Below are 57,104 nucleotides of genomic sequence, written 5' to 3' on the forward strand. Positions count from 1 at the left end.
GGAATTGCTGAAATGTGTGATTAAGGTAATGCATGTAACATGCTAGGTGTTCTTGATTATGCATGAACATTAAAAACTCACCGTGCGTTGAGTCACGCTGAGAGCTGCTGGCTAAACTCCTTATAGTTTGGTCGCTCGGTCGTCTGTTTTGCTGCTGCTTTTTGCGTGGTCATAATGCAGCAGAGATCACCGAGTGAGCCCGAGAACGGAGTGAGGCCCAAGACGTTTCGATGTGGCAAAAGACACATTTGGCCGATATAGCACAGAATATAGTGTCCTGCTCCTACGTGACTGCCTTCTGCGTCATGGCGTCACGATAAAAGCACACGCACCTCCTTATAAACGAAACCGAAATTGATTTGTAGAAAAGCTATAGCAGCCACCACCATGCTTTGCTAGCCCGATTGACATCACCATTACGGCGTCCGTAGCAGGTTTATGCAAATGTGTAAATGAAATAGCGTGGTGTATGAAATGTTTTCTTTAAAAAAAAAACAAGACAAGAATGAATTCCTCTTTAATTGATGTCCAATTGTATGTTCTTTGAAGGCAATTCCACGTAATTAGCCACCTTCCGGTAAGAACCTTTGTTTGCAGTACAAGCGGTTTTATTCCTATGGTCAGGTCGTCATTTGTAACAACCCTCTCTGACTGACGATTTTCGTCTGTCAAGCTAACATTTCATTTTTCCCTACTTACGATCGTGAACTTCATGCACATATGCTTTCCACAGGACTTGTCGATACGACGTTTTCCGTGCGTGGTTTGCGCACAGCTAGACAATCGTTGCAAATCATGCATAACGTTTAAAAGCGCACTCCTCGCAATGTGATAGCTTGTGAAGAAAACTACAGCTTGTTTATTTTGTGTGTGTGTCCAGGTTTCCATTCAGTCATGGCTTTATCAGAAAAGGAACTTGCTCTTTTACTCAGGTAATAAGTTACTCTTCACTCACGTCTGTTTTTCTTTTTTCGCCAACGTGGGAAAAAAAATTGCTGTGATTACTGCAATCTGAGCTGTTCTTATCCACGCACGCTTTTTGTTTATTTCAGCTTGTTGCAGGATGAACAGTTAGAGAAGCAAACTTTCGAGTCCCTAGGCCAAGCACTTCAGCATAATTTTGCCAAGCAAGACCACTTCCGTGTCAGCTGTGCCCTGGTTTGTTGAATGCAGAATACTTCTGTTTGCCATTTTCACTGACCAGCTTCTAAGCCCATAACAAAATACGAAACACAATAGAGAAGAAGGCTGTTTAACAGTTTTTCTGGTTGAAGTTTTTTTTTTATTTCTGTGGAAGGAAACTGTGGAGTGATGCAAATAAAATCAACGAAGCTTGCTGCCAGAAATCAGCATTGGATGTGTACACCTCATGGCACTTATTTGCCCAGCGCTCCAAAAATTTGAGTGTCTACTTTGGCAGGAGTCACCCAAACTGGCAGAACATTACCCTGTGCCTCAGTTGAAATATGCTGTACAATCCATGGATGCACTTGTTTGAACACACAAGATACTAAGTTTTGTTAGCTTTCTTTTTTATTCAGCATGTGTCTTAGAGATTTGTCTGTAGCATAGAAGGGCCATCCTTTCATGGACGAGTTTTGGTGCATTTAGCAAACACTAAAGATGGCAGTTTTTTTCTGCCATGAAAATGTTCTTCAAGCTTTCAACAAGTGCTTTAAAGTAGAGTACAGGGACATCTTTGAACCTTATTATCGTTGCTTCATCATCAAAGCATTCATTTGGTCACCGGACTTGGAAGTAAAGCTTACCAAACTTCTGACATTCATCCCATCAGCTGAATTGGCATGGGTGCAGTTACCCAGTTGCTAGACATAATGTCATCGCCACAAAGCCACGAAAATGCTTAGCAGTCACTTGGGTAATGATGCTAGCAACTGGTCACTGCCCTAGTAACTTCGGCTGGTAGTGGTTGTTGCTGTGGTAGATTTTCTTCTGGAGGCAATGATGGGAACAAATGACTATTCAGCAATAGCTCCAGTCAGGGCTCAAAGAAAAAAAAAGTTGGAAATCAAAGCACATTTTTATTACTTATAAGATAGGGACTAATGATGTTTCATTTCTGAATACCCAAATGACTGGAAAACTGGTTACCCTTTAAGATGGAAATATATGTGTGTGCATCTTTTTAAATGTGTGGAAGCCACACCATGTGCAACCAGCACTGCTGTTGCATCACCTGCATTTGCACTCTGGAGAGCATCTCTTTCCCACATTCTTAGGTTCATGACTTGCATAGGAATTACCTCACAGTGCAATAACAGGTCACATAGCCTATACCATCACTTGTACTATTGGCGTTAAATGAAACGCAAACAGCGGAGTGCATGCCCGAAGCATAATTGAAGTCAGCATGTGCACTATCACTGAGCCATTACCAGATACATGCTCACATATACAGTTTGCCCATGGGGTGCGAGAATGCTCACCCTAATGTGATAGTCTTGCTTTTTCTTTTTAAGCAAGGAAATGAAAATCACTAGTGCTTCTCATTTTCAAGACTGCCATTGAAAAAACCCATTACTGAACATCCTACCTAACTTCTGTCTGTCATGTCCAGCCCACCTCCTCATGTAATGCCCCTGCCCACGGGCCCTTGAAGTATTAAATAAATAAAATACTGTTGAAAGCACGAAGTGACGTCATGTCATTTAGGCACTCCCAAGTTCCATCATAATTTCACTACTACTTTTGAAAACGTCATTATTGAGCACCAAATTATTTTTATATGTTGGTATGATCTTTGTCTTACAGCTGTAAGGGTTGGATGATGCCACAAGAACCAGTGCTGAGCTGGCAATGCTAATACAATTCTAAACACCTTTAGCAGATAGTTGTTGCCATTATGAAATTCTTGTAGAAGCTCCTATGCTAGTAGATTAACAATGTGCTATGCATAATTTCTTCTAAATATTTTTTAGGCATGTCGAGGCACTAATAAATCAGTGATCTTACATTGATAGGGTAACAATTGTAATTATCATGATATTAAAGGTACGCCAACGAGGATTATTAAGCTGGGCTCATAAATTGCACTCCTGGAATGCCAAAAAAGTTAGTCTTGAGGCATGATCACACAAACGAAAGATGGGTGGTGACGCTTGCTTGAAGTTTCCACATCAGCTTCTTGGAACTCCATGGATTTCAGCAGCTTCTGCTCAGGATTAGTTATCATGTTTCATTAAACAGGGATTACATTACCTGCGAGAACAACAAAAATGTCACCCTCGCAATTTTTCAAGATTTGAAGGGCAACTGAAATGCGCAAAAGGGTATCATGAAATCACTAACATCACACTGGCATCACCGGTGCTGCAGTTTGGGCACAAAATTAAGGAAGTTCAGCCTTTATTTCCTCTGCTAATAATCAACATTTTTCTGTGAAATGAATGAAAGTTAAGTTCTGGAGCAGCACTGTACCTGTCTAAATTGACTTAATGTTGTTCTTTAGTGTCCTTTTGAGATAGCAATTTGTACTGCTCTGTATCTAACGGCTGTCTTGAAAATTCAAGTGCTTTTAAAGCACCCTTTCTCAAAGGATTTGCATACTGTGTTTACGATTGAATACAGCTTTATATATATATGAACATCTTCCATCCCTTTCTTCCTTTCTTTCTTTTTTTTGCTTTGTTGACCACTTCAAACAAAATTTTTTTTTAATTCATCGTTCAGTTGCTTAAACCTGGCAGCATTAAAGGAACACAGCAACAATTTTTGAACAAAATGTATGCTGTCTGTAGACATTGGTGCCATGAACATCCAAGTTGCATATTATACTGCAGCAGGAACCCACAATCTCACTTAACATATTGCTCACTTCCTTCTGTGGCTTTCGAGGCCCCCAATGTTTTGTCGTAGCCTATGACATTGCCCATAGACGCCAGCCATTAGGATATTGCTCATAACCATGCACACCCCTCCAGTGTTCTAGCAAACATTCGTTGTTAATGTGTGCCACCTGTCCTGTCGCTGCTTCTTATCTTTGGGCACCTCTGTCGGATGCCATCCTTGACTGGTTGCTATAAGTGTACTGCTGAAAGAAACAGTAGTGCAGAGCATTGCTATTGTCACTGCCCCAGTAGGGTGGAAACATTCATTTATGAGGGAATGGGGAAAATAGACATATGTCCGTTATTATTAGCTCCTGTTCAAAAATTTTTTTGGGAATATATAAGTTGAAAGGCATCACACTCGCACCAGTGTGTTCTCGGGTTTAAAGAAAATATTTTACAGGGCACCTTTAAGAATACCTTGAAGCAGCAGAAATACATGTTACAAAAGAAATATTGCAGCTGCAGCCACTTGTATGTGAGTAGTATGTACCATCAGTATAAATTGAAGCGTGAACAAGAACTAACTGATCAAAATCTGTACTTCGCATAATTAGATGAACGTGCAACGTGTAATTGCTCGGTAGCCGGTTTCTAAGCGTGAAGTTGTACCACCTGTGCGTTTTGCAGTCTGCATCAAGTAGCTGTTACAAAAGCAGGTGAGCCTGGAAACAGAACATGTTAAGTACTTTTGGAATTGTGTTTCAATTTATACTGATAGTACATATAGAGGCTATGCTTAGCCAATAGGAAGAGCTTTCAGCACCATGCTTGCTACAATGTTTTTCACTTTGAAAAGCAGAACTACAACTCAACGTCACTAGAATATGAGTGGAAGATACCTATGCTTTATTTGATTTTATGTGCTTGAGTCCTCGCTGCAGCAACTACATCTCGTCGAAATTTTTTTCTCACTTCCGTTGACAGAGTATGGTGCTACCAACAATGAACGTTGTGACGAGTAGGTAGGGTGAGCCATAAACCTTTGAAACATTTAGATGCAGGCGTAATTGTCAAACACACATTAATCATCCAAACCACTTATGCGTAAAATAAAAAGTTCTGCTCCTCCCAGGTATGGAAAATGCTAAACAGAACATATACCAAGTGTCGTAGCTCAGTGACTATAGTGTTTTACTGCCGAGCACAGGGTCACAGGCTCCTTGCCATGGCAGCTGCATTTTGTTGAGAGCAAAATACAAGAACACGTGTGTGTTTAGATTTAAATGCACATTAAAGAAACCTAGGTGGTAAAAATTGTATCCCTCCACTACAGCATCCCTCATAACCCATTGTCCTTTGCCAATTTGGGGATGTTAAGCCTCACAACTTAATTTTTTATCAAAGCCTAGAGGCATAAGACTGTTGCACAGCTGAGTGCTTATCTATCTGTCTAGCAGAAGTACTTTCAAATGGAAACAGGATTAATTGAATTCTTAATTTTGCTTGACGAGTTTTGTCCATGTGAATTTATTTCAGGCCTTGCTCATTCAACAGTCGGATCTTATCAGTGGGCCATGCCAACGAATAGTTGCACTCTACTTTTTGTACGAAATGTATCGGACTGAGTCGATCCACATGAATCCTTTCATTTCAATATTTGTTCATCTTCTTGTAAGTATGAACCATTAATACTTCTGAAGCTGTATTTTGTAAATTCAATTTCATTTTTTTCACTCTTCATCATTGGCTCGGACATGACTCGCACTGTGCTATTGGTGCACTCTGTCATAAGGAAAGAACAATAGAAAATGAAATTGAATGCTACAAAATACATGTCTTAATCTCCTTTTTACAGTGTGCTGTGCTAAGTGTGGCATTTTGCTTGCACCGCTTCACTTCCACAAGAAAGGTGTTCTGTAGCCAGATCTCATGATGGAGGATAAATGTATAACACATGTATTTTGGGTGTTAGCTAGCAATTTCCCTTTCCTGTTTATGAATGCATATGAATGTGATGCAGGGCGTCAGTTCCTTTCCTTTTTTTCAGGCTTGTTCACTGAACAGTGTGTTGTTCTGTTTCAGCTTGACTGAATAAAATAACGGCTTAGAGAAGCCATGTTCATATGTTAAATGGAAGTATGGTTATGGCAGCAGTGAAATGGGTTTGTTTTCATGAATTTTATAAATAATGAATAAGATGATCAAGGATACTTAAATCTGCTTGAAACTGCAGTATGGCTTCAGGGTACACTTTTGGATGTGTGAGTCACAATGTGTGAGGGCATCTGGACACATCCACTTCGTCAACAGAAAGCAAACAACAAATTTCATTGCAAAAGACCCTCACTCGTACTAGATTTTGTAGAAGGGCCCCCATGGTGATTTGCTTTAGTCTATACTTCAAGCTAGCTCTTTTGTTACTTCTTGTTACTGCACCAAATGAGTATTCATCGTGTTGCATACCTGTCACAATGACTCGGTGGCTTAGGCACTTCGCTGCTGAGAACAGGACAGTGCACATTATGATGCAGGTGAGATGCAAAACACTTGTGCATTGCACTTTGGACAATCTGTGTAATCTCTATGTGACCTGTGAAAGAAGCAGGATTTTAAGTCACAATCATTCGGAGAAAACAAGATTATCAAAACGCAGCCTTTTGACGCAAGTTGACCTTGCATCACTTTTCTTTGGCATGCACATTTAATCCAGAGTGAAAAATTGATAATTTCATTGTGATAGCACCTTGGGGATGAAGGACTCATGTGCACCTTTTACTGGCCACAAATAATGTTGCAAGTAGTCAGTATTAGGGAAATGTGAGTGGATAGTTTTTGTGCACTTTGTAGCAGTATAAAGTGCTAGCATTCTTGCTGGATTTGCTGTGGTAACCAAGCACTGGCAGTTTGATTGTTTGGAGCCAGCTCCAACTGTTCTATCGGCAGTCTTGAGTCATCAGTTTGGTGGGCACGGAAGACATGCTTACAAAATAGCACCAGTCAGCACAGAGTTACATTGCAATGTGGGGCACGGTGGAAGAATAGACTAAATGTCTGAACGAGGCTGCCATGCCGACGATTTTTTTGGTCATGGTTTACATCTCTCTCAGCAGATGGCGTGTGTCGGCGGGTCAATCACAGCAGCTGGCGCTGTGCCTGGGGCTCCTCAAACATGTGCGCGCATAAAAGAATCGCTAGTAAATTGTCCCGTATATGCCTGTGTACTAGTCTAAGCGTCTGGGGAGGCTTTTGGAAGTGAGCTTAGGGATGTCCTCTTAAATATCTAGCGTAGTAGTACTATCCTGACCTAAATGTGCTTTGCAACTTGTGAAAGTTCACTGTAGAGACGGTGTGTTTACTAGTGCTCAACTTTGGTACAAATGCAGAACCACATGGCTATTGCAAAGCGCAAAATTTTTCTAGTTGTGGACATAAGGCAAGAAGCTGCGGCTTGCCGAGTGCAGCGTTCATGGATAGCATGCACATTGCTGCTAACTGCACAACTTACTTTTAATATTCATTATTTTAATCTAGAGTATTTTTCAAGTTACTCTATTCTATCCTTTTATTTACGCCTAGTAATGTCCACCTAGTCTATTGAGTGCTAATGTGGCATGCTGGGGCGAAAATTCAAGAAACACAAATACATGACTGTACAGACATTTCCCAACTGGATATACAGGGTGTCCCAACTATCATGCACCAAGATTTAAAGATACGCTAATGCCACATAGCTGGACAGAACCAAGGTAATGTTTGGATATATATATTTTTTGCATTCTGCCTAATTACATAATTAGTCTTGCTTAATTAACTTCTCAAATATTATAATTAGGTGCAAAGTGTCAATGATGAAATTGTAGAACAACATGAAAAAGTCCCGATACAGCTTCCATTTGCTCAATACGTGCTGCATAAAGGTGTTTTTCCGAGCATGAAAGAAGCCTGCAAATACACGCAATATTGCCATGCGACTGGCTGCTCGAGCACTTTGCGTGTATTTGCGGTCTTCTTTCATGCTAAGAAAAACACTTGCAAGGCACTTTACGCGTATATTCGTGGGCTGCTTGCATGCCCGGAAAGACTTATGCAGCATGTATTAAGCAACAGAAAGCTGTATTGGGAGTTTTTCATGTCGCTCTACAATTTTCTCTCACACTTTTTATCTAATTATAATATTTGCGAAGTTTATTCATTCTGACTAATTATGTATTTAGGCAGAATAAGAAAAATAATCTGAGTATCTCCAAGAGACAGCAAACAATATTAACTGGGTTCTGTCCAGCTATGTGGCATTTGCATATTTTTAAATCTTGGTGCATGATAGTTGGGACATCCTGTATATTGATGTGTAAATGATGCATTTGACAGCTAGAATAATACTGTAACAATTGTTTCTGACCAAAACTGCGCATAAAGGAGCTGCACTTACAAGTTAGACACTTCTAATGTTCTCGTACATTCAAACCAAAACGTGCGCACGGCATTGATTGCCTGCTCAGCTCTGTTCATCTCATCACTGCCTGCATGCTTACGCACAATCGAGGCTACTGTGCAGCAATTTTCACCTGAGATGCAACACAAGCACATCTAGACAACTGCATGTGGAAAACTTGCTGAAAGACACCTACTAAGACATTTTACAACGATGGGTGACCGCACTGCAGATCAAGATCAAAGAGGGAGCTCGGTAGGTGATTTCTAGTCGCATATTAAATTTTTCTTCGCAAATAGCACAGGGAGCAGTAATGCAGAATCGGCAAGAGCTAGTAGTGCCACAGAATAAGTAACATCACGCATTATAAGGCTGTTTTGCAGTGAAATACGCAAACATGGGGCCTCATATAGCTAGCAGACGACAGAAAATGATGACCCCCAACACTGCAGCATTCCTGCCAGCAGAGGGAGGAAGCCCGAACAGAGTTGCAGTCAGCTCGATCTGCAGACAGACGTCGCCATGTCTGTTCTTCCACCGTGATGTGGGGCACTGGAAATGCATTCCGATAGGTTAATGGTAGTTTTACACGTTTTATTGCAGACTATGTACCGCTCATAAGGAACTAAGTACTGTAAAAGCCTGCATATAATACAAGGATTATATTTAAAGCTGCAAAAGAGGGGAAAAAGTTTTCTCTGCGTATACATGTCACGGGTGGTGCTGTTGTTAGTGCCCTTTAATGGCACAGTACCGGTCTCGGCACAATGTGCACATGCGCCCATGGTTTTGGTAGTTCCAGTTTTACTCTTCCATCGCAGTGCCTGATGACAATGGTGATGGGCGTTATGGGCTGCCGAGGTGCCGCTGCGGAAACGCCGGTCAACAGTACCGTCTATGCCACGCTTATCGGTTTCATGTTGTACAAAACACAGTATATCACCTCATCTGACCTGCACTGCGGCGGGAATGTTGGAAAATTTTGTGTATGGGTGGCTTTGTAGCATGCCTTCCGTCGCCAGGGAAGCAAAGCACTGTGTCATATTGCATGCACTGTGCATAAGAAGTCGCAGACGCTGTTTTGCTGTGCTGCCACTTTTAATGTACCACTCAAGTCACATGATGTGAAGCTGCAACGGCAGACTGTTGCAATATGTGTATATTTGCTTAAGCACGCGTGCCGACTCAGCACCGGCACCCCTGAAGTAATTAACTAATAAAACTAATGTAATAATTAATAAGCTGCTTGCATTAGCACCGTGTCTGTGCTTGATCGGTTCAAGTATGTGTTGACGCTGAGACTGCCGGCATCCTGCAGCTTATGCCACAAAAGTGCGTTTCCAGACATGGCCATCAGTAAATACCGCGATTGAGTGTCTGTGGCCTTAGCGTTGATGTGCAGTAATTTTTCTTGCAGAGAAAGAATGATGCTGCAGCAATAGTTTTGTTTGTTGTCATTGATTTGTTTACAGTAACAGATGATGTGACACAGCTGTTTAAACCCCACTTTTTATGTACAGATCCCTAACCTAATGCTGTAACTAATTTTCTGTACCACGTTAGTCGATCAATTGTTTTTCGCTTGTCCTCTCAGCAATGTGTTCCGAAACAGTTTCAACCACTGTATGAACTTTCGCTGAGTTACGTGGGCCGCTTCACCATCAGAAGTTCCTTGAAGTCTCGTAAATTTTTATGCATGGCAATTTTCTCATTAAAAAAATAATACGCTGTTTTAGAGATGACTGCATTTTTGTATGGTTTAGCTAGAACGAGGCACACTCTTGACTAGATGATCCACTGTCAGTGACACAGGTTCCTTTTCCAGCAGCTGACCACAAAATGAAATAAGAAATGAAGTCTGAACACACACAAAGCAAGCGAGATCAGCTGCATACAGCCCAGTGACGGTGTAACTTAATGTGGAGAGCTGTAACGTGTACTACCCAGCTGATTTCGTCGCTCGCTACCAAGTCGTGGCACAATGTGTTGAAAACTCCAGGTGTCAGGCCCACGAACCTCGTGACATTTCACTGCCAACAATAATCGCGATGATGACACTCGGGGACCACGCGCTGGTTGGCGTAGTCTGGTGCAGTTGCCGGATCTGCCCACTTTGGTGCAGTTTTTTGAACGGAAAGCACCCACTTTTCATGACCTGTGTTACATGCAGCAGCACACAATGCCCTATGTACGTGTCCAACACTTTTTGAGTGCAAGTATTGTGCACAGAACGAGCGAGACCTGTGTTAATCTACGGGGCGGTGTCTTTTCCATACTACCCAGCCAACTTCATCAGTTGCCACCAGGTTGCACCACAGTACATCCAAAACTACAGCCCTTCAGCCCCATAGGTGCCTGCCAATTTGCAACACTTTTCTGAACCGAAACCATGGCTAAATGTTTGGAATAATGTGGAAAGCTTTGGTATTGGACTATAGCAGGCAATGGAGATTATGCATGTCAAATTTTTGAGAAGAGAAACCCACATATTAATATGTAGATTTTTACTATGTTTCATGCTATAGTGGCTGGAGAACATACATTTAATGGCTGCACAATATGTTCCTTATGAGATTAACAGCATCTGATTGTTGCCAGAATCCTGCTGAAGAAACCAGTGGAAAGAAGCCAGAATTTGCACATGTCATTCCGAAGCTGACACTACATGAAAAATACTTCCTTACGCAACTGTTGACTGTTCCCGCGAAAGATGTAAGTTATTGTTGCATCCCTACCAGTCTCAAGCTTTGAGCTTCTTAATTTTCTTCTTTGATATTATCTACTTGCATTTCTCAATTTACAATGTGTCAACTTAGTAGCAATGTGTAGTTAGTGGAACAACTTTTGAGCAGTGTGAATTCTGCATTGAAATGTCATGCCCTGACAACTCGCATTTGATGTTTTCAATTTCTTGTTGCTTCTACTTATGGTAGCAAGTAACAGGGAAGCCAGAAAGCCAGATTGAAATCAAAGCAGTTTGTGATAGTGAGGAAAAGTGCACAGAGAATGATAGAGGAGGTAATGACCAATCTGAAGTAGGCCCTCATTTGCTCGTTCTGCACAATGAAAAGGCACATGCATTGTGCTTTTGTGGGCTGCCTGGTGAGAACTGATCACCAGTAGTTAAAGAAGGGGTGTCGCTTGAGCCAACATTTCGACAAGGGTAAAGTGTCTTTCTCAGGTAAAGGGGACAAGTCCTCTCACTGAAACATTGGCTCAGCCAACATTCCTAGTTCAAGCACTGTTCAACTCTCCATCTCCCTTTTAACCTCTTTCTGATGATGACTGCGATAGCTTGGCACAGCGTTAATGTCCAGCACTTATTTATGAAAGTATCATAGTTACTTGGTTCCATGCTGTGGGATGGCGTAATTAAGTGTGCTCCAGGTGAACTTGCTGCATACAGCAGACATGCCAAAGTGCTTTAATGCTGAGTTGAGCTACTAGTCTGGATGGACTCTTCCTGGCCAAGAGCATCAAGCTCACCGTCTGTCACACCAAAGAGAACCCTGATTGAGTCCTCTTTATGAGCAACAGTTATAAACGGACAAGTTCATTTTAATAGGGTGCTTTAGGTTTTGCACATTCTAAGTTAGGGGGATGCAAACCACTGGGCATACAAAATAATTCAAAAGGAGCACAAAAGTATGCACGCAGGACAGGGGGTTTTGGGTACATAAAGACACTTGGGTGTGCTATTTCTAAAGCTCTCTAATATCAGTGTACCTCCCTTCAGCCCGCAGTCATGTCCTGGCCGGTTCTTTGTCAGATCTGCGTCATGCTACTGTAAATAAATTCAGTCGGAGTTCATGCAAACAGTCCCTGAAGTTTTTTAACATGTAGATAGCAGCCACCCCTGGGGATGAGCAAATGTCTTCCTCCTGCATCAGCAGCGGTGAGGCACTTGAAGGAGGGCCAGGAGAAGCTCTTGAAGCACTTACAAGCCTGGAGTAACTGCAAAATAAAAAAGTAAAATTATATACTAACGTTGCATGCAGGGTAACACTCTGCCTTCTCTACATAATGTGTCATTTTGCTGTTGCCACTGTCTTGTAAGCAGCCTGCCACATGGTGCATTTCACAACTTTGTAGCACATGACATGATGTCTTTAATTAAGCTTTGTTTTACAATTCCTTCTAATCGATAGCTTTTTAAAATGATTTGCAGAGTTACAGAGCTTGTGTTGTATTGTTTTGTGTCGTTTACTTATCCAAAACGCCCTGCTACAAAAGCCGAAATGTCTGCGTCAAAAGGAAATATTTTCTGCTACTAGAGCTGCTCCAAGAGATCTGTTGGCTATTCCACCACTGATGGCGACTTTCTGCTCGAATTTGGGTGTTTGCCTTGCAGGTGTTTTATTGTTGCTTATGGTAACTTTATACCCTCACAAATAGTGTTTAACATACAAGCTCTTGCTCTTAACACCTCTGATGATTAAACATTCTTTTTGGAAGTGTAGCATCTCAGACATGATTTATTTATTTATTTTCAAAATACTTCAGGCAGCAGTGCCTGCAGTAAAAAAAAAGACTTCTGAAACATTTTTGTCCTCGCAAAGTACGGGCGGATAACATTTGAGTGATTAATTCTAGATTACCTGTGTTGTGCATGGGAAAAATAAGTTTTGCGCGGTAAACCAATTCTATTCTGATAGATCAAATAAAGCATTTTTAGTCTCGCGATCTTTCGCTGGACACGGAGGGGCTCCACATTCAGTCGCTGCAGCATATGGGTAACAGATGAAGGATATCAATAGTCAGATACAATAAATCTAGCAGCGAGGCGCTGAATTCATTCTACTTAGGCAGTATCTTTAACATAGTGTGGGTCCCACACTACAGAAGCGTACTCAAGGACTGGTCGAACTATAGTGTGGTATGCCTAGAGTTTAACACTTGACGCGAGTCTTTTAATTTTCTGCGCAGAAAGGAAAGTTTTTTTAAATGCTGTTGTGCAAACATTCTTCAAATGCTTATTGTGATAGTTAGTCCTAGATATTTGACAGACGTTACTGACTGAATATTTTTATTAGCGGTGTAATACGTATGAGACTGTGGCTTTTTCTTTGTTGTTATTGTCATAGCAACTGTTTTATCAAAATTGATTTCCATGCCGTTTTGTTCGCGCCAGTCTGCAAGTTTAAGAGGTTCTTGTTCAGTAGTGTTTGACAAGAGGAGCTATTAACAACACTTTACATCACGCAGTCATCAGACTTTATGTAACAGAGTGGTCGATGTTAGATGCAATACCATACATAAATTAAAAATAACAAAGGGCCTAGTATGGAACCTTGTGATACCCCGGACAAGACCGGTACGTCAGCAGACCTGACACCTGCACACTCTGCAAACTGTGTGCGATTTTTCAGATAAGCCTGCAACCACAGTATCAATCTCTCGGGAAGCTTGGCATCCCTTGATCTGTCAATGCGTAAAGTGTGTGGCACACGACCGAAAGCTTTTGACATGTCAAGAAAAACTGCATCTATTTGTTCACCATTATCTAAAGCTGAAGCAAAATCATGTATAACCGAAATTAATTGCGTAGTTGTTGAACCAGTCTTCCGGAAACCATGCTGATACTCAATGAAGAATCCTTTTGATTCGAGGTGCTGAGATATATGGTGCGCTATTACATGTTCAAGCAATTTACAGCATGTGCTTATTGGAGAAATTAGTCTGTAGTTACAAGCTGTTTGCCTGTTTCCTGATTTAAGTATGGCAGCCACTCTTGCTGTGAGCCAATCTGTGGGTAAGGAGCTTTGACTGAGTGAAGCGTTAAACAGAACATACAGTTAATATGATACAACTTCTGAGTATCGTACAAGGAAGGCATTCGGTAGGCCGTCAGCGCCACTTGACTTTCTGGTTTTAACATTTGAAAGAAGAGAAAATGTTCCTTCACGAGCAAGAGCTAGGTCAGGCATTAGGTTTGCACCATGTGGTAGATCAAAGTTTTGTATTAGCAAATATTGAACATTTAGCCCTGTAAACGCTTGGTGAAAAGTAGGGTTTAATTCATTAACAATTGAAGTAAGGTTTGTACATATGCTACCATTAATCTTTAGCTGATTCACACATGGTTCGGAACCTGACAAGTAGCGCCAGGATTTCTCAGGAGATTCCTTCAAGAAAGCTGTGAGAGTTTGCCCATAAAATTTACTACGCATGAGCTTCAATTTAGTAACCAGCTGTTCTTTAAGGGCAGTTAATGCTGACATAGTTTTATCCTTCCTTTTTTGTTTAATACGATGCTCAAGATGGATTATGTCCCAACTAATCCATGGGTTCTGACGCTTTGTAGTCTTTCTATGCAAAGGAACAAACCTCTCAGTGCATGACAACACTAATTTCTTGAAGTCGTAATACATGGTAAAATAACAGTGACAAGAAATCACGTTGCAGCTCATTTCAGTACTTAGAGCACTGGTGCCTAGGTACTTGTGTGTAGTGCTCATGACAACTTCTTGCAGAAAAATTATTCTCCTGCATACTTACAGAGCTGCAGCGCACATACTGAATGCTTGCAGCTATCATAAGCTATATGCCCACTTAAAACTTGTTAATGCTCTATTACATGCAATTCGAATTGATACTCTGCTTGGTGTAGTTATTTAAAGGAGTATCTAAACTACTTGGACCACATGCAGTCGACAGGTGAGCACATATGCAATGTGTATCCCCTGAAGTAGCAATAAAATGTTGCTCCACATTCTCGTGAATGGGCAGCTTTGTGCATTAGTTCGCATGAAGGGTCTTAAAACCAGTGGTGTCTGTTTCAAAGAATATTTCACAGTGCAGTACAGACATTGCCAGGTGGTAAGCTGGAGAAGTTGGCTCTGCTGCCATAAGGAAATCACAGGCATAAAATTTAAAGCATCCAGTCTGCTTAGGGCAATTTAAAGGAGTACTATCAGAACATTTTCGACATTTCCTTTTTTGTGTGTATGTCTTATTGAAGATTCAAACCTAGAGCTCTAAACGCTAGAAAGAATGCTGGTAAACATAAGGGCGGCCTAAATAATTTACTGTAATGCTTGTTTCTGCAAACCAGTTTCAGTTTTTCAGTTACCCAGGTGGTGGATGGGTTATGACATCATAATACTCTGACTCATTCCGTTCCTGTGATCGCTGTGGTTGCAACACAAGTACAACCAGATGAAGCGCATGCAGCACTCTTGTTAATTTTTTCATGAGCAACATCATTGTATACTTACTCTTCTCACTGCACATCATCAGCAAATTTTACTTTTATATCATGACATCACCATAATGTCAATAACACTAGGTCCACATATCGAGACCAACCTTAGTATGAAGGTAAAGTACTATATTAAAAGCATTTCCTGACTTTCATACTTGTTGAATGTCATCATTTTACATGCAATAAACATGTGGTAGAGTTCCTACAACTTTGAATATTATGGTAATTTGTGCACTGCATATTTTAAATGAATGGATTGCTATTTATTGTATGGGTGGATATAAGCTAATCTTTTTAAATGGCATAAAGTGCAACACACTTCATTATTGTAATTAAAGAAAAATTGCTAATGGGAGATGCTTGGGTTGCCATTTCAGTGCTTTTTCACAAAACCACCAGGTACTATATCATAAATGTGCTAAAATTTGAATGACCAATTCTGTGTATATGTGCAACCTCATTTTGCTTTGCCTTTATTAAGATTTGTTAATGTTGGTGTTTGTAATTAATCTGAAAAATTTGTAACTGTTCTAGCTTTTCAAGAAAACACCTTGGCAGGTTCTAAACTTGGATGAAAACAACCTTCAGGTTTGGTTTGCTATTATTCTGTTGAATTAACATTGGCACTGTTTTTTAGAACTCATTTTACATTCTTTAACAGATGGGAGACACTGGAGGCATCCAAGTGTCTTTTGCTGAGCGTCAATCTGAAATGCCACAGTCGAGCCGATCTGGAATACCACTGATCATTGATGACCCTGACCTGAGACGGCCAATGTAAGCCATAGATACCTCTTTTCGTATGCGTATCTTGAGGTGCAGTATGAGATGTCTGACATTTTCAAGCTGGCCAGTTGTTTGGACATTTTTGCAGTTTGTGCTACAGTAAAAAACTAGTTAGAAGTTGTGTGGGGCTTTTTCTGCCATAAATAAATTTGACACAATGCCTTTCTGCTGCCTAAAAATACAACTGTCCGTTGTTCTGATCATGCATATATATTTTTATATATATATATCTTACGTCACCTCATGAGAGTCACATTGAGATTAGGCTGAGTGGCTATGGCTCTGCTGCCATAGCGAAATTGCAATTGCAAAAGTTATACCGCCTGCTTAGGACCCTCTAAGAGTACCATCACGACATTTCCGACATTTTTTTTGTGTGTATGTGTGTTTGTGTACTGCTAAGCATGAGGTTGTGTATTTGATTCTTGGGCGCAGCAGTCGCATTTTGATGTAAGTGAAATCCAAAAATGTTATGTCCTTACATTTAGGCGTGCGTTGAAGTTTAGTTAAGAAGTTCGGTGCACCCTGAGTGATCATAATTTATCTGGAGCCCTCCACTACTCATCTCTCACAGCCCACTGTGCAGTTCCAGTACGTTAAAATCCCACATCTTATTCTTTTTATCCTACTGTGTGTTGTGGTTTCATAAAAGCTTTGGAAGTGTGTGCCTGTGATAGGAATTTAAGAAAAAGGGAAATTGATTGACCATGTTGCGTCCTGAGCATCTCTGCATTTTTTTTTTTTTTTACCCTTCTCTCTTTTCCAGAATTGGAAGTGATGCACCAAGTCCTGCTAAAGCAATGCAGCAGCTTCTAACTGGTGAAAAGCCCCCCGTAGAAGGGGTGTTCCAGCCAGAATTTCTTAGACTTGTTCCTCCGCTTCATGATTGTGATGGTGAGGTGAGTCTATTGTAGAATGGTATTCATGCTGAGGCCCACTAGAATCTACTAAGTAGACCTTAAGAACATCGAACTTTAGCTAACAGTGCACTCTGTATTGAGCTGTTTTGGGATTATAAGCTTGTATTGTCCTTCTGATGCAGTATGATTCACAATATGTAATATACTGCAGTTCTCGTCAGGCCATAAGTATTGGACTTATTTAAGCATTGCCTATGCCACCAAAGTGTATGGTGAATTTACAAGCATCATTTTTCTTTAAATATCTATGGTAGACACGAGGCACCTCTGAAATACAAGAGCATGCAGTATACCCCTTCAACTCCGTATCTCGAGTTAGCCAAGCTGGAAATGTTCACTGCTCACAAGATTAGGATAAACCGAACCACAGTTCAAATGTGACAGTAACAAGCAGCGAAAACATCCTTCGTGAAGCACAGCTCGCATGCACACTCCACTCCCAGGGTGCACAAAGAACATGCACACACGCAGCAGCAGAGTGAATGAGAGCGAGTAGAGTCCCTGTAGTGACGTGACTTGTGAGAAGATGTCACTGAAATGTGTCACCGCAAGTATGACTGTTTCCGGTTAAAAATGTGCATTCGAGCAAAAATGAGCTTCTGCTGAATAAATTTTACAGCAGTGGGGGACATCAGAAACTGTGCCATAACCTATAATAAGCTCTTCAATTAATTAAGATCATTCTAATTATATTTCATGTGCATGATGCATTTGCAGAATTTAAGATAGTCAGTGCTCAAAGCGCATACATGCAGCAGGTGTCTGGAAACAAGCCCCACTTTCATGTATTCAATCCCAAAATTTATGACGTACACATTGACATTCCACATATAATTGTACCACAAAGCCCTTCATAAGCAGTGCAGGACAAAAATGTGTGATGCCAGTGTATTTCATTGCTAACTTTGGGGAAAAAAATTTTGAAACTGGTGGTAGTCTCAAGATTCCTACTGGATGTACTTGCCTTGAACACTGACTAGCTCCAGTTTTGCAAGTTGGCAACTGTGCTAAGTGTAGCTAGTTAGTAAGTGAAATTTCGTTGATTGAAGAGCTTGGTAATAATCACGCTATTACTGATGTCTGTCACTGTTATAGATCTTAGCCAATAAAAATCGTAATTTTGTCTCAAGATCTCTCTCTCTCTCTTTTTCCAATGTACAATCAATGAAGAAAAAAAAATTCTGAGTTTTTCATTCCAGAACCACAATCTGATTGTGAGGAATGCCGTGGTGGGGGACTTCGGATTAATTTTTGCAACTTGGGGTTCTTCAATGTGCACGCAATGCACAAGTACACGAATGTTCTTGCATTTCACCCCTATCAAAATGGGGCCACTGCGGCTGTGATAGAATGCCCATCCTCAAGCTCAGCAGTGCTCAGCAGGGCTGCAGCTGCAGGTGATCATCAATGGTTACCCAAGATGTAGTGGTGTTGTAGCTTACATAAGTACTTCACAACATGCTCTCACATTTTTACCATAGAACACTACTGCACTAAGTAATGTCCATTTGTGATGATCATTTTGTGCATACTGATATTTGCAGTATTGTGCCATCATGGTGCATATTTGATCTGCAGTGCAAGGGGCTGAGGCAACACAAAGAAAATAGAACTGCAACAAGGAGTTTATAATAAAAGTTGGGTGTTTGTTCACACCCCCCACCCTCCTATGGCTGTGTGGCTCCTATGGCTATGTCTAGAGTCTTGTGTATTTAGTCTTAGGTAAGGTGGTGCAGTCATTCATCACTCATCATGTTCTGAACAACAAAAAGGTCACTCACCATAATTGTGTCACACTTGTGCCGTTCACTCGTTCTATCATCATGCTCACACTTTTTTTTCTTTTCAGTTGGTGTGGCTTACTCCAGTTGAACAGGAAGAGCACTCTTTGTTGTGGGAACCGACACTTTGCCAGAGTGATACGGCAGGCCCTGAAGCTAAGCGCCTCATGGCACGTGCCTTCAAGAGCACCCTTACACAGCAGCAGCAACAACAGCTCCTGGATGAACTGTCTGCAGACCCAAAGCTTGTTTACCACATAGGTCTTTCACCTGCAAAGGTGTGTTGTTGTGTTAGAGCTGTGTTAGGAATATAATTGTATTAGAACCAAAATGATGTACTAGCCAAGCTGTCAACAGCAGTGCTTGGGGATATATTGGCAATAACTAAAGTGACCAGATTTGCTGGGACACGAAGTGAGATGTTGAGGGGGAGTTACAGATACGTGAGGCTTGCGGACAGATAAACATCCAATAAGTTATTTGTCGAGATTATAATATGCACAGTATCATTCAGATAGCAGGATAATGCTTCTAAAAGAGGGATGCATCCAGCCTAATTGAGATGGCTTGTCACTTTACTGTAGTAAATGCTGTTCGGTATCCTGATAGTGACTGGCGTTAACCCAGTCTGTTGTGCATTATGGACTACATTTAGCGAAAGTTTCAGCCTCACATTTTTATGCTACAAGAGCCTAGACGTGAAGCCGGTAAATTGAACTGTGTACCGCAAATTCTTGTGTAAGGGCTGCACTTTCTTAAATTTAGGTTTGAATACGGTCCACATACAAGTAAAGACAGTGTATTTTTACTTGTACATGGGCCAACTCTTAATAACAGATGTGCTTGCCACCATTAGCAGTCAGATTTGGAAACCTTTATTTTAGCTGTTTACTGCTAATTCCTCATCACAGGAACATAACCACGGAACTGGAGCAGGTGGAGTATGGTTTGCTGGAAGTGCGCTGTTCAGAACTGAAGCTGTCCTCAGATTCTATGCCACATGCCAGGTTGCACAATCGCAAAACCAACGGGATTTTCACGTAAAGCGTTAACGGAATGTTAAAATTGATACTGCCCACCTACATGTGTGATTATGTGGAATGGTGAAAGTAGAAATGTGTTGCACAGCTGTATTGTGTGTACGAAGCAGAGAGTCTCATTGCGTGCTGCACATACACAGCTGCAGTTGTCTGCAGGAACTGGCATGGGCTCTTTTACTGCACAAACATGCAAATTCTAGGGAAAAGCACAATCAGATGAGCCACTGGGCAACAGGGTATGAATTTTGTGATGACAGCAACACTTAAAGCCAACAAGCTTCCTGCTAGCAGACTGTCAACTGTAAATAGTGACGAACATACTGATGAAGAGCCTGGTACATCACGTTGGGAAAACTCCAAACACATGGCCATGGCTGACCAAGTGTACTCTTTGGAAAGGGGAGGTCTGGCTTGTGCACGGACAATTTCCACAATATTTTTTTCTCAATACTTGGAACTAAATTTAAGGGTGCATCATTTACTCTGCTAAGACCCTTACGTAAGAATATATATGGTAAATATTATTAACTTCCTGTGGGCTTCTTTATGTAGTTACTTCATGACCAAATTCCTTTTTTGCTTAGATACTTACGTGCCATGCGATAAAAAGGAACAAAAATGGTTATTAAACCAAGATGTATTCTTCATTGAGTAGCTTAAAGTTCGATGCATGTGGCGAAATCATCTTCAGTGGCATTTACAAGAGAAAAGTGCACACAGCTATAAGCACAATGCACATGCCTGTTAATGTTTTTGCACAAGCCTTCTGAACATTAAAGTAAATTGCTGCCACCTCTTGCTGAAGGTGCTGATTATAAGCATCAGAGTTGGTAGTGCTTGGTTTCCTGTAACTACTGTTACACTATTCGATTTGTTATTCGCAAGTTTTGAATATGCACACACCTCTAGAAATAAGGTTGCTTTTCTTATTGAAATGTAAGATGATTAAGGTTGAGGATTCATATTTTTATTTTAATAAAAGAAAAGGGAAGTGGTAGTGAGACAAAAGAAAACTTCCCACTTGTGAAAGCTGAATTCACAACCTCTGCATGATGCATGTCGCAACGGCTGTCCCACCATTAACTTTCTTGTGCACAATCAAACCTCATTATAACAAAGTTGCGTCTGATATGAAAACACCTTCGGTATATAGCCATATATTTGTTACACACTTATATTTGCAATAAACATTTCAGATTTAACTGCAGTAACACAAGGTGAGCTAGTCTGCACATATTTTGGGAATAAATATTGCTAAACAAAGGACTCAAAACAGGGGGGGGGGGGGGAGGCAGGACAACAGCGCTGCATTTCATTAACTACAGATGTCACTTAGTGTGTCACCTGTAGTTAATGTAGTTAACTTAGGAGAAGACTACTGGCCAATAAAACCTTTGTGTACTACTACCAGGCATCAAGGCTGCCAAGGTTGAGACACTCTGCAATGAGCAATGGTTTTTCTACATTTTAATTAAAAAAAAAGTGATTTCTTCTATGCTTTCCTTGACTTCATCACCTGTTGGCATCATATGGTTATTACTAAATTATTCGTACTCAAGTATTAGCATGGGTGGTGCAAATGAAATGCCAGTTATTTTAGCAAGAAGGCATGTTATTCTGGCTCAGTTTATCATTCCATAATGTCTAATAAAGCCCTTGTTGCCATTTCACTGAAAAAAAAATTTCAACACCACAAGTACGAACACTCAGTGAAGTTCCCCTTTTGCACTGATTGCTTTGAAAAATGTTTCTTCCTACTAGAAATAAGAGAGTGGAATAGCCTGAAGTGCATTATCAGCAGCAGCTCATTAGATGGCTTTACTAGTTTTGTTGAAAATAATCTACTCACCTTACTGCTTTGATTTGTGTTCTCTGCTGTGACATTGGTCTTTGTATTCCTGCACTGTTTAGAAACTTGCCATTTACGTAGTAAACTTTATTAATATCCCTTGTAAACACTCATTTTATGTATCAGCGTAGACTTTGTTGGCTACCCGATTTTTCTTCTTTTTTTTTTCCCTGCTTTTATTATCAGTATGATGTTCCAATATCCAAAATGTATGCATACCTTTTCTGTATATGTACTTTCTATCAACACTGAGGTCTTGCAGCTAATGCAATATGTGCATTTGTGCTTATCATGGATGTTGTTTATCATGAATTTTTATAATGTTTATATAGAATTGGCTCGTTATGTTTTTCAATACTATTAGGTTCTAACTTGCTAACCATATGTTTCAGCCGTACCTTGAATCTGTAGTGATCCATTTAATTCTGTTTGTAGCATTACAAAAACCTTGCATTAACACCTGTGTAATTGTGTACTCATCTATTTATTTTCTCATTGTTGTTTGCAACTTCTAATGTTGTATTTGCCCTTCCTGTTATAATCCCATTAGTGATAGGCAGGATGTAAAATGAATTAATGTATAGTGACACACTTGCAAAAACATTATTTTTTATGAACATTGCGTTGCATCTATTACATGCATAAAGAACCGTGGGTAGTCATACATGCATTGCTGTGGGAGCAGGCAACATCTCTTTTTGGTGGCAATTCTCACAACCTGAAAACTGACAAGTACTGTGACCCTCCCCCCCCCCTTGTTTTTTCAGCTGCCAGAGTTGGTGGAGAACAACCCACTTGTAGCGATAGAGGTCCTGCTCAAGCTGATGCAGTCAAGCCAGATTACAGAGTAAGCATTGTGATTATACTTTCAAGTGGTATGCTTCGTACAAAATAAATCTTCCTCGACCTTCAAAATATATAATTAACCTTATATATGCTGTCATGAACATGTTTTTGTATGTTTTTTGTACAAATTGCAATTTTTATATAAATTTACATTCCAGATATTTTTCAGTCTTGGTGAATATGGAAATGTCGCTGCACTCCATGGAAGTCGTGAACAGGCTAACAACTGTAAGTATGGAACCAAGAATTGTTACCCAAGACCTCATTTACACATCACACAACCATTTCCTGATCCATCCTGTCACTTTCATGGCAGTGTCTTATGTTTTTGAGCCAGTTTCTTTCCAAAAACAGGTAGCCACTAATGTGTGTCACTGCTCTACATTTCCATCTCCATACCAGTGACTGAACCCCACCTTGTTAGAAACCAACAAATCTGGAAACTACTGTGCGCGACCAATCGACTCTTCCAAGCCCCTACGCGCCCATTTGCCAGCATAAACTGTTATTTCTCAACTTAAAGAAGGCGAACTTTTAAAATGGCATACTTGTGCAGTTATTTATATTCTTGTAATTGTATGTAACTACTTAGTAATTATAAATATATAATTATTTCTAATTTATGAATAATTGTATTGTTTTATTAGTAGTCGTCAGAGTCCAAATAATTATCACTTGCATTGCTCGCTGAAAAACTAGTATGCCAAATTGATGTAGCTTCAACCAAAGCAAGGTTGCTGTTAAGACTTGGTACGTGGAGCAGGCTTAATTGTGTGATTAAGAGACGCCTCTGATGGCAGTAAAAAAAAAATTGCAACAATCACGGCTCACAAACATATATTCAAACACAAAGTGCAAAAACAAGAACACAGTGCATGGGGCAAGTGTGAAGTATACCTATCTAAGTGTCCCTACAAAGCATTATAATCAAGTAACACAGTGTGCTCATAGCTTGGCTGGCGTCCTACGAATCTGGCGTGGTGTATTGCTTGAATAAGTTTTAAAGGAGAGATGGCAGGTAGTCTCATGCACCCTCTTGTGCCCCTGCTGAAAGACTAGAGCAAGCGACATGTCGTTTCAAAGTACCTCATACGTTGATGCTCAACAGGGTCCCTCTGACAGTTGCTTCCCAGACGTGGACGTCTGACCTAGCCAACACGGTTTCCCTCTTTGTTTCGTCTGCGTCTGCCAATGTAGACTCTTCGTCTTCCTCTCCACCGCACATGTCATGAGAAGCCAACAAAGACACCAAGGAAAACACAGGGGAAATTACTTGTACTTACTAATCTGAGAGCATCGCACGCAATGCGAAGACATGGGATCGTTCCCCACCTACGGCAAGTTGTTTTTTCATCCACTTTCACTGCCATTAATTTATCATTTCTTTAATTCAATTAGTAAATACAAGTAATTTCCCCTATGTTTTCCTTGGTGTCTTTGCTGGCTTCTCATGATATCATTAATAAATATCGGGCCCCTCGGTAACTCCCTTTCTTCTCGTTCTCCACTGCACATGTGACACCAGTCACCTCATGCTTCCACTCTCAAGCATGTACACTACCACGTGCAAGGTTTGCTCCTGTGGGTACAGTGGTAACACGTGGTCCAGTTTGTGGCACTGGCTCGGCGTGTGGGCTAGCTATCGCATCACAGTTGCATCCGGTCAACATCATAGCAACATATGTACCAGCCAGTTACGCCACGACCGTCACCTGTTTTAGCACTGCTTTGTTGTGTTGCTGGCATGTTTTTTCCCCATGACGATGGTTACGCTGGATGGACGATAAATGTGGGATTGAGGCCGAATACAGCCAGACTTACGTATTAACATTGTTGTATTTGCAGCTGGAAGGGAAGTGTTAAATAATATCGTGTCATCGCTTTGTTTAGCAGAGCAAGTAAATTTATATTGTCCTTGTAGCAGGTCCTGTTTCTTAACATGTGAATAAACATCTCAAAGATTTCAAGAGAAACTGAGAAAATAATGACATGATAGAAAAGTGCGGCCTGCAGCCTATTGTCATCAATTTGGGCTATTCCCAAAAGCGTGGTAGATGGCAACATCACTTATAGTTCAATGTCCCTTGCTTAACTACCATTTGTTGTTATTGCCTGCTGTGCCTTCCAGCGAGATTCGTAGTGCACGCAGTCGCATAGTAAACGAGAGAGGCATTGCATGCCAAGAGGCCTCTGAGATTGTGCACATGCTTCAAAGCAGGCTGCATATTAGCTACAGCCAGGTGTCACATTCAGAAGGGTTTTGGTGCGAGCTAGTTGGTACGGATCATTCATATTTAAAACAGCGCAAAAAACACGGACAAGGGAGGACACAGGACGAGCGCTGTCACACAGGACAGCGCTCGTCCTGTGTCCTCCCTTGTCCGTGTTTTCTTCGCTGTTTCAAATATGAAAGGTGTCACATCTCAACAGAAAGGGAGTTTTTGAGGGATAAGCACCACTCTTGGAGGCCGTGCCACATGTAGCTTCTCTGCTGAGTCTACTGTATTGTGGTGGCACATATGAATCTTCTTGGCAGGTGCAGCAGGCAACAGAAACATGTCACGTTTCCATTTTGCACCAGGACAGTACTATAAAACTGGTCACGTAATCTAGTAACATTAGGTACCACAGTGATTGTTTGCTTTATATGTCTGCATCAGCCTTTGGATGGAAGTTGCTGTAGCGCGTGTGCAATACCGTATTTATTCAAATATAAGGTGAGGTTTTTTCCCAAAATCCTTAGCCTCGAAGTCATCCCCCGCCTTATATAGAAGGAACAGTAAATGTAGAGTACGTGTTATATGAAAATTTTTTCGTTTAGGTGTGCCTTCACGGCAGCGCAATTTTCACCTTATACCCCTTTCAAGCGAGCAATTTAAGTGCACTTATGACGAGTGCACTTCGGGACCTTGAATGACACTTTAGGCTATGCGGTGCTAAACGGGAGAACTGAGCACACTCTTAGTAAAAAAAAAAAATGGCAACAGACTAAGAGCGCATTTTTTGAAGATGTAGGTTAAAAAAAAAAAAAACTTCTAAAAAGTGACTGTCTTATGTTGTATTATTGTAAACAATATATTTTTCTCAACAAAAACCAAAAAAGATTTCTTATTATAAAAGTGTTGCAAGTCAGTGCTGGCCAAGACGAATGCCTAGCCAATCCAGAAGAACATGGCGGCATGTAATGGAGGCGGCATTTGTTCCTGCTAGAACTGAATATGAGGGGGTTTAGGCTATTATCTGTGCGCAAGAGCTGTTCAATAACTAAAATGAACTTCTGTGCCCTCTTTTTTATTCATTACATTTTGTACCGTTGAAACGACCGGCGGTGAGGCCATGCACTCGGCCAGCAAAGTGCGTTCCATGGACGTACTTCCACCGGAGTGCACTCTTCTGCAAGTGACATTTCACTTCCAGCATTGAGATTTAGCAAAGTGTACTTAAACCAATGGACACTCTCCGTAAGTGCATTTAACGTGCCCGCTTGACAGGGGTGTTATAGTGTGACTTTACAGCAGCACATACCGCAATGCCGTAAAGTCGCACTATAAAGGTTGACCTCCATGGTGCAAGGAAGCCACAAACTTTCAGTGTCTGCCTCTCGGTGACGGCTGCCAGTTGCATGATGTCCAAAAACTAGCTATTCGTTGCCAATCAGCTCTTGCCAGATGTTCTACGCCCACTTAACATCGCCACTGGAAGTGGTTGTGTGCAGTGGAGAGCACGAGCCAGTCGGACCATAGCACAGAGGTTGGCATCCCATGGTCGCCCATTGCTTTCAGAGTCTAGCTTGTCTGGCCACGACTCCTCACAAGCTGCAGCACTGTCGGTGACATTCGCCAACTCTTGGTTGCATGGAGTGCGGTGTGATGAATGTGCAGTGGCACTTTGCGCTGGATTTTCCACTGTGCAAAATCTACTGCGATGCTTCGCTTTATGCAGGTCAGACCTAAGGCGAAATTCAGGCTGTCATGAAGCCACACCTAAAGGCGATATCTGCATATAATCCACATTCTACTTATTGAAGCTCCCTTGCCCCCCATTTCATAGTCGCCATTTTGCATTTTGGCTGCTGTGTTAGTCATTCAGTATTTCGGACAACACGCACTGAGTCTGAATAATCTGCATTAATGTGCATACTTATGTCCCCCCCCCCCTCCCCAAACTGCACCCTTGTCTCATAATTGTGACCACTTTATAATCAAATAAATATGCTATGTGAAGACTTTGTTAGATTGAAATTACAGTGCGAAATTAGTTTGCTATGGGAAAAAAAAAATGTTACGTGGTCTATAACAAGCTGTTTAGGGGACGTTTAGTTGAAGCATGTACATACGTTTTGGAATTTGCCGATCAATCTCTGCAATTCTACCAAGAAAAAATTTTTTTTTCTGTCAGCATTAAATCTGTCAATATTAAACCTACATGTAATGTGAAGTAGTTGATACGCATTTACAAAGCCAAAGAAGAATGCTGATTGCCATGCTACCACCTCTGAATTGTTTTGTGCACATTAAAGGAGCTGAAATTCTAGTTCAAAACCAAGTATGATATATGGCATTGACTGTCGATGAGCAGGAATGATGCAAAGTTCAAAAGAATTTCAGTGTTGAATCAACTGACGTTGAAAAGCCTTGAATGGTATTTCTAAATATGTAACCTTATAATGACAGTCATGTAAACAGATATTTGCAAATTATTTCTAGAGAAACTGAAATATTTCATGGGCACCCGTCAGGTCAGAAAACTGGTTCCTATCAGTTGCTTGCCATGAAAAAGCTGAAAATTGTTATTACATGAAGTCGACATGAGACATTGAGAGTGTTCCAGAATGATAAATACAGAAAATAAGCAAAGAACAAGTCATTATAAGAGAACTCTGTTTCAAGCACCTTCTCTGCTTGCTTTGTGTGCTCAGCCATAAAAGATCATCAGATATTTAATGGACTTGTACAAGATATCAGAATTGGTAAATGAGCAATCGGACTTTGAACTACGGCGCTTGGTGCATTGAGTTGGATGGCATCACATTTAAAAGCTTCAAAGCATTCATGCAGGAGAAAAACAATGTGGTTATTTTTGAGTACTCCCTCATATTATTTTAGGGCTTTAGATCTGCAGTTGTGTACACCTACAAGATTGAATAAAAACTTGCTGAAAAGGTCAACTCATAGTGCCCAAGGAATATGAAATACTCAAGGAAGGTGCAGTACAAGAAAGAAAATGATATCCTCAAGTGCAAGCAGTATAAATAAATACCAACCTAAATAACCTAAATAAATATATAAGTACCAACCTTGGGCACCACAAAGTAGGTTTATTCAAGCAATGACACTGCACCGAGCTTGCTTGCTCACACAACTACCCATCTTCCTTGTTCACCTCTAGTTGCTTATCGGCTACCATACTTTTTGAAGGGAACCTCATGTATGGCTGACATCTTCTGGCTTTTGATGGCTTACTGAATTAGCTCTCATCTTGCGAGGCGATTGCGTGTGTGACTTGTGGCTTACAGTCTGCACCATATTCTCGAATCTGAGCCAAACCACAAGTTTCATATCACCTATTTTGAAAAAGTATCTATTTAAATTCAAGTAAATGCAGTATAAATGTGCTAACGCATCTCTGTTGATCATGCAGGCTGTGGAGCTCCCTACAGAGTTTGTACATCTGTATATCTCAAACTGCATATCGACTTGTGAGACTATCAAGGATCGCTACATGCAAAATAGACTAGTGCGACTGGTTTGTGTGTTCCTCCAGTCTCTTATCAGAAACAAGATTATTAATGTACAGGTAAGTGACTTTGTCGGCAAAGGTGGGCTTTATGTATGGCAGTACATACTCTGGAAAATTTCACTAATTTGAGCAAAACACTTGAAATAAACTTATAGCACATACAGTTAAAACTACCTCAATATAACGAAGTACTTTTTATGACTTCTTGTGCATATAACACCATGTATTTAGAACCACAATATATAACAAAGGGAAAAGACGGAGAATGCGGGAGATGGAAATTCAAGACGATGAGCAAAACGTGAACAAGGTGAATGCAGGAGCAAATGTTTCGACAAGTGGACTTGTCTTCTTCAAGGCGACGTATGCTTTCCTCGCCACAGTATATGTAGGTGGGGTTCTTGTAAAGGGAGAGGGTGTGAGGCGGGAGGATGCGGAAACGAGGATGCGGAGCGCTTGCGTTGACAGACCGGGATGAGGCCCTGGCTTTGACCTTGTACACAGCGTTCCTTTACTCTCAATTCGACACGCTAACACATTTTCCCTCGTTTCCGCATCCTCCCGCCTCACACCCTCTCCCCTTTACAAGAACCCCACCTACATATACTGTGGCGAAAAAAGCATACGTCGCCTTGAAGAAGACAAGTCCACTTGTCGAAACGTTGGCTCCTGCATTCACCTTGTTCACGTTTTGCTCAATATATAACAAAGTGTGTTTATACACGTTTCCAATATAATGAAATTTCACGGCTGCCACAAAGGAATACCGACACAGTAAATGAAAACTTCCACAGACGCTGTGAGTCAAATATTTGAATTACAAGCAGCATCTTGCAAATGCACACCTATCCAATCGCATGCCGCACAACCAAGTGTGACAGCCGATGCGGAGAAGCGTCATGTTTCGTAAAAAGTCCAAGTGCGATGAGATCTACGCGCTGTATGCTTTGGGTGAGAGAGAGAGCATGCAAGGGGTAAGCCAATGGCGGCTTGATGGACGCCGTCTTCCTGCGCAAGCAAGGGGAAAGGGCGGAGGGTAGCGAGTTCCCGATAATGCAGTCAAGCTTGCCTGAAGGGGTGGGGGCGGGGAGGCAGGTTGTTCGTAAATTTGCTCGCGTCTCCTTTTCTGGTGCTGCCATGGCTACGCATAGCTGTCAGTGTGGCTGAGCTTATGTGCAGCCCGCACGCCCTGTTTTAAAGGTAATCTGCTGCATGTGCTAAGAGTAGACGTGCCGAGGTGGCGTGGCAACGCGTGCGCTGTTTTCAGTGCATTTAGTACTTGAGGTTGTGTAATCTTGAGTTTCAAAGACACGTACAAGTGAGAGGCAGACTAAGCATTCGCTCCCCACTGCCGGCACTTTTCATGATAGCGACGCCCTACTGCAGATGACACTATCAGCCGCGGTGACCGAGTGGACGCAGAAGCATGACTAGCTTCTCTTCGTACTGCTTATGGGAACATATCGTCGACACAGCATGAAACCGTATCTATCATCGCCGACTAAAATTTAAAAAAAAATAATAATAATTTTTTTTCTCATTCAACTTTGCTCCTTCTGATTGCCTGACAGTTCGTAAAATTTTGTAGCCCCCCTCCTATGTATGAAAAATTTACTGGCGACTAATTTTCATCGTAAAAGGTCAAATTTCACACAACAAGATTTCGATATAGCAAAGCAGATTGCTGTTTTTACAGTATTCGTTATATTGAGGTTTAAGTGCATAAATTTCCCTTACGTTTTTTTTATTTGTTTACATGTGTATGTGTGTTCGTAACTTAAAATTTTATTTTGTGTAAATGCTTAATATTTATTCTTTTCCATGTGTTGACACTTGATGATCTATACACCAGACAAATTATGACTTCACTCAAGGTTTCTTGTGGTTACTTGTTTTCTATCATACAGTAGACTTTACTTAGGATGTACACGAAGATGCCTTGGACATCTGGGCCTGTATTGACAAAACTTATCTTACCTGTGGGCAACCTCTAGCAGGCCATTGCTGAGGTGATCGTTTTGTTATCATCAGAACTTAGGAATAGTAGTTAGCAGATGAGTTGTCAAGGAGAGGGCACATAAAATGAAGGACCAATTAAAGATGTGCTGGGAGCTCGGTTTGGCGGAGGCAAGGAATACGCGTTTTGACAGCTTGAGAATGTAGAGTCGACTGGCTTTATTCAAAGTAAAAGCAGGTTTGCTTAGTGGCTGTGGTGGCACCCCAATTGGGCAGTCACCTCGGTTCCAAGAAAGAGCAGGGAGCAATGACCCCCCATGGCGAGGTAAACTGGATTTCTGGAGCAAGGGGGCAATGACCACCCCGGCAAGGCATTGCGAAGTGACAAACGGCCGCTACAGATATAAGACGGATCACATACATACACCGTCTTCAAGAGTGGCTGGAACCTGTCTGGTAGGTGCTGGCAGTAAGAAAATGCACTTACATATGATAAGCTTTCTGAATACTGGCCCTGTTCTTGTACCAAAATTTAGCTTAATGAAAAAACACTGAATCAGTAGAGAACTAAAATATCTTTAATCTGCTTCAGTTTATCAAAGAGTTAACAGAAGTACTAGAGAGCTTATTTTAAAACTTTGAAAAACAAGTCAGTGAAACATAATAGTTCTGTGGAAACCAACAAGGTGGAGAGAAGTCATTAATTAAAGGAAAATGAGACATTTACCAAACCGTAGCAATTGCTACAAAGGAAACCCAACTTCTCTCTCTACTTCTCTCCACATTGCGGGTTTCCACAGAACTATTACTTCAAACTCTTGCCTTTGCTTCGAGTTGTTAATAAAGTTGACTTCGCCCTGCCATCTGTTAGCTGCCTGGTTAGCTCATATGGTAGAGCAGCTGTCTCGGAAAGGCGGTGGTCCCGGGTTCAAGTCTCGGACCAGGACAAATTTTTTTTCAACTGCAAGACCTTTTTTTTTCAAGGAATCCATATGGGTTTCCTTTGTAGCAATTGCTACGATTGGGTGGATATCTCATTTTCCCTTAATTAAGTCAGTGAAAACAGCTGTTTAACCTTACTGCAGTTTCTAGAATGAGACAATAAATTTGTATGCTTAAGATCCTAAGCTACACTGTGTTGGCGAGGGACGTTGTGATGTTCTGATAAGTTTTGGCTACCTGGGGTTCTTTATTGTGCAGCTGAGCCAAGGTAAACAAGCACTTTTGCATTCCGTCTCCATTTCGCCTTTCATTTATGGTAGTACCACTACTATGTCATTTTTGTGTTAAATGGACACTCAAGAGCTACACTAAACTAGGTTAGATGGGTGAAGTATCCTTTCAAGATTACACTCTCATTTATTTTCTGGCAAGATATTGGTTACTAGCAAAAAAATGACTAAAGTTCTGCTGCTTTCTTTTCTTCTTTAGTTTTACAAATAAATAGTGCTGCAGTGTAATTTACCTACGCAGCTTAACCATACGGTGTTTCTATTTAGTGTCTCATTGGACACTACAAAGTTTTAAACAAAGCATGGTTTGCCTGCATATTGTACAGGTGGACTCAGGATTAATTTTGACCACCTTGGGGTGTTCCGACATATATGTGAATGAGTACACTTGAGCCTTTGAACTGGATTTTAGAAAGACATACAAGAAAAACTATATTTTCGGAGAAATCGTGCCTACCGAGAACATGCAATTGTGCTTTTCTGTACATGAGTGATGCAGCCACCACCAGATTTAATCTCACAACCTTCTGCTTTGTAGCAGACCATTGAACCACTGCAGCGGGTGAATTAGATAATGAAAACACACTAGTTGTTTTAGTAACCACTTCATCCTTTTTGTATAATTTCTACCTTGAAGTTCAGTGCTTTGGCATGAATTATTCAAATTTACAAGGTTGCTAGTGTGAATGAAAAATTTTTGGATTTGCTATTTTGATAGATTACTAGTTTCTGAATCACGTTGAACAAACACATGGATCTCTGTTGTGGGCATTTTCAAATGACTTTTTCTAATTTACATGCGTGACGTTTCCACTACATTATGTTGTAGCTGTTTTAGACACTGCAGTGTCTCATGCAAACATGCTAGATGTTTGAAACCTGCCTCTTTTCTGTAGGATCTCTTCATTGAAGTTCAGGCCTTTTGCATAGAGTTCAGCCGAATCAGGGAAGCAGCTGCTTTATTTCGTCTTCTCAAGCAGCTTGATACTGCAGAGCAAGGACCGTCATCACCATCTCAAACAAGTACGAAATAGCTCTGTGGATTACTCTGGTAAGCTGAGCAATTCTGTGAAATAAGGTCTTGTTAAAAAGTCACTGAAGATTTTTGTTACTTTTATGCTGCAATGAATTGTTTTTTGAAAATAAATTACTTCAGTTTCTTGCATTTTGTGTTGTTACATTAACCGGGCAAGTGCTTCAGTATAGCACTTGCCTGTATTTGATGAGTGAATTTAATGGAACTCTGGAAGTGTGTAGCTTCGGGCTAGTTGTGTGATCAATGTGCCTCAAGCTTTGTGAACTGTGTTCGGGGCAGGCACAATCGGGAACAGGCAGTGTGCATGAAGAACTGTGCTGGACAATTTATGGAGTGCCACACAGGTGTCACATATGAAGTACTGCTTTCTTGTGGAACACGTGGAGCATACAGGATGCTGGCATTAATGACGAGCATCATGAGTAAGGCAACAATTTTCAAAACGAAGACTGGCAGCAATTTGGCAATACATTGTGGCATGTACGGCTGCCACCCTTCATTTGACAAGGTGGCAATAAAGAAGCACTACTGTAATGAATGCATACAATAAATATTTATTGGCTTTAAAGGCATGGGTTGTGTGAGCATACAACCAGTAATTTCACATGAAAAATAATGCATATTTGTCGTCCTAGTAAGCATGCTTTAGATGCTGCTTTGCCTCTTTAAAAGAGTTTTTGTTGCTTATTTTGAGAATCAAACAGTTAGTGCTATGTGTTGTCTCTTTTCACATGTTAGCTTTCTGATATCTGGTGTGGTACTAACTACATGTGAAAAGAGTTTTGTAAGTTGTATGCCTAATGAACAAAAAATAAACTGCCTTGTTTCCACGTATTGTGCATAATCAATTGGAATTGTTAAGAGGAGAGGCTCCTCACTGGTAGTAGTATAAACTTTATTTTGGGGGGGGGGGGGGGGGCCGAGATGGAGTTTAGGGAGGAGGGGAGATACACTTTAAATAATGATAAAGCCAACTAGATTAAACATGCAGAATATAGAATTTAATCTTCAACTTCTGAATACATTTTTAATAGGGGCGCATGCAAATATTCGAAATTTCAAATGCAAATTGATTAGCCTTGCCAATTTGATTTGAGAATTCAGTGTTTAAAATCATCTAACATTCATTCCTTTTTAATATGAGTGATAAAAGTACTTGTTGAAGTCACAGGGAAGAAAGACCAATGCAAGTGAGGACTTTTTCAAATGTTTGTGCTACAGGAGAGCTGTGGTTGTTTCAGAAGGGCATCAATTCCTGAGCAAACACGTGTCAGATTACTGCTGATCAATAATTTCCTGTCATGCAATAAGAATGCCTTGCTTCTAGGCAATCTATGAATCTGTTGTCGTGATTTAGGCAAAGCAATTTATTATTTGGCCAGTCTCGCCATGTTTACATATCATTAAAATAATGTGCAGGGAGCTGTGGTGTGTCATATTTGCTTGTATATCCGTCAATGAACATAATACTCAACATGCATCTGGTCAGGTGCTGTATCTTGTTTTATTACTGTCCTGGTTGTGGTGCACCAGGTAACTAAAATAAGTTATCTACAAGCTCCACAATTAACCAGACCTTCAGTTGCAAACAGCGTTATGTGCACGTACAGGTAAATAATTTTTACCATGCTCAGCCCATGCAAAATTATTTCACCTTGTTTAGAAATTTTACAATATTCTCTTCAATATTAAAGGGCCCCTGAAACCGTTCGGATAAATTTTGTAGACGCGTAGGGTACAGCTTAAGTAGAACATTCGCACCACAATTTAAGTGAAGTGTTACATATTAATGGAGCTACAAGCGATTACAAGTTACCCTCCTCCCTAACCATGCTTTTCCTCCTCAACTTGTTCGCCAAGCGATCGGGGCTAAGCTCCGCCTTCACTTGTTCTGCGTCACGATGCGACGTCACATCGTCCACTTCCGGTTGTTTTGGAGCCCGCCCCCACCCGCCCGAGACCTCTCCCCTAGCCGCTCGGCTGTCTACCCCAAGCGAGAGCTATTGAAACAGCATGTGTTGCGAGCATTCTGTCGTAGCGCCGAACGTGTCTGGTATTCCGGTAATCACACACTAGCCGAACGTTTCAACAGAACGGTGGAGGCATAAACTCAAGCTGATGAAGGAACTTTAGAGTAGATGTACGTGAGCTGCCTGATCGGTCTTCACGGTCCAGCCACCCGTTGGCGCAGAGCTTAACCAGCCAAAGAAAGAGCTAATATTGCTCTAACCAAGTGTAAAACATTTTAAACATTTACAAAACAATGTGTTAACGATTACACTTGTGTGAAAAGTTTACACCAGCAGCAAAGAAGAATACATTTTGTTACTGCTACTGTGTAAGGTTGAGCTATATGCCACCAGGTGACTGCACCATGCAGGCCATTCACATTTGCGCTTCTGTTGATCCCCTGAAACGACACGCAAGGAGACACGGCCAGGCCCCCGTCCCCTTGCGCTTCCATTTACCCTAATACCGGACTCACGAAACGCTATTGCGTTAGTAATCTTCCGGTGTAAAGTGACGGCCGCAATCGCGCAAATCCTGGCGCCCATCGGATAGCGGCTGTCCAATGCGCTGCAGCCAGTCCGCTGGTCTACTGGCTTGCAGAAGGACACGATGTCGCAGCTTGACATATTGCCAGTCGCTAGGTTTGCAGTCCACAATGCAACAAAGTCGAATCATAGCACTCGCGAAAAGACAGACCGACACTGACTGTGGAGCTCTTGTCGAAGACGGAGCACGTTGTAACACAAGCAGACGACACTTGCTGTGTGCCAGAAGTGCTTAAGTGTACTGAAAAATTGTTGTTGTGCATTCTCTTTATGTTACTTTCTTTTTATAAAAACAAATTAACTAACATTCCAACTATTACAAACATCATTTGTTTACCATAAAGTTGGAAAAATTATCGATCACGCGCTCTGGTCAGCCGATCGGATAGCTCGCCCCACTGACGTCACATGGGCGATTTCCGTCATATGGGTAGGGGCGGCTTAATATTCCGCCAAGCAGTGTGCTGCGATCGGCAGCGATGTGCATTTTTAAAACCTTATAATAAATTACACGCTTTACGCAGAGCACTTAGATGTGTCAATTAATGATCAGAAGGACCTACTCTAATGACTCAGTACTGTGGTATCTGTAACGCGCTGAGTGGTGCCCTGATGTAAAGACCCAAAACCGAAACCAGAAGTTACGGATACCACAAGTACGTTTGTAGAAAATTGTCAAAATCATCTCAGGGTCCCTATAAGAACATATTGTTGAATATGTAAGTACTCCTAAATTTACTTACTTTTGTGGTCAGTGCCATAAGAGAAGCTCACCCTGAATTCTGCTAGTTTGAAAGCTCCTGCTTTGGCGTGAAACAAGTGCACGTCGATCCTATTCCCCAGATGGCAGCACAGGTTCCAGAACAATCCAAAAAACGGCTTTCCGTCATGTCAGCAGCCTTTCTCTGGCCGCTGCACCCAGCCTTCTAATGTCCAATATATTGGAGAAATGCTCCATTACTCGGCCTCAGGAGGATATGTTGGAAGCATTGCCTTCACCCGAGTACATGTGAAAATATAAGAATGAGGTGGTGCTGGCTCAGCCATGGCTAGCACTCAATTTGCTTAAATGAAAAAAGCTCATCTGTGCAAAACTTGTGGTTGTGAACCTCATCAGTTATGCATGAATGGAAAAATAAAGCCCATACAACTACCATGCCTCGATTAGAATCATTTCTTGCAGCCTTCTGGTTGGAGGAAATCCTAAATTTCTTACATATGAAAATAGAATGATAAAGCGCAACTTCATAAATAAAATCTAAGTTTCTTTAATGTGGCTCCTCGGTTCACATTTCCCCTTAATTAAAACCCAGGGTAAGTGCCTCTATAGCAGTGCTGTGTTCCTATGAAGATTAAAAATTATATTTTGAGGTTTTACGTACCAAAACCACTATCTGATTGTGAGGCACGCCGTAGTGGGGGGCTCCAGGATAATTTTGACCACCTGGGGTTCTTTAACATACTCCTAAATTTAAGTACACGGGTGTTTTTGCATTTCACCCCCATGGAAATGCGGCCACCGTGGCCAGAATTCAATCCCGCCACCTCGTGCTAGCAGCACAACACCAAAGCCACTAAGCAACCACTGCGGGTCTATGAAGATGCTTATTTTTGTTGAGTTTTCTATAGAGTGTACTATACAATGGTCGAGTGGGCCGTACAGCGTTCTCCCGCTGAGGTGCCGCGTGTGGAAGAATTGTGCGAGGGCACTGCGAGCGAACTGGATTGGGGCAGAGACGCGCTTTGGGGCATATTCAATGCAATTTCGCTGCGGGCGCTGAGACCAATTCTGCGCGTACGCTTTTATAATGGTGCTTTATTTCAACTGCAAATTTATACTGACACCTTTTAGCAACTTATATATATTTGAGGCATGGCGTCTTCACTTCTGCTGTCGTTAACAAGTGCATCGTCTGCTAGCGAGTGCACGTTCATTGCGCGGATGCTGGGCAGACTGGGACTGGGGAAAAACTGGGCGGACGCCCAGTTTTTCTTGCAGAAAGTCTCTGCAGTAAAATTTTTATGGTTTTACTTGCTTTGGTGCACCCACGACTCTTGTTGGCCGGTACCCGTTCTAGTTTTAGCCAGGTGAACTGCTATATTTACATTGTTTTCTAAAAGTAACACTTAACTTTTGCCACAGAAGCTGCCTATGTGCAACATGTAGCTACGTAACAAAACTTTGTTGACATTGTGTCATTTACGCGTGCTTCTTGTTGATGGAATATTGATCAGGGACAATGATCAAAGAAAACAGTATTATGGTGAAATGAACCATGTTTGTCAACTGCGTGGTGCAAAGAGATGCAGATGACCAATGCATTTCTGGGTAAATCTAAGGGTAGATAGACATATATATATATATCCACTACATATATGTAAGAGAAAAATTATCAAGTATTCTGAATGCACTGATTGAAAAAGTGAAAACTCCCAACCGGAATAAGTGTGTTTCTTTTAAAAGCTGCGCCAGCCCCAGGTGAATCAAACGACTTTTTGAGAAAAGGAATCAAGGCAGTTATTGGATGTTAATATGAGCAACAGAGCTGAGGAAAATATATTGCCTGTGTACTCTGACCGAATCAGGGAGACTGGGAAGCATTTACCAATGTAATCTCCGTGGCTTGTCTGGCGATCTCCGTCAACGTGCCAGCAGGCGAAATGAAGGAGGAACATATATTCAGGGTGTCTACCAACCGGGAAAACCGGGAATTCTCAGGGATTTTGAATAGTTTAGAAATACTCAGGGAATACCCAGGGAATGTGTGCTTCTATCAGGGAAAATGAGCACTTATTTTGTTGAAAGGGAACGAAAGTCGCGGTGATGCTGGCTCGAATAACAGAGTAATCGGTAACGAGTCCTCCTTGACACCGCGTCGTCCACTGGAGGAGTTGTCAACGACTGACTTTCAGGACGCCCGATAATTTGGATGGCATCGCAGCACTACCACATACTCCATACAGTCACTGGAGGTGAATGTCTGAAATTTCGGACGCAAGAACCCTTCGCCGTCCGATTTTTCTGGCTTTTTGCTGTGACCACAGGTCCGAAACGGCATTAATTAAAGCCACCACCACTGCCACCATTTTGATTACCTTGCTGCCTAGCTTGAACCGGCTCTCTCACACGCAGATTCGCTGGCAGCTGTAGCCACCACCGTGGCAACGCTAGGCCTAGCTGCTTCGATGTTCGCTATTAAGCTTCTTGCCGTTCTATGCCGTATTTTTCATTGAAAGACTTCTCATTGAAAGACTTTTCATTGAAAGGCCGCTGTGAGCAATGGTACCGACTCCGCCTTTGTGGTACTCGCGATTGGCTTCGAAGCTTGCAAAGCACAACACGTTGCATAATGCCGGTTTCCGAAAGTCAGCTTTGCCTCAGTATGGCAGTGTTACACAATGAAGCATACGTGAAAGTATTGCGGTGATGTATAATAAGCGTGGGAAGGGGCAATTGTCACTGGACACAGTATGTATTCCTTAATTATACACGCATGCACCTGCCATCTCCTGTCACAGTACGAGCACCTATATACCTAATATGTGTACTAGCAGGCCTTCAGAGCTTTTTATTATGTGCATGTGGTGATTTGAGCCTTTAAGGGCAGTAAAAGGCATGCATTCATTTTTTCGAACGTTTTTGCAGCCCCTAAGGAGTCCGAAAAATTGGACGTTGGCTGTACAAGTGACTAAGAGAATGCTTTAAATGGTCCACGGGGTGAATGCGCGGCAGAACAAGGACAAGAATAGAGATGACTTACGCATTGAGGAGTGAATGGGAAAGGAAGCGTGCCGCCGCTTCTTTGAAGGAGCTTGAGCTCAAAAAGCAAAGCGTTGGCTGACGCCGACATGCAGGTGTCCCTCATCCAAACCAAAATAAACTCTTCAAAGCAGTAAAATGCAACACTGAGGCTTTGTGTGCAGGCTGAGAGTATGTCAGGACAGTTGAGGTTGACTTACTAAATCTTGAGAAAATCTCACTTGTGACAAAGTTCAAGCCTCATACCAGTGAGCTTGCTATCAGTTGATAGAAATAGCTCACATTCGAAAATATTTGCTTCTATGTGCATCTCCTTTTTATTCGTATTTGAGAATGTTCGACTCGATTTGCAGTGGGTTTTACCATTTTTTTTAAAGATATTTTATTTGCAAAGCATTTTACTAACTCTGCCCTTTTGTTTTCTTTTTGAGTAAAATAAACACTACTCATTACTATTCAAACTGGATTAAGTCGTTTTTTATTTTTGAACATGCTTACTAGGGAGTGGCAGCATCGGACGACATGGTGTCAACCTGTCTTTACATAAAACGAAGTTCTGTGTCACTCAAGGGATTTCGCAAAGGCACTCACGGAAAACCTGGAAAACTCAGGGAATTTGGAAATGTCAACTTGGTAGACACCCTGTATAGTCTAATCGAATGGTATTTGCTATTCAGATCGTAGTCAACTTAAGAATTCACTATTTAATATTCAGAGCTGTTTCACTCTTTGAAGGTGGATGACCAACAGAGCTGTATATAACTATAAATAATATAAAACAAAACAATATGAAAGACATATGCACGTTATGTTTATTTGTATTTACCATTATCTAGTGACCACAATAATCGTGGCTTTATGGTCGCTATGATAGACTGGCATGGGAGATGTTCTTAGCGAACTTTAGGTCTACGCACATCCAACAGCGCATCGTGGAGATATTGGTCTTGGTCTGACATTGAAGACTGAACCTTTCCAAGAGAAACGCCAAGAACCACTTTCCATTGGGACGAGACACACCGATGTTAAAGTCACCCACAATGACGATGGGATTGGGGTCCACCAGGAGGATTCACCCAAATGTGTTGAACATAAATTCTTCCAAGGCCCTTCTTTGACATTCCGGGATGAATGTATACAGTGGCGACAACGATTCCGTCCCCAGTCTCTACAGCACACGCGTCGGCACATTCAGCGGCAAGGCTCTCGCCTGTCGTCGGTAAGGCATAGGTGCAACGACCGCGCTGTCGCGTCGTTTGCATAGATTGCAATGCATAAAACCATCATATATCACTGGTTTTGACACATCTGGCCTCAAACGCGGCTGGGACACATATGCTGACACGATTTTGCCTTATGTTTAATTAAGCTATTTTAGCTCTATACACGCCGCCATCGTTTTTGCCTTATGTTTAATTAAGCCATTTTAGCTCTATACACGCCGCCATCGTTTTTGCCTATGCACATCATGAAAAGCCGTTGCCGTCCGAATGTAATGCATAACAGCACTTTTGAAGTCTCAAACGTGAGGGGCCGGTGCAAGTGAGGACTCTTATTCTGAATGAGTGTGCTGCTGGAGAGTCGTGGCTGTTGCACAGAGGTGCGCCAGTTCCTGAGAGAATTAACACTTGGGTGCGAATTGGTTCTGCTGAACGAGTTCTTAGCTGACATTCGACATAAACATTTGGGACAGCCTTTAAATCTGTTAACTTGATTCAGGCAAGGAAAACATTTTTTTGACAGGCTCACCATGTCTACAACCCATTAAAACTGGGTGCCCAATGTGGTACCACACAGCAGATCTACAAATATCTGTACATGCAGTCGAATCCACTTATAACAATATTCAAGTGCCATGAAAATTCCATTGTTATAACCGGGTTGCACGAAAAAATCAAAATGGGGGGATGGCAGAGCTGATATGAGAAAACTATATAGGCAGGGAGGCCAGTGCCCCTCCCCAACACCTTTCTCAGCCCAGCTGCTGATTGTGTTCACTCGTCTGTTTCCTGGGTGCTCTGATCGCACGTAACAAGCCGCGGCTGTCGGCGTTAAAGAATGGCGCTGCTATAACAACTGCAAAGAAGTGTCACGGGTGGCAAGCGATATGTGAGCACTGCCGAGGCATCACTTTGGTGGCCCCAAAAGGGGCCTTTTAAACATTGAGACACGACTGCCGTGGCAGCCTGTCAGCTTGAGAAATCCCGAAGAAACGCTAGGAGAGGTCGCCACAAGCATCTGACCACGTACTTGTCACTGGCTTGCACGAGGAAAGCCTATGTCCGTCAGCCATGCATGCTTTACGCGAAGCTTGCTGACATCCCTCTCCAAGGCATCCGAGCGCTCCACGTAGTGCAGCGGTAGGTTCCTCATGAAAATGAAGCCCTGGAGGGACTGAATCATGCCGGGCCTCCCGTGAGGACAATGTTGAGGCAGCCTGCCCTACCGCATTATCGCTGCCGTCGTCACTCTCGCTATCCGATGCAAGCGTGCTCACGGTGATCATCTCATCGGTTAGAAGCACTTAGTTTCCAAATCTATAGCCGTGCGCTTTCTTTTCAGCGGCAATGTCGTGCTTTGCCGATGATCAGCGGGCGGATCAGCCATCTTCAGTTTCGGTGGCGAGTCAAGCGAAGTTGAGAAACCGCGTGGCCAGGAACGACTTCGAAGCAACCAACAAAAACGAACGCGAGCGATTAAGCTGTTCACGGAATTGCACTGAATTAGGAGCCGGCAAGCAACATGCGAATAATCTGCTTGCAGCACAGTTGGCCCAGTCCATTTGTGTTTCAGAGGGTGGGGCGACGTAGAGCTATGGGCACAGCCCATTCATGTTCGGAGGGGTGGAAGGCCGACGAGAGAGAGTTGCACAGAGATGGCTAAAAAATGAATGTGCGGCGGCTGTTGGAACAGCGGCCCATCGTGCAGCGGCTCGAATTTCTGTTTTTTTTTTTTTTTTTTTTTTTTTTCATTTCAAGGATTTCGCATTTCACTACCTTCTGGCTCGGACACCCAGTAGCCAGACTTCATAGTTATAACCGATAATGCAGCGTCTGGGCATTGTGGTAACCGGGTTATTTCACCATGGAAAACATACAAAAGTCAACGGTGCAGTAGCTTCTCATTGTTATAACCGATATATTGTTAAAACTGGTATCGTTATAAGTGGGTTGAACTGTATGTGTCACGCATGCCGTTCCTTTAATTGCTTTATTATTGTGCTTATGGTAGTGCACCGGATAACTGAAAGCAGAAGCTGCTTAGTTGAGCAGATGTACAGTTGGGAATGACATTACATTTAGGTACAAAATATAAGATAAGCGTAACATGTTTTTCTCAGAAATCAGACTCCAGAATAATTTCTTTCGTTACACCTTACTTGAAATGGTGTTTATTTAACGCTCTGATTCTTTGTTAACATTGCCAGCAATGTGGTTACACCAGTACTTTAATGTGTGGAGAACACACCATGTTTTTTGTTCACTGCTCAGTTTGTCCTGTTAGTACACCTTGTATATCTGGGTGCAGTGCAGTTGTTGTTCTTGTTGCCTCAAAATGTGGCTCACACCCACAGGGGGGATTGGCCACACCGGGTTGATTGAAAAATGCATCTACTAACAAAGTTTGTGCGACTAGTTTGGCACATGAACAGACTATCTTAGAATGGCAGCTGTCAGTGGATGATGAGCCACTATTTGCAAGTTTTGGTTTGCACACTTTATTTCAGAGGCATCTGAATTTTATTATAAATTTGGCATGATCCATCAGTTATTTAAATTCACCTGAAATGGTATATGCTTGAATGCTCTGGTTTCATGGTCATCAAGGCTACAAGTTCCTTTGTGAAACATTGTACCTCCAGAGTTCTTGAGAATGTCTTCAGTATGATAAATGTTAGGGGCAATTTTCTGTTCTGCCTTGAGGGGTGGCTTAGCAGTTGCTAAAAGCTTGCGTTCAACAAAGCTGCCTTGTGAAACTGCATCATTTGTGTGCAGCATATATACCGTATTTACCCGCGTATAACCCGCCCCTGCGTATAACCCGCACCCCTAACTTTGAACTCGGCGGAAAAAAAAAAAAAAGAACTCGCGTATAACCCGCACGTTTACCTGAAAAAAAAAAAAATGAGCGCTAGAAAGATGCAACTCACACTCAGTGATCATTTCGTTTTCAGAACATTTATTCAAACGACCGCCACCACGTCACTGCTTATCCGATTCTTAATCGTCGCCGCTCTCACTACTGCCATCCGAGGCTTCATCGCCACTCTCAAAGACGTAGTCGTCCTCGGAACCATCCAGACTATTACTGATCGCACATTTTTTAAAGCTTTTGCGCACCAAATCGGCCGGTATCGCTTTCCACGCATCCACGATCCACTGGCACAGCAATGGAATATCAGGCCTTCGCACGCGTCCCGTCGGTGTGAGGGCGTACATGCCGTCGGCCATCCACTGGGCATACAGCCGCTTCACGTGTGCCTTGAACGGCTTGTTCAGGCACACGTCGAGTGGCTGTAGCATGGACGTCATGCCGCCAGGTATTATGACGAGGTCGGTGCTGGTCTCGGCAAGGCGAGCCTTCACCGCATCAGTGCAGTGGCCTCTGAAGGAATCTAGTACGAGCATCGACCGGCGTGCCAGCAAGGCACCTGGTCTTCGCTCCCAGATTACTCGAAGCCAGTCACCGACTAGGCCACTGTTCATCCACGAATTTTCTTCCGCACGCACAACGATTCCTGGGGGCAGTGGAATGCTAGGTAGCGTCTTGCGTTTGAAAATCACATACGGGCGCAGTTTCGTGCCGTCAGCCAAAGCGCATAGCATGACTGTGCAGCGCAGCTTGGCATTTCCGCCGGTCAGCACGCCGACTGATTTGGAGCCCTTTTTTTCCATGGTCGTGTCCATCGGCATCTCAAAGTACACAGGTGTTTGATCAGCATTTCCCACCTGAGACAGCAAATAGCTGTGCTCCTTCCGAAGTGCGATCACATATCGTTGAAAGTTCAACTTTTCCTCGTAGGCTTCAGGAAGCCGCTGGCACATGGTTGTTCGCCGCCGCATAGAAAATCCATGTCTTCGCATGAAGCGCTGAAGCCATCCACGGCTTGCACGAAACTCACGTGGAATGTTCAATTCCCGGGCCAACTTCAGGGCTTCCATTTGCGCCATCTCAGTCGAAACAGCGTGGCCACGACTTCTCTGCTCCTCAATGAACTTCGCAAGCTGCGTCTCGAGGTGGGGGTACGCGCCAGTCTTCGGACCCCGAAACGCTCGCCTGTTCCGGTTCGTTGCTTCGAGACTCTCTTTTTTTCTTCCTCCAGTCGCGAATGCACGACTCGTCGACGTCATGCTGTCTTGCAGCAGCTCTGTTGCCGATTTCTTCGGCAGCGGCTATAATCTTTAGCTTCTCTTTCGCTGTGAAACACTGCCGTCGAGTCGCACTCATGATGCCAAAACAAAGCAGGCAAACAGTGCAAACTGGGGTAAGTACACTAAACAGCGCCTAACGCGAGGCTCAACAATGCTGGCCTTTCGTTGGCCCTTCATCGGCTTGACAAGCGTCGATGACGATGGGGATGGCGGACTACACGGGGAGGCCGCCGCACATTGCGGTGAAGCCGACCCCCCCCCCCCCTCCCAAGGAAAAAATTCGCAGATAACCCGCACCCCCACTTTTTAAACGCGTTTTTTCACATTTTGGTGCGGGTTATACGCGAATAAATACGGTATGCAGTGCTGTAATAGCCAGCAGGCTTCATAAACTACATTGATCCTCACTCCTAAGCCTTCCCAATTTAATAGCATGAATACTTCTTCTTAGCATGCAGTGAATATCATTGGAGAGATTGTATCTCCTTGCATGACCCCTTTCTTGATAGGTAATTTTATACTTTTCTTGTGGAGAAACAAGGTAGCTGCAGAAATTTTGTAGATATTTCCCAAGGTATTCACGTCTGCCTCCTTTGCTCCTTTATTATACAGTGCCTCCATGACTGCTGGTATCTCTACTAAATCAAATGACTTTTCGTAATCTATGAAAACCATATAGAGATTGTACTCCGCAGATTTCTAAATTACCTGATTGACGACATGGATGTGATCCATTGTAGAATATCCCTTCCTGATGCCAGCCTGTTCTCTTGGTTGACTGTATTCAAGTGTTGCTCTGATTATATGTGTGTGTGAAAAAAAAAATTAGCACGAACATTAATATGGCAAAGATAGCTCCTCACAAATTATGTAATGAACTGATCTCTACAAATCCTTCTTGTCAGGCATTATTATTGCATTTTAAATAAACCACATTAGTTAAAGCAACAAATAGAATAGATACAGGTTTAGCAATGGTCATTCTTTACATTGTTCTCAGCCGTTATTTAACGCGGGAAAAAAGTGCAAGTAGTAGTTCACCAGGGTGTGCTTCACAGGAGGTGTGATGCTTTTTAATATTAGGAGCTCTTGTTGACAGAGATACAGTATATTATACATTGGTAGCATTTCTGTGTCCATACTGAAGGACGGGGCCTGTCTGCTTTTCGCCCTTGTCTGTTGTCGTCTTGTTTTACTGGGTCCCAATATCCGTACTCACTTGCAACAAAATTAATGAAATACCTACTAGACAAAGCCGTCACACTTCTTTGAACGTAAAGTAGTTAGGTAAACATTGTCTCAACATCACAACTGCTGTTCACAATGCTCACTATAATGTCAGCACTGTGTTTATCTGCTTTCTAGTGCATTACCGCTGTTTAGATTGTGCGATGTGCAGGAAATGCAATGTAATGCGTCATTGTTGTATTCATTTAAATGTGGCTATTAAAAAAGCTGCAAGCTTTCGTTCACTGAAGGCCGCCATGCACTAAATATATTATACCTTTACATACACTGGTTTTCTCTTGAGTGTAAAGTGAGAACTAGGCAAATACTATATTTGTATATTAATATTAATAATAATACGATATATACTGACCACATGCTTCGCAAAAGGTAGGCAGCAATAATTAGTTTTGTAACACCTCCATTTATTATTATCCTTTTCAAAAGGGCAAAATTCGTGGATCAAGAGATAGGGTTTAACCTGATTTTGTTTGTTCGGGGTGCCAAAAGTGGTTATCAGGTTTTACTAAAAAAAAAGCAAAGGACCCTAAGTATATCGCGTCTCAGCCACGGCACGTCTCTTGCTTCTGATATTGCATAAGTTGACAGGACCGACTTCATCAACCTGCCATGGCTATGCCGAAGCCTTCACTCAACATCAACATCATCATTACCACCAGCCTATTTTTACGTCCACTGCAGGACGAAGGCCTCTCCCTGCGCTCAACAAAGGAACAAAGGAACGCAAGAATACATCGCCGGTGACAAGTGACTTCATCTTTTCGAGATGAAGGCGGCTGAAGCATCAAGGATGCAGCGCGATTGTGTCAGTTGCGTCAACGAGTACATTGAAGGGGTAACGTTCAGGTTCTTCGGTTCAGAGTTCTTCGGCAACAGCAAGCCATGGGACGACATCAAGCGTGGCATGCAGGACTGCTTTGCTACGACCAATAGAGATGCCTTCCAGCTTTTCATTCGCTACCAGCTGAAAGGGGGATACACCATCAAGGAGTATTCCGACGAGAAAAGACGACTCCATGCCTTAGTCAACCTTAAAGAGTGCTACATCATCTTCGGGCTGACTGACAGTGTTCCTTCTAACGTGGAACTAGCGTTAGCCAGATTGTCTTTCACCTCACCATCAGAGCGGCTTGCTGCTGGCCATAAGGTTGAGCCTTCAATAAAATGGGTGAGAGGACTTAAAGTTACTTCAACTGTCAGTAAAATGTCACTGCCTCTCAATTAGGCATTTAGCCAACTGCCCCCAAGGTACTAATAAAATAGTTAATGCATTTCTGTTAATTAGTCCTCTCAACCTCTCATTATTAGCAGCAAAGTATGTCCGCCTTGCCTAGGAATGTCTGCAAGAACGCGATGTTTGCGGTGCACATTACTTTTTTTTTTATAAAATATCTATATTGTCTGAAGAGAACATGTATATAAATTCAAAAGCAATAGCTTTACTTCCTCACCCATACTGCCAGTCAGCCAGTTTCCACATATGTTGCTTCAGGAGTCAATTATATTTGTTCATTAGAACTTACCAAACTTCTTTTGCATCTTCAGAATTGTGAAAAGCATACTGCTGCAAAATGGATAAAGGATTTTCGTTTCCTCAGTGAGTTTTGCCAAGTTTACAGAGTTTGGACTCCATGCAACAACTCTCTACAGGAACGTTGGACATGAGATCATCAGCTATGTCATGCATACTTGGAGAGCATCCATCCACTCACTTGAAATATATGCTGGATGTAAAATATTATGAAAAACGATGAAGGATATGTGAACCTATAGTGCATACCTTATGATGACGTACAGCAAACACCCAGATGTATATATCTTGCAACTTGTTTTACTTATCTTGTGACGACTTGTGACTTTAGCTTGTAGTCTATGATTTACTCTTTTGGCAGTCTAGTAATGTAGCAATTTTATCTTATTACGCTACTACCAGTGATGCTTTCCTTGCATGTGCCTCGGTACACAAGTTCTTCAGCAGTTTTTTTTTTTTTTCATTTTTCTCAACTTCAGATTCTTTTTTTCCCAACCATTTATTTAGCGTTTTTGGAAAGCTAGTCATACAACAGCTAGCCATTCATTCCCTTAAAGCCTGTTTGCAACCAGACAGATGATGATGATGACAGAAAGATGATGATAGGCTGTTTGGCAGGTTTTTTTAATGAGAATGAGTGATTTTGTGTTTAAAACTTATCTCTTGTCCCCAATAGTTAGCTGTGCTTTTTACGCTAGTCAGTACAAGGATAATTTTTCTACTCCAAATAAGGGTGTTTCTTTACGTTAACAGAATTTTAAAAAAAATCATCTGTGACGTGTAGCCCAATTCTACTTCTTGAGCTAGATTACTCTCGGAGGAAGATACAGGGTGTCTACCAAGTTGACATTTCCAAATTCCCTGAGTTTTCCAGGTTTTCCCCTAGTGCCCTTGTGAAATTCCCTGAGTGATGCAGAACTATGTTTTATGTCAAGACTGGCTGGAACCATATCGCCCGATGCTGTCACTTTTTAGTAAGCATATGAAAAAATTTTGTTAAAAGAACCTACTTAATCCAATTTGAATACTAAGGAGTAGTGTTTATGTTACTCAAAAAAGAATAGAAGGGAGAGGTTAGTAAGATGCACAGCAAATAATATGTCTTCGAAAGAAATTGCAAATTGAGTCAGACATTCTCAAATACAAATAAAAAGGAGATGCACACAAAAGCAAATATTTTCGAATATGAGCTATTTATACCAACTGATTGCAAGCTCAGTGGTATGAGGCCCGAATTTTGCCACAATCGAGAGTCTCTCTCAACATCTCGTAAGTCAACCTCAACTGTCCTGACATACTCTCAGTCCACGCACGACGCCTCAGTGTTGTGTTTCACTGCTTTAAAGAGTTTATTTTGGTTTGTATGAGGGACACCTGCATCTTGGCGTCAGCCAAGAGTGTTTTTTGAGCTCAGGCTCCTTCAAAGAAGCGCTCGCATACTTCATTCCCCGTTCATTCCTTAATGCGTCGGTCCTTTCTGTCCTCGTGCTCCTTTTGTCGCGCGTTCGCACTACGGACCATTTGAAGCATACTCTTGGTCAGTTCACAGTCAACGTCCAATTTTTCGGACCCCCTAGGGGCCGCGAAAACTTCCGAAAAATCAGGCAGTACGAAAAAATAAATGCGTGTCTTTTACTGCTCTTAAGGGCTCAAATCGACACAGGCACGTCTGGAAAAGCTCTGAATGCCTGTCAGTACACTTATCAGGCATAGCGGTGCTCCTACTGTGACAGGAGAGGGCGGGTGCACGCGTGTAAAATTAAGGAATACATACTGTGTCCAGTGGCGTAGCAACAGGGGGGGCCGGGGGGCCGTGGGCCCCGGGTGCAAGGGGCCAGTGGGGGGGGGGGGGGGGGGGTGTCATATACATGTGAAGACACCCCTCGTAGCAACAGGGGGGGGGGGGGGGGGCGTGGGCTCCGGGTGCAAGGGGCCAGTGGGGCGGGGGGGTGTAATATACATCTGAAGACACCCCTCTTTCCGCCGGCTTCACCCGGGGAGGGGTGTGGCAGAAGACCTATGGGCCCCGGGTGCCAGACGACCTAGCTACGCCACTGACTGTGTCCCGTGACAATTGCCCCTTCCTACGCTTAAGCTTTACCGCAATACTTCTGCTAATGCTTCACCGCGTCACACAACCGTAGTGAGGCGAAACTAACTTTTAGGAACCAGCATTATGGAATGCGCCGTGCTTTCCGAGCTTCGAAGCCAAAATTATTGCTGACAGCGGAGAAATGAAGAAACAAGGCACTGAACGGCAAGAAGCTTAATAGCGAACGTCGAAGCAGCTAGGCGTAACGTTGCCGCAGTGGTCGCTACGGCTGCTAGCGGATCTGCGTGCGATAGCGCTGGTTCGAGGCGGCGAATCAACATGGCAGCGGTGGTGGCTTTGATTAATGCCGTTTTGGACCTGTGGTCATGCAGAACGTCCGGAAAATCGGACGGCAAAGAGTTCTTGCGTCCGAAATTTCAGACGTTCTGATACATTGACTCTGTGGGGTAAGTGGTGGTGCCGCGAAGCCGTCCAAATTATCGAGAATCCGGAAAGTCGGTCGAACGCGTCAAAGACGATTCTTTACGATGCATGTCTGTTACTCGAGCCAGCATTACCGCGACTTTCGACCCTTTCAATAAAATTACAGCTAATTTTTCCTGATAGAGGCAAATTCCCTGAGTTTTTCCAGATTGCTAAAGATCCCTGAGAATTCCCGGTTTTCCCGGTTGGTAGACACCCTTAGATATTACCTGTGCAAGAAATAAAAGTGAATATTTTGCTAAATAGAATGCTAATTAACTTTTAAACTAATTACTTTGTGCCACATGTTACCTTAATTGTAGCCAGTGACTTTTAAAGTGATATCCACTTGGAATAAATTCTGAACATGACACCATATTTGTGATGAAATACACTGGTGTTCCAGTAACTTTTGAGCTTCAGTGCATAAAAATATGTTTTGTTAATTAAAAAAGTAATTAAGTGGAACAACAGTGTATTTTTATGGCAAGTTTGACAGTGCTTACCTCAGAAGTACGACTAGTTCCAAAATTTGTTCGAAGTGAATGTGCCCTGTGAAATCAGTGGCTTCAATTTGTATATATTGCAATATGTGCACCAACGTAATTTGTTGGAAAGTTGATTAGTGAAATTTTCTTCATTACACAATTATGTATTTTGACTTCCAATTCAAGTAATGTCCACATCTTCGAGTAATCCAGATCAATGAGTACATTTGTCCTATATGCCACAAGTAACTTTTAAAAAATTCTGTTATGGTTAAAAACAAACAGCCAGTGTATGTGCGTGTGTGACTGATATTCGCTGCTTATACTATGTCTTTGAGAAAGTTTGTATTTGCCCACCTCTTATTGCATGCAATAAACAAATTCTTCACAAGCGTGCTTTGCTGGGTGTGAGGTGCAAGTCATATTTGACACATTCATTGTTAATTTATTAAGTAACATATGCACACTGCACTTTACCATGTGTAAAATTGGTAAAAGCTGTAATTTTTAGGCAATATATGCATGACAAAAATGCTACACATTGAGCAGCGAATTCAATGCGTTGCCTAGCAGCCCTTCTGGTGTGCTGACACACTCCGGCCATTTAATGCAGTCTATGTAAAAATAACCCTCACAGTCATTTCATTTTTCTATTTCATGCGGTGAAGACTGACATGAAGTTTCTCCACTTAATCACTGAAGCAATTGTACTGCAAACTGACTTCTTTTTGCAGTGGTTGAGATTTGCATTCAGTGTCATTAGGGCCGAAGCTATTGCCGCATACTTCACTGCGCTATTCTTGAATAACACTTTGGGCAACGCTTGTCGTGTGGTCCCAGAGCTCTAGGAAATTTTTTAACACACTGCACCACAATACTTGTAGCACCATTCTGCATGAAACAATTTTTTAAACAATTCTATGCCTTCAAAACTGCAAGCAAATCTCTATACCATTTGTCATCTGAACATCACCGAACTGACTATCAGACAATTCTTGAAAAAATATCTTCGATGCATAGTATCGTTATTGAGCTTTCTTCTTTTGGTTCCATATGTTTACAAATACTTGGGAAAATGAGAAATTTTGATCATTTCCGAGTGACGGATACTGCATCTCTCTTAGCGAAGGTGACTTGAGGCACTGTTATTCATAAATGTGCAACAGTGGGCGTTGTTACGCTTGCGAGACAAATAAAAGCAATTATTTCGCATTCACGGAACCTTATTTTAATAACTAAATATGAACATTTCGCTTGGAATTTCTTCTGAGACACCTTCAAAGAATGGAGGCACCTACTGCTGACTTCATAGAACATCACAACATCCAATTTCCCACACTTTTCTAGAACATTTCTGCCATGCCATTGTTACACAATTGACAAAATGAAGGTATGTTAAACAGCACCTTTCAAACAGATTTTCTTGTTTCACTTTTTATATAAGCTGCACTTGAATTCAGCGTTGACAAATGTTGACACAGCACCTCAAGGGGATATATTTAGTGGACCTCTTGCTGCCATCAAAACTTCAAAATTTTAATTTCAACCACATTGACCTAGCAGGCTTTTGCTGGCTATAAAAACTGGCAGGAAGACTGCAAAGAACGAACCCCCCCACCCCTCCCTCATTTAAAATAAAAAACCATTGGCGCATCCCTGCCGGGATTCGAACCCGGGACCTTTGGATTAGAAGTCCAACGCGCTATCCACTGCGCTACAGGGACAAGGTCAGCAAAATTAAAGTATCAGATAATTCGAATTTTGTTCGAAATTTGCATGCGCTCGCGCATTTTTCTTTTTTTTCTTTCTTTTCTTTCTTTTTGCACGTATGTGCAGCGAGCGTTGGCGCTTTCTCCTCAATCAGATCTGTACAGCCCACAAGCGACGGCCGGTTTGCTGAGTAGCCGATCCCGACGATGCAGGACAAGAATTGTGCGCAGTTCTTCCGTTTCGCTGCATGATTAGGCTCAAGCTTTTTTTTTTTTTTTTTCTTTCATGTGTCAAGCGGCTGTGGTTCGGCCGGCGTCTGTTACTAACGCATTTAGTAAACAGGTAGCAGAGAAACTTCTGCTAGTTGGTGAACGTGCATACTTGACAAAACAGCGCTAAAATAGACGAGGACGAAGAAGGGTAGTTACTGCACACACTAGACTGAGAGTAGTTGAGCAAAATATGATTGCAGATTTATCTTTTTATTCCCCCTTCCCCCTCGCTAAACAGCCATTGCCGCTGACTCGTGCGGTGGTGCCTGCACGACACATAAACCATAAGCGCGTGATTCAGAGTACGTACTACGTGTTTGTCTGACGGGGGCGGTGCCCGCGGAAAGTCCGAGGATCGCAGAACTCGTACTGTTGTTGCTAGTATCATTTGTATGCAAGCTAAAGTCGAAGAAAATTCGGTAGCTACGCGGCAATCATCCAGCATCACGTTTTAAAGAATCAGTACGAATTAAACAAGTGCACGGGTCCGCGACATTTCCTCGAACCGTTGATTGTAGGAGCTCTGCGATCAAACGCCGGTGTCACCCCCTTTTATTAATATGGGTGTCTCACGGCGCAGTTTTGATCGCAATCAAGCCCGATCCGGATCGAATGTCTCGGTCGCGATAGGTTTCTTTGCGCAAGCTGCGCAAGGCTTTGTTAGCCCCATTCAACAGAAAAGTTTATTTACCGAATGTGTGCGTGCGTGGAAAGCTTCACTGAAAAAGAGAAAATAAGCCAAGGGTGGGGCCCATTGGTCCAGAGCTACGCTGGCGCGGGCTGCTCGCTAGCCTTGACCTAAAGGTTTGCCGAATGCGGTTTTGATGGATTTGATATTTAGCTGGAAGGATGTTACGCTCAAGGTACTTGCCTCTCAGTAAAGGGTGAACTAGTAGTACATGAACTAGGCGTATGCAAAACATATAAAGTTAACCATGTGGCGTATGGCACAACATGAGATTAAGTGCATGCTTAAGGTGGGCCTTTCCTTCATTTAATAATACACTCACGGTTTCCCTATGCAGAGTACTGCAAAATAAGGTCAAACAGTACACATAATATGGATCCCATAGCTCCTTAGTAAACTTGCAAGATTTGCATTGCAAATCGCTCTGCTCATATCATTGCACCATCCTATTCCAATAAATGCTTCGTGTGCCTAGTATCTTCTAACGGTAAGAAAATATCAGATGTGCCCCCAGCAAAACAGCAGAGACAGAGACCATGTATGGAAAGCACACTGCTCCATTTGATATATCGTTTTAAAGAACAAGTCCATTGAATGTAGCTTTATTGACCCATTAAAGATGCAAGATTTCAACATTCATTTAAATGCTAAAATACTGGAATTTAAAGTAGACTAGGGCCTTTACACAGGCAAGACATGAAGCAGTTCATCAAAGGTATGCAACAAGTTGGAATTCCTTGAAAGAAAAATTTTGAACACAAAGGGTCAAATCAAACTTTACCCAGGAACACTTTGCTTCCCAAGCATACTGGTTTCCTCTTTATGTACGTATGGTACAATGGATAAGAGCTTTAGTGTTGCCTATTAAGACACGGGCAATATAATTTTAACTGATGCAAACGAAGATATATTTCATACCAGATGCAGGCACACAGTACTAAAACATAGGCATTTTGGTCAGCATATGTGGCCTCTCCAGCAATGCCAGTTTTCTTATATTAGAATTATACACGTTGCATGCTGTGCTTGGCAACTTCAACAAAAAGCAACATCTCTGTTTGCACAGGCCTACTTGTAAGTAGATGGGGACCACCTCTAATTCAGATTGAGGTTTTGCACAATTGCTACTACATAGCTCGTCCTGCTTGGCAGAGGGATGTACCTGGTCCCTGTTCTTTTTCTTCCTACTTCTGTTGCGATTTATAATGACATTGTGCACAAATGACACATATTTATTAAAAATGTCCATATTGCTTTTCTTTTCAATGCATCTCAGTTTACCTGCAACACTGTTCACCATAGCAAAAGTTGTGATGACAAGAGCATCATTTCCTTCATCAGCCGCCACAAAAGAGGGAGTGGCAGATATTTCGCAAGGTCCTCATGCTCTGTGCAACACCTGCCACCACCTCTCAAGCTTTTTGTAGCGAGCAAAAATTACTTTGCTGGAAGAGGTGAAAATTCACAATACAGGCTTTGGGAATAATCAAAATACTAAGCATTCATGAAAGCCCAGCACACTTTAGACAGTGCACCTCCATTCTTTTATTGTAGTGCCACAAAGCCACAAGATACCTGCAAAGCAATGCCTTCATCATTAACAGCATTCTTTGTTTAAAGCTTCCACACAAAAATCAGCTTTGAGAAGAAACTATTATGCCTGATCAAAAAGAATAAAGCAGAGCACACAGAAGTGCTTGCCACAATCAGTTCTCCAACTTTGGTAGATGCAAGACTTCATGTAGCTGATATAAAGCCACAATTTGGTCATGTTGGCAAGGAATTTCCTAGCGAGACTGTGTTCTCAATAATATGTTCTGTTTATTCTTATTATTACTCAGAAATAAAGACTATTCTGTAAGTTCAGAGGTATGCTGAGCATGCAGAGGTATGCTGAGGGCTATGGGAATATTTTTTTAACCTTGATTTGACTTCAGCTAGTAAATACCAAGAGGTTAGTTCCACATACATTAGAAGTTACTTTTGGTTCCCCAGTTGGTACTACAGGTCTGGTTCCTACAGGCTCTTCTGACACACTCACTTTGTTTATGTGTTGAGAAACAAGTGGTCACTCAACAGTCTTGTGCTTTCGTACCTTCTGCATATTTTATGCATTTTCTTATGTACAGGAGACAACTTCATGTCTTCAAGAGTTTTATGCCAAAGCAGAATTCATAGCTTCCACAGTACTATCGAAAGTAAGCTGGAAATAAGCAGATTGGATTAATGCGCAGCTTTTTATGGCATTACTGGTTGAGCATGACTGTGGCCACAACTTATCATTGCCCCCGAGCTGCACTGACAAAACTGTTTATCACGTCCAAAAAGACACCACCACAATTTTCTTGTTTCTTCTCGCACACTAATCTTTTCAGTATCTTTTTCTTTGTGCGCACTACTTCACAGTGGAATGGTTTGCCAGCTGATATACTTACTGCACATGATGCTTCCGATTTTGAGGAATGTGTGTTAGCCCACGCTTGAATGCTGCTGCCACTCTTACATCTGATCCGATACCTACAGCGTTGTGCTGTTCTTTTGGCTACTGCACCTGAAGCTTGACTGGTTACATCTTCACTCTGCCTTTCTGCAGAAACCTTGTCTGCAGTTTGCGGATCACACTTTTGGGTCTTTATTTGCTTTTGTATTGCTTGCCCACCTGCTTGGTCTTCAGCCAAAGACTGCAGTATGTTGTAAGTAAACAAGCAATGTGTTGTAAATAAAGAAAAAATAAACAAATAACAATGCCCATGTAGCTTCTAGTTAGTTAGTTTGGGTTTAATGGCACAAAGGCAACTAAGGCCATGCTGCGCCAGTCACAAGACAAAATAAAACGGAGCGTTAGGGCAGGTAAACCTGCATTACATTATAGTTGGTGTAAATAACCAGTTTTTTCTAAAAAGTCGAAGAGGTTAAGAAATGGCACTGAGGGGTCATCTGCTAGTAATAGGGCAGGGTGTAATGGAATGTGCAAATTATACAGGCTGTGTAAAAACCTCTGTCTCAGTGTATCGATGTGTGGACATGTTATTAAGATGTGCATGACTGTAAGAGCTTCATTGCATTTTTCGCAAGTTGGCAGGTTTTCTTTTCGGAGAAGGAAATTGTGCGTCAGATGTGTGTGTCCAATTCGAAGTCAACACAAGATCACCTCGTAGAATCGTTGCTGGTGACTGCATGATTTCCACTCGCCAATTACAGGTTTAATTAGATGAAGCTTGTTGCTTAAACAATTGTCCCAGTCGCGTAGCCATATTGATATCAAGGCCTTCCGAATCACACTGACACTGTCTTTACATGGAAGTGCTGTATTTTGAATGTTTTTGTACGCTGCCATTGATGCGCATCTATCCGCTGGTTCGTTACCCAATATTCCAACATGGCTTGGTACCCAGGAAAACTTAATTGATCTGCCATATTTGTTTGACGATAATGCATTCAAAATATTGCCTAACAAGGGTTAACTTTGGGATTTCTTGTGTAGAGCCTTCAGAATCTGTGTATATGACAGTGTTTTCAAGTTAGTCAGCAATGATCTTTTGAACAACCGTCCATATTGCGTACACTTCAGCTGTGTAGACAGAGGCATGCTGAGGTAATCGAATACTTGTTTCCCAATTTTCTGTTACAGCCCCCCCACCCACGTGTTCTTTCGTTTTAGAGCCATCAGTATAAAATTCCATGTAGTTTATATACTTGCCTTGAAGAGCGCGGAATTCTTGTATAATGTGTTCATGTGGTGTGTCTCTTTTCTTTAAATGTGTTAGTGTCCAATCACATAACGCTATGAAATCACACCATGGGGGTAAACGTTCTGGCTTTCTGGCAACCTGGAGGACTTCCCGAGGGATGTCATAATCCCGACAGTATTCCTCGAATTGCAGGATAAGCGGCCTAATCATGTTTGGTTTATTTGTATAATGTAAGCGTGAGCTGCACTGTGTGACGATGTTGTAGCATATGTGCTGTGGTGAGGATCGGATTCTGAGTATGTAGGAAAAAGTTAGTAGCGCTCTGCGATGCTGTACAGGAGGCTCATTACATTCAACATGTAAGCTCTGTATAGGTGATGTTCTGTAAGCACCACATGCCAGTCGTAGTCCTCGGTTATGAACTGGATCAAGTCGTTGGACGTAAGATATACTAGCTGAACCATATAAGATGCTACCGTAGTCTAACATGCTACGCACCAAAGTGCGGTAGATGTGTAGCTGGCATTTACGGTCAGAACCCCACCGTTTCCGGGAGAGGATTTTTAAGATGTTAAGTGCATTGTTCGCTTTGATTTTAATACTATTTATGTGCGTGAGAAAGTTCAACCTTTTATTAAACAAAACACTCAGAAACTTGTGT

The 57,104-nt window shown here is 42.0% G+C and overlaps 1 protein-coding gene and 1 non-coding gene across 2 annotated transcripts; one reads left to right on the plus strand and one right to left on the minus strand.

Annotated features, from left to right (window-relative positions):
- The first annotated feature begins 416 nt into the window (after positions 1-416).
- Positions 417-32,741, plus strand: Not11 (CCR4-NOT transcription complex subunit 11). The gene is made up of 13 exons (XM_075676246.1): positions 417-577; positions 881-932; positions 1,053-1,158; positions 5,328-5,462; positions 10,822-10,935; positions 15,962-16,015; positions 16,089-16,204; positions 16,980-17,112; positions 18,983-19,192; positions 22,571-22,650; positions 22,808-22,877; positions 28,290-28,445; positions 32,473-32,741. Exons 2-13 carry the CDS (start codon positions 895-897, stop codon positions 32,608-32,610), a joined length of 1,350 nt encoding a protein of 449 aa, XP_075532361.1. The 5' UTR covers positions 417-577; positions 881-894; the 3' UTR covers positions 32,611-32,741.
- An 18,991-nt stretch (positions 32,742-51,732) lies between these two features.
- TRNAR-UCU (transfer RNA arginine (anticodon UCU)) lies at positions 51,733-51,805 on the minus strand. Its single transcript has one exon. It is a non-coding gene; the product is annotated as a tRNA-Arg (tRNA).
- Positions 51,806-57,104: the final 5,299 nt, after the last annotated feature.

The sequence above is a fragment of the Dermacentor variabilis genome, chromosome 1 (genome assembly GCF_050947875.1).
Source record: "Dermacentor variabilis isolate Ectoservices chromosome 1, ASM5094787v1, whole genome shotgun sequence".
NCBI classification, from domain to species: Eukaryota; Metazoa; Arthropoda; class Arachnida; order Ixodida; family Ixodidae; genus Dermacentor; species Dermacentor variabilis.

What these genes read in the sequence shown, in the direction of transcription:
- Not11 (XM_075676246.1), top strand. Translation starts at nt 895, where the DNA reads ATGGCTTTATCAGAAAAGGAACTTGCTCTTTTACTCAG. An exon ending in TGACTGTTCCCGCGAAAGAT is followed by an intron (nt 10,936 to 15,961) that starts GTAAGTTATTGT and finishes TAACTGTTCTAG; the next exon opens with CTTTTCAAGAAAACACCTTG. An exon ending in CAGTCAAGCCAGATTACAGA is followed by an intron (nt 22,651 to 22,807) that starts GTAAGCATTGTG and finishes TTTACATTCCAG; the next exon opens with ATATTTTTCAGTCTTGGTGA.